Raw genomic sequence first — 72,089 nt, forward strand, 5'->3', positions numbered from 1 at the left:
CAGCCATAAGTCATTAATTTGCTCATATAAAAATATTTAATGGAAAGTTGATATTTGTTTCTATGAACATAATTATACATAAATACAGCTCAAATAACAGAGCACAAAATATTATCAGTATTCTTGACACAACTCAGTGTTACAATTTTTTTGCTATTACTGATCTCCGGGATTATGGCTGGGGGCAGCGTAAGGCTTTATTCACAGGACTGGGTGTCAAATTGGACGTTTTGCACCCGTGCGGGACCCATTTTAACAGATCTTTTATAGACTTGAGTCTATCAAGGGATCCGGGAAAACGGGCAAAACTAGGACATGTCCTATTTTTTCCCGGGCCGTTCACACGGGCCATAAAAAAGCGACCATATGAATAGCCCCAGAGACATGCATTAATTTTAATGCAGCCATGTTTCGGCCATAAAAAAAAAGAGCCATCACACGACCGAATTTCCCTTTTATCTGAATAGGGCTTAAGTTTACTTCAAGAATTGGACAAGTCAGAGTCGAGATCTTAATCCAATTGAAAAGTTGTGGCTGGACTTGAATACAGGCGTTTACTTATATTCCCCAATCAACTTGACAGAGCTTGGACTATTTAGCAAATAACAATGAGGGAATATTTCAGTCTACATGTACAAAGTTGATGGAGACCTATCCACCCAGACTCCAGGCTGTAATTGTTGCCAAAGGTGCTCTTATGAAAACCTTAACCTGAAGTGGGGTGAATAGTTATGCAATCAACTGTTTTGTATTAATATTTGTCAATTAATGTTTATAGAGCCAATGAATTCCACTGTGCTGAACACAGATTGTAATCACTCACATGTACTGATTGCAGAATATAGATTTCTTTTCACTTGGACACTCAGGCCAGGATCACACACGCAGTTTTGATGCAGTCTTTGGCCAGGGCTACACTGAGACTTTTTGTAGTGTTACTGATTTATGTTAACTCTTAAGTGACAGCTGCAGTCCACAAAATTGCATGCAACTCTATGTATTGATTTGTACGGCAACTGTAGCCTAATAGTTAAAATCAATCAGTAGCGCTACAAAAAGTCTAGGTGTAGCCCTGGCCTTAGGGTCACTTTTTAAGATAAATTCAGAAGTAGATCCAAAAGGAATAAAAAGTATAAAGGAAAGATTGATGCGTCTCATTTTTTTGTGTCCAATCCTGTATTCGGCAAAAAAAAAACGGAGTGAAAAATGACACCAAAATCGGTGTAAAAAAATGTGTGTGTGATCCTGGCATATCAGTGTTGATCAGAGTAAAAAAAAAAAAGGCATAATAAACCGACACAGCAAAACATGAAGTCGTCTAAGGTTGGGGAATACTTTTAATAGGCACTGTACTCTACATTGTATAGTGACCATAGCCAAAAGTATGGATCTAACAGTGGTATCTGAAAAATTATGTCTATACATGTAAAAAAAGGGCGCTTTAGGGTGTATAAACATGGAGTTATGTTCTCCACCCAATACACTTTTTATTCAGACATGAAGGGGAAATGGAAGGTGAATTTATATTAAGTAACTGTATACACAGGTTATTTACACATATTCGTTGTACATGGAAGTGAAAACCAGTAAGAAGAACATTTCAGATTTCTAGTTTGTCACCCCTTGTTCTTTAACGTGTCTACCTACCCCCCACCTCCCATCCCCTCTGTGCAAAAATAAACAATAAATTGGAGATATTATAGAAAAAAGAATCACTTTGCACAGGGCCTTATATAATATTCAGTTACAGACTACATGCAGATGATAAACATGTCAAAAAATACCTTTTAGAATGTTGAGTTCACTTAATTTATTCACAAATCAGTATTCTGTTACCATATGTATTATTATTATTATTGAGATGTATTAATATTATTATAATTTTTGTGTGCTGTACATTCTGAGAAGCTACTAAGTGCATTTATCGATAAAAAAGTTTGGGACCCAAATGTAAACAGATTGTCTCTATTAACCTTATTGTTGACTTATATATATGAATATTAGAGAAAAAAAAAGTCCATATGATTATTACTGGCCATAACCGTAGCAAAGGAACCTGAAATATGACCTGTCCATATAGTAAACAATACAAGGATTGATCATGATGAAAGCTGAACAGTTCACTACTACTCAATCTTCTCTTAATAGATAACAATCCATCATAATACATCTTTATACATAAATGTGTTATATTGCAGGTGTATTGGTTTATTCTATATGAATGTATTAACAGAACTGGTAAACTGAGTGAATGATAATGAATGACATTGTACCTGGCTAACAATCATAACACCAATTTTTTACCTCAAACTGAAATGTCACCAGTATTTTTCCTGTACAACATGTTTATCAATAGATTTTATAATAAACTGCAGGTACATTGCCAATAAATATACATACCAAAAGCTCACATAATAATATATTGTTGTATATTCGAAAATACAGCCAAACAACAAAATCAAGGTGTATAGCAGAAAATGCAGTAGCGTAGCACTCACCGTGATATGTGAGGATCAGGATAGTATGGCAATGCTGTACAAGGTGAGGGTTCAAAATTCATGTCCTTCAGCTTCTTTTGGTATAAATAGAGAATCAAGTATCTAGTAGAGATGTACATGTAGATATAAAGTATGAACACCTCAACTATAGTGACAACTGGCAGAAGTGATAAAAGTTTTTGACATCTGTCAATAGGCGGGACTTTTACTGGATGAGCCAATGAAATCTACCAAGTGACAGAAGCATTGATTCTTTCCAACTGGGCACCTCCACTTATTTATTTGTTTTGCTTGGTGCTTGAGTCAGTCTTGGCATACATGATAGGTTTCATGCTGAGGAGTTTGTAGTAATGTATGTGGTCAAAGTTGCTAAGTAATTGACCAACTTGTGGCTAGGGTATAAATCTCTTGGTTGTTACCATTGATCAGTTTGCACTTTATGACTGTTCTTCCTCTGCTGCCCTGTCTAGGTGGATTTTATTTGGGGCTCGGTTGATTCAGAAACCTGCTTCACGAAAAACCTTCAGGGGAGTTTTTGTTTGTCCTTAAGACACACCAACTGTCTTGTGGTCAGGCTCTCGATGCAGGGAAATTCCTTTACACCAAATACAATGTACTTGTACTCCCAAGATCATTTTTGCATTGCATAGGTTCTGGTGATTTATTCATATGGTGAAGTCAGAATAGTTCTCCATGGTGATATAATACTATTTTCATAATCTGTGATCAAATAAAATTAAATACTTGTGAATATTGGCAGTATAAACAACAATATATAAAGGCACACTGGAATGAATAAAAAAAAAAGTGTCACTCACTTGCTGATGGCTGCATTATCTTGCACTTTGTACTTTTTTGTATGTAGCATTATCTACTAAGAGAAGCAGAGAGCTACAGTAACGGTTGCTGTGTGCTTCTTCTTACTTGGTTCCTACAGAGACTCCCATCCAAACAGTGTACTGTAAGCTGATATGGGTTTTGTGGTTTTGGAGAATGATGAAATATGAATCAGGTTCTAATTTAAAACTGATTCCAAGAAGAAAAGTTAGAGTTGGGGTATCTATGCAACTAGAGTGTTACATGCCCAGTGCCCAAATACCTACAGTGTACCTTTTATGATGGAAACATCAGCATAAATACCACACTTATGAGACATGCTCGGACAGTGTGTATCATTTATGTCTCGTAGAAAGTGCCATGTGGAAATTCTTTAACTCGGCAGTGTATGTGCCAGAGTGGTCAGAATGCTATTTAAAACTTGACATTCTCCACCCACAGACTGCTTGATAGTCCTGAACATCTGTGAATTGTGAATCCTGTAAACTTGAAGTCTTGAATGTCCGCCAACATAAATACTTTGGATAACAACATGGGTAAATTGTTAAGACAATAAGGGGTACACTAAAAAGATCAGTTTCAACATTATTATAGATGTGTTAATTAATTCTGCATTTGTTATATACAGGAAATCTCCCTCTTTATTCAGCAGTCTTAAACTGTACATATATTTTTATGGTGCATTTTATACGGCTGCTGTTGGGCACAAGAAGGGTGTGGGTATGTCAATATATACAAACTTACAGTATACTGACCACATGAGACATGTATATGACTTTAAACTTACCTTGATTTCCAAAATGAATGGTTTCTTAAAGGTTTTATAGACCTTTTGGAAACACCCCCTATAAGCTGCATATGGATAAAAGTTTGAAAAGAAAAAAAAGCACATACAAGTAACAAGTTTAACTTTAATTTGGTCAAAAATTGAGGAGAGGAGAGTAAGGGCTTGTCCACAGGTAACGGAATTGCTGCAGAAAATTTCTGTGCAGCAATTCCGCAGAAACTAGCAGAAATTCCACTGTGAGAAAAACACAGCAAAAACGGCACCATTTTCTGCAGTAAAAACTGCCGGAAATGGTGTGTTTTTTCCACAGTGGAATTTCTGCTAGTTTCTGCGGAATTGCTGCACAGAAATTTTCTGCAGCAATTCCGTTACCTGTGGACAAGCCCTTACTCTCCTCGCCTGAATTGTCTTCTAAGCGGATTTTTGACCAAATTAAAGTTACACTTGTTACTTGTATGTGCTTTTTTTTCTTTTCAAACTTTTATCCATATGCAGCTTATAGGAGGTGTTTCCAAAAGGTCTATAAAACCTTTAAGAAACCATTCATTTTGGAAATCAAGGTAAGTTTAAAGTCATATACATGTCTCATGTGGTCAGTATACTGTAAGTTTGTATATATTGACATACCCACACAATTCTTGTGCCCAACAGCAGCCGTATAAAATGCACCATAAAAATATATGTACAGTTTAAGACTGCTGAATAAAGAGGGAGATTTCCTGTATATAACAAATGCAGAATTAATTAACAAATCTATAATAATGTTGAAACTGATCTTTTTAGTGTACCCCTTAGGTAACGGAATTGCTGCAGAAAATTTCTGTGCAACAATTCCGCAGAAACTAGCAGAAATTCCACTGTGGAAAAACCACACCATTTCCGGCAGTTTTTACTGCAGAAAATGGTGCCGTTTTTGCTGTGTTTTTCTCAATTGTAGTAGGTGGAGATATCTCCTCTGAAAAACGCAGCAATTCAGTCCACTTTCCGCAGCAGGAATTGAGATGCCGCGGTACAAAAAAATGCACACTGCAGGTGAATTTCTACTCTGAAATTTTACGCAGCGTGTGGATGAGATTTGTTAAATCTCACAGACTTTAATCCTACTGTATTCTGCTGCGTATTTCCCGTCCGCAATTCCAGATGGAAAATACGCAGCAATTCCGCTACGTGTGGACAAGCCCAAAGTCGTCAGACAAACAGTCTGAAGGATTTGCTAGTGAACGGCTTTATGCAGCTTGAAATGTAGCATCTTCACGTGCCAGCTGCAGAAACGAAACAAAGCAACATTTTTAATTAAGCCCAATTAGAAAAAAAATTTTTTAGCACACAATACTAGCAATTATTTTAAAAAAATGGATGCTAAGGTGTGTTACTAAACAAATGCACAAGATTACATAATCATTAACTTAAGTCTCTTTTATTTTTTATATCACTACGCTCCCTTTCAGCTACTTCCCCCTTGCTCTCCGGTCTAAATGCAAGAGCAAGCATCTAAAATGGAGTAGAGAGCTCTCAATATTAAAAGTATTATGTACTGAGTACATCCAGGTGGTGGGAAAAGCAGGAAGCCTGTGCGGTGCAACATCAGCCAATAGCTGCAGAGCACTGAGTGACGTCAGAGATGTGAGCGTTACTTTGTCAAATTTTCCTGTGCAACCCAATAAGGCTCGGTTAACATCAGGTCTTCAATTATTTTCAATACATACGCCAGGGAAATCTCCTGGCATGTGTACCAAATGTAAACCCCTGACATAGGGAACTGTGTGTGATACAGTTGCATATATCGCCCATAGGCTACCAAGTAATAGAAACATACCTTATATGTTTCTTTGCGTGATGCCTCTGTACTGAAAAGCGCAATATGCAACAGTAGTTGCTATTTCCTGTTTTATTAAAAGGGTTATCTGGGGACCATAAGAAAAAAACACAAATATGTGTAATTACCTTTAAATATTGCTAAATGCGCTCTGCCTGCACAAAAACATATTTTTGCATTACTAACCGCACTCCGGTATTACACTATTGATTTCTACAAGTGTCATTGTCAGTTTACGTCACCGGGCTGTACATAGCACCTCATGCTGTGAGCCTGGGGTGATATCCCGCGTAGACGGATTAGTGGAGTTTTATTGTGACTACCACAAACCCTCCGTATCTGTCCTCTTCCTCTGGTAAGTTACTTGTCTGGGCAGCTGCTTAGAATTGTGACACTGCCGTCAGTTCATGACAAACGCGTTGTATTGGCTCCGGCTGTGCCTGCCGCACCTCGGTGATGGAGTTCATCGTATTAAAAGTCTTTTAGTTCATAATTACTGGCACTTGCCGGGGACCCCCAACCCTTGTCAATTGTTAAAATAAATACTAATCTGGTGATATCATCTACGTAATATAAAAGTTGTTCTAAGTACATACAATAACAATGTCAGGCCCTTAAACTACATCAAACAAACACCTTTATATAAGAAAAACTTCTCTGTTCCAATGGACATGGCACCTAGAAGATGAGTAATTATTGGGTACATTTCATTTGCACTTGGTGTTACTATTTCCAGCAGGATTTTTACCTTGATCTGAGCTGATTGCCTGGAACATCTCCAGCTCACAAAAATATACATAGATTCCACATGTTTATCTGACAAATGTCGCAAACCAATTTGTCTTACTCTAATTTGTATTGCATGGGGAGGCCTCTCAAGGTCGGTTCTCTTTGAGGCGGGTATAAGGTTGGCACCGGTCTGCCAGGACTGTTCTGTAGGCAAATCAAACAGCTCTAACAGAATTTAGCAGCAACAGCTGTAAAGCCTGGGACATACCAATTAGATCTTACCAAATGGATCCTTGCAGTCTTGGGGCATATGTGAGGTCATACACCATCAATGCAAGTGCCATCAAGAGTGCCTTGGGTGTTACCGGATCACCTTCCCTTATCCGTCCACATTCTGTCAGAATCTGGTTCTCACGCCTTCCGCTACCAGTTGGACTCTTCCTGTTGAGAACAAACTTTTCAACGCATAATCACTAATTGATCGTAATCAGATAATTAATTTGAAGAAAAACATTAACAAGTAACATCTTTACATTAAACGTTCACATTAACCAGTAACTAAAAGTGATACATGCAAACTAATTTTTCTTCTTCATATATATATCTATACATACACATTGTGAGGGTTTAGCCTCAGGAGAGGTTGGTACAGCGGTTTCTTAGTAGCCAGAGACAGGGACACCGTGTATTAAAGTTCATAACAGGGCTTTGCCTGTGTTTTATTCTTGTCAAATAAACAGCCTCTTGTACAACAAGGCAAAATACAAAATAAATCCTGCTCGTCTGAGCACTAACTAAACAAGATATTATCTAACTATACCAAGTGCCTTCCTACCAGGCACTGGACACAAAGTAACACAGGTCTTTTACTCACATAGAATACAGGCTACTCCAGACTTAGTAGTCTCCGGTCTGAGTCAGGGGTGAGAATGACACACACTGTGTCTGCACCTTTTTATACACAGGCTGCAGGTGCAGCTAATTGAGCAGCAGCCTTGTCCTACAAACAGAGATGGACTAGGGATTGGGGAACCCGCCCTGCTCTTCCCCAATCCAACTCCAGGCCATTTTTCCGGCTTTTCCTTAAGCCGAGATTGGAAAGCTAGAGCTTTCTATTGCAAAAAATACTCATTCCCTGGAGCCTAGGATACATATGACAGGATTCTAGGGGAAATGTACCTTCCCTCAATGACTTTACCTGTCACTGTCTCACATACCCTCTTCCTCTGTTCGAGCCCGTGGGATCGGACACATTTAGCTACAAGGCAGTGTGTCCTAGACAAAGCGTCAGCATTGCCCTGCAGTTTTCCTGCTCTGTGTTCCACAGTATATTTGAAGTTCTGCAAAGTAAGAAACCACCGTGTAACTCTTGAATTTCTCTCTTTAGCTTGACACATCCACGTAAGAGGAGAGTGGTCTGCAACCAACCTAAACCGATGACCCAATAAATAATATCTCAGGGACTCAAGTGCCCACTTGATTGCCCAGCACTCACGTTCAACTATGCTATAGTTTTTCTCAGCCGGGGTAAGTTTTCTGCTCAAATAGGTCACAGGATGTTCCTCACCACCCACCTCTTGTGACAGAACTGCTCCGAGCCCCACATCAGAAGCATCAGTTTGGACAACAAACTCCTTTTTGAAGTCAGGAGTGACTAAGACTGGTTGGTTACACAGGGCCAGTTTCAACTCTTGAAAGGCGCTTTCAGCCTTCGTGCCCCACTTGACCATGACAGACTTGCTTCCCTTGGTAAGATCTGTCAGGGGCGCTGCTGTGCTGGCAAAGTTTGGAATGAACCTGCGGTAATAACCTACAATTCCAAGAAAAGCTCTGACCTGCTTTTTGGTTGAGGGCTGGGGCCAGTTTTGGATAGCCTCAACTTTGTTGACCTGTGGCTTTATCACCCCTCTCCCAATTATGTACCCCAGATACCGTGCTTCCTCCAAGCCTAAGGAACATTTCTTTCGGTTTGCTGTTAACTCCGCAGCTCTGAGGGAGTTTAGTACTGCTTGTACTTTTGGTAAGTGGCTTTCCCAGTCATCACTAAAGATTATAATGTCGTCCAGATAAGCCGAAGCATACCGACGATGGGGTTTGAGGACTATGTCCATTAACCTTTGAAAGGTCGCTGGAGCCCCATGTAGCCCAAATGGTAAACAAATATATTGAAACAGACCATCCGGGGTGATGAACGCAGTTTTCTCTTTGGCACCCTCCGTGAGGGTTACTTGCCAATAGCCTTTGGTTAAATCAAGTGTTGAAAAATACCTTGAATGGCCCAGTCTCTCTATTAACTCGTCAACTCTTGGCATTGGGTATGCGTCAAACTTTGACATCTCATTTAACTTGCGGAAGTCGTTACAGAAACGTAATGACCCATCTGGTTTCGGAATTAATACAATGGGACTTGACCATTCACTTTTTGACTCTTCAATAATCCCAAGGTCTAGCATTTTCTTGACCTCCTCAGATATGGCTTGTCTACGAGCTTCAGGGACTCTGTAGGGTTTCAAATGGACCCGAACCTGAGGCTCGGTCACAATGTCATGTTTTATTATACTAGTCTGTCCTGGCAGTTCTGAAAACACGTCTGTGTTTCTCTGCACAAACTCTTTTGTCTCCTGTTTCTGTGGCTTTGCGAGGGATTCTGACACATACATATCTGGGTTAAGACTATAGGGGGTACTTACTGCCACGAGGGTCTCTCTTTCTTTCCATTGCTTAATTAAGTTTACATGGTATAACTGCACTGTCTTCCTTTTACCTGGTTGGTAAACTTTATAATTTACATCCCCCACCTTTTCAATTATCTCATACGGCCCTTGCCATCTAGCAAGAAATTTGCTTTCTACGGTTGGCACTAAGACCAACACTCGATCACCAGAGTTAAAATTTCTAACTTTAGCAGTTCGGTTATACACCCTGCTCTGAGCATCCTGAGCTTGCTCCAAGTGTTCCTTAACTATCGGCATGACCGCAGCGATTCGGTCTTGCATCAACGTGACATGCTCAATTACACTCCTATAAGGTGTGGACTCTTGCTCCCAGGTTTCCTTGGCTAAGTCCAGGAGACCACGGGGTTGTCTGCCATATACAAGTTCAAAAGGAGAAAACCCTGTGGATGATTGAGGAACTTCACGTACAGCGAACATCAAATAGGGCAGAAGACAGTCCCAATCCTTCCCATCCTTACTAACCACCTTCCTCAACATGCCTTTTAATGTCTTATTGAATCTTTCGACAAGACCATCAGTTTGAAGGTAATATATAGAGGTACACAGGTGTTTAATTTTCAGCAGTTTACATAATTCCTTGGTGATTTTGACATAAAGGGAGTTCCCTGATCGGTAAGGATTTCCTTAGGTAAACCAGTACGGGAAAACATGTAAAACAACTCTCTTGCAATGGCTTTTGAAGAGGAATTTCGCAAAGGGACTGCCTCAGGGTAGCGTGTGGCATAGTCCAACACCACTAGGATATATTGATGTCCTCTAGAGGATTTGACTAAAGGGCCGACCAGATCCATGGCAATTCTTTCAAAAGGGATCCCAATGATAGGCAAAGGCACCAGCGGACTCCTAAAATGTGGCATAGGAGCCGTTATCTGACACTCTGGGCAGGACTCGCATTACCTCTGAACTTCCGTATATACCCCCGGCCAGAAGAATCGTTGTAAGATACGCTCTCTGGTCTTTTCGCAAGCTAGATGTCCACCCAGCACGTGTTTATGAGCCAGGTCCAACACCGTTCTACGATACGGTTGGGGCATCACCAGCTGTTCAATAACCTCCCCACGTACGTTATCTATCCGATACAGCAAATCCTGGTTAACCGCCATGTGTGGAAACACCTTATCAGCCCCTGGATGTTGAGGCACTCCATTTAATACCTTAGTATTTTCCCTAGCTTTTACCAATGTGGGATCACTAAGTTGAGCAGTCCCAAAATTGTTACGTGATACATTTAACTCTGGTATATCAGAAATTTCCTCCTGCTCATCTGTTTCACCAGCAAAAACAGCCAGAGGAAATTTATCAGGCTCAGTGGTCACCCCTACTGCTGGCACCTCAGCATCCTCGTTAAAGGATTCTGGGCTAATCACAGCGCACACATTAATACCATCATTAACATTTACAGTGGAGGTTACATCTTTCTTCCTCCACAAGTCCCAGAACACTGGGAAGTCTCTCCTGAGGATCACACTTTGCATCAGGGACTTGACCACGCCCACTTCATGGCAAGCGGTTCCACAGGAAGTCTCTAGAGTGACCAAAGCGGTGAGGTATTCTTTAGTGTCCCCATGAATGCACAGGACCCCTATACTATGTCCTCTGAATGTTACAGGGTCTATCAGGCTGGCATGCACGAGGGTAACCAGAGTCCCAGAATCCAGCAAGGCACTCACAGTACACCCTTCCACTTTTACGACACACATTTGTTGTTCGGTCTCGTAAACCGTTTCAGCAGAACAAACAGGACGTGCAAACAAGGATATTCGCCTTGCTGCATCACACTCCATTGGCTCAGTAGTCAGGGGACAATTGGCAGCAATATGCCATAACACCGCCAGCACTGTATGCGGCCCCGATCCCCAACTTGAGACCCTGGTCTGGCCTTCAGTGTCTCTCTGGGATTTCTTCCCTCCGTCTGCTCCCCTTCTGAGCCACCTCCCTTAAAGACATTTCTCACCCCTCTTGTAAATGGAACAGTCTTACCGGGTGCTCTGCACGATTTGCTGTTCCTGGGGTTAGAACATCCAGGCGGTACTTCTTGGAGTAGATCCTGAGTAGCTCTGTACCTTTCAATCAGGTTCACCAGCTGTTCCGCATCTGTAGGATCTCCTTGACCGACCCAACGCTGAACCTTCGGTGGTAAAGAGCGGATGTATTTGTCAAGCACCACTCTCTCCACGATCTGCGCAGGGGTTGATTCCTCTGGCTGTAGCCATTTCCTTGCAAGATGGACAAGATCATACATTTGTGATCGGGCAGGTAGGTGTTCCACAAAAGTCCAGTTGTGCACCCGTCGAGCACGCACATTCATATTAACACCCAGACGGGCAAGGATCTCACCCTTCAGCTTGGAGTAATCCTTGGCATCCTGCTCATTGAGATCAAAGTACGCCTTTTGCGGCTCTCCGGTTAGGAAAGGTGCCACCACTGCTGCCCACTGATCTGAAGATAACTTCTCTCGTTCTGCCACTCGCTCAAACACCATGAGATAGGCCTCAACATCGTCGGTGGGTGTCATCTTCTGCAGAGATGTCTGTACCGCTGCATGGGTGGTTTGGCGCAAACCATAAGGCCCCGCTGACCTCTCCACTGAGGCCTGAATTTGGTCTTGCAAATGGCGATTAATTTGCTGCTTTTCTTTTAAGGCCAGTCTGTGGGCTTCACCCAGCAGAATATTGGTTTCAGCCTGTGCACGCATGGCTTTCTCATGCACCATTCGCTGAGTCGCGCTGGCTTCTTGCAAAGCTGTGCTTATCTTCCCCTGGTTGATATTAGCCTGAATCAGCTGTTTAAGTATTCCATCCATTTTAACAGTCTCTTTTTCTAGCCCTGTTGCCGCCTTCACCCAAGACATACACTTCCAAGCACTCTCGGGGAGAAACAAAATTGTGTTGTTGCCCCTAGTAACGATTTTCCGCTTGGAGCAGCAAAAGTCCTTTTAAATAGGTGTATGTCTCTTTAAGACCGTGCCCGCATCGGCCACCATATGTGAGGGTTTAGCATCAGGAGAGGTTGGTACAGCGGTTTCTTAGTAGCCAGAGACAGGGACACCGTGTATTAAAGTTCATAACAGGGCTTTGCCTGTGTTTTATTCTTGTCAAATAAACAGCCTCTTGTACAACAAGGCAAAATACAAAATAAATCCTGCTCGTCTGAGCGTAACTAAACAAGATATTATCTAACTATACCAGGTGCCTTCCTACCAGGCACTGGACACAAAGTAACACAGGTCTTTTACTCACATAGAATACAGGCTACTCCAGACTTAGTAGTCTCTGGTCTGAGTCAGGGGTGAGACTGACACACACTGTGTCTGCACCTTTTTATACACAGGCTGCAGGTGCAGCTAATTGAGCAGCAGCTTTGTCCTACAAACAGAGATGGACTAGGGATTGGGGAACCCACCCTGCTCTTCCCCAATCCAACTCCAGGCCCTTTTTCCGGCTTTTCCTTAAGCCGAGATTGGACAGCTAGAGCTTTCTATTGCAAAAAATACTCATTCCCTGGAGCCTAGGATACATATGACAGGATTCTAGGGGAAATGTACCTTCCCTCAATGACTTTACCTGTCACTGTCTCACAACATATACACTGCACAGAATTCTCTGCTCTAAAATTTTCCTTTCACAACAAAAATATTTTCAAATGGGAATCTACTTGCACTGTGAAGTTCTCATTTACACAAACATAATACTGACGCCTGCAATAGTCCAATGCTAAGGCTGGTCCAGAACTTTACATAAAACTTAAACTTAACCTCAGCATTTAATATTCCCACTAAACTTTTTGAATATCGTTATTAAACAAACTTTGGGACAACATCTGGAGAACTGCTGACATCTTATCATTGTACAAACACCAGGTCAATACTTGGGATAACACTGTTCCCCTGTCACTACACATGTTTTGCAGAGGGGAAGATACCGGCCGGGCTTCAGGCCCCCCTGAGAACAGGTCTACACACACGAGCACATTGTCATACACTTCTACCTCGGGTAGTTGTATGCTCTGCAGTCGCTGGGATGGGTAATCTGGCCGGGCTGCACTTTTCACAGGTACCTTTGCTATTTTACCTATGTCATGCAGTGCGCATATCATACCGGCTGCTACAAACCAAGCGGTGGCATTATCGTATCCAGGGACAAGCCAATTTACTGATACCTGGCCGCACATACCCTTGTTGTCAGGTCTGTCATCTCTCGCTCTCTCAATTGGCTTACCCGATGATCCAATAAAGTTCCTACTACCAATGGGCCCATAATTGTGGGCGACGCCAAAAGCGTACCTAGAGTCAGTGTAAATATCGGCCGTCTTACCTTCTGCCAGGTTGCAGCCTCAGTGAGCACCTCCAGCTCCGCTCCTTGAGATGAACAAGAAGGTGAGAGTGGTTTCTGGATGATTTACCTTGTACCTCGTATCCTGTCTTGTACATACTGTATATGATCAAGTATCTCTACATTACAAATTTACATTGGAAACCCATGTCACATATAGATAGAACATTTCAAAGGGGTGGCGTCTTCATCCTCTAAAATAAAAACAAATGTTATACACTTCTCCACACTCATCTGATAATCCAGAACACTGAGAATCTCACTTTTATCAGGGTCTGGACAAAAACAAATAAAAATATGTTACTGAAATCTGGCATAAAAAAAAAATGTTCAGACAAATCTTTTTTTTTTTTGTTTTGCCTTCTCCCCCATCTAAATCTATAAAGACTCATCTGTGGGTGACGTCACCTGTGCCTCCTGTGTAAATTTGCTGGAGGGGGATGGTCTTTTACACAATACCTCATATTGGGTGGAGCCTACAGCACAGCATACCCAGTGCCATATTCACCGTTCTGGAAAGATCTGGAACCATCTACACAGAAATACCTCAAAATGTAGGTTACTGTCATACACATTTAATCTGGATTACTCATTGGGGTCTCATACACATTTTGTAGATCTCCTGAAACCAAATTCATGAATTCAAAACAAACCAAAATTGTACCTGATCAGTCCTTTCACCATTCCCCCCTTTGTGGACTCATCGAAAGTAATGTAGCAGAGTTCAAAACTACATCTCAACATAATAAGATCTGGCACTCTATCTGGGGGGCACTAGTTTAACCCCCTGTAATACACAACAGCCTGGAACAAAAATGACTTTCTCCTGACAAAAATACATCTTATCTTTAAAATGACTTGCAACCATTTACCTTTAAAACATTTCACATTTTCCAAAATAACATTTAGGCCGCACTATAGCACGTGCCTCATGTGTAAAAACAAAACCAAAACAATTGTAATTAGTTATATCTGGTAATATTAATTACTGCAAACCAATAAACTGTATATAAAAATAGGGAACAGTGGGGGCACATACATTTTCAAGACCCCGTGTCTCACAATATCTGTAGTTTAATACATTTGAATTAACATCAAAACACATGAAATCTTATCACATCATAACACATAAATATGAAGCGTAACTTTAATCAACAACAGCGCATGCGCAAATATAAGAAACATTCCTGTACACAGGAAAACAGAAAAGAAACTGATTTTAACCTCATAACACAAAACACTAAGAATTTTTGTTTTTAGACATTACAGCTGTTAACAATAAGAGCATAGAATATAGATCCAAAATCAGTGCAATATTGTAACCCCCGTCTCATCTCAGTCACGCCATGTATACCACTGCAGACAGCCCACAACAGCCCCCCTCCCCCTCCCCACCGAATTCTACAGGAGGGGGTCACACACTCATTCCTCACAGCTTCTATTCCCACAATCTTAACAATTTCAATGCCGGCAAAACAACGTACGTATCTGCAATCATTCATCACACTATTGTATAGGAATTATCTACGTTCAAAACATTAAACACATAATCTGTAACAGTGTCCAATCTGTCAGCCACCATCTCTATATTGTGTCTCCTCACCAGTGCACAGCGTCCTGTACAGCTGGGACGGAAAAAAAAGAACACTGCAGCATGTGTTACTGAGGGAAATGACAAAGTTAACAAGACTATCATTTCCTATTGATTTGGTTGGGCCGGGCATGACCTCATCAGGGGTGGGGGTGGGAGACACAATGAGGACACACTCAACATGAGGTACGGCGGCCATTACCGGGCGGCGGCTGGTCCTGTGTTTTCTAATACATATAACATACAACACCTTTCTTATTCCTAACTTCCATTCGCTTCACCAAATCATATGAATAGGAACGTCCGGGTACGGGTGATCCTGATGATTTGAATATGGACCGTAAACCATCCATCCTAACAGTCTATATTATACACGTAATTTATATAACAATTTTCGGTCTACAACTCTTGGTCTGGCTGGAAATATTACAATTTCGCAGTCTGCAACTCTCTCTCTCTAAGTCTAGCCGAAATATAACAATCGTCCAGTCTGCAATGTATTACATCTCGCTGGAATATAACAATCTTTATCTAGTAACAATTTTCGGACTGCAACTCTTCTTGGTCTGGCCGATATATTTACCCACAACTTTTCACACGTCTTATCGTGTCCCTGTATAAGACAGGTTATATTTTCTATCTAGTCCCTAATTACCCAGAGGATGGTTAGTCGGGCGCGACTAATTTCTTACGGGTTCGTGACCACACAGCGGGGATGTCACCTCTGTCGCCTGAGATAATCCAGGTAACTGACAAGGGTTATACAGACTACCAAAAGACCGTCCACTAACACAGATAAGTCGAAGATTTATAAAATCAACTGACTTACCGTGTTATTGTGGAGGTGATCAGGCTCCTTCCGTGGCCAGTCCTGGGTCGTCTGTTTCACCCTGTGATTGTCGGTTGTCCGGATTCCGGCATCCCCTCAAGTGTGTCCCCACGTTCGGGCGCCAAATGTCAGGGTAGCTTCCTTCTCCCTGTTATCTCACACCGAATAACCACCTCTGTAAATTTAAAACTGAACGCATGCATGCATGGAAAAAGTACACCACACAGACAAATGTTGGTAGACATCTTTCCCTCAGTTCAGTAGGAAGTGAACTAACTTTATTTGAACAAAGAACACAAAGAAACCTTCTCTGTAGGAAGGTGGGACGTGCTTAAGCCCCATTGGCTCCATTTAGCTGTAAGTCCATCTGTACACTCCTCTTGCATTCCAGGGGCGGTGTCTTCCATAGGCGTGTTTCTCATACATTCTTGTTTCATTTACAAATCTTTGTGTAATAAACTGATTTTTAGTTTATATAAAGTAATAATGTTTTTGCAAACAATATACATGGTAATCATCCCTGACATCATCATCCCCTTCCCCTGAGCTCCTTTATTCCTGAATCTGCCAAACTACAAGAATAGAGTAAAGAAAATGGGGAAAATGTAGCATTTTCCTAAATTTCAAATCCTCTGCTTCTAAAATGTACATTGATGTCACGCAGTTTTGTACATAAATAAATAAGGTTTACCATAGTCTTCTTTATGTAGGCATCATATTTTTTTAATTTAATTAAATGTTTTTAGGACTTTATAAGGCTTGGAAGTTAAATAGCAGTTTTTCAAATTCTCTTAAAAACTTGCAAAACCTATTTTTTTTTAGTTACCAATTTAGCTCTGAAGTGGCTTTGAGGGGCCTATATATTAGAAAACTCCCATAAATCTTCCCATTTTAAAAACTGCACCCCCTAAAGCAGGGGTGGGGCACCATTTTGCATATTTATAACATCATTCGCGGGCCATACAAAATTATCAACTTAAAAATGAGCCTGCTCTATGTGGTCAAACATTTAATTAACTCACCCCTAATGTCATGGCTTGAACTGCTTCTCTTTGGTGAGGCGTGTGATGTCAGCCGCTATTGATGATGATGCGTCAGTCAGTCTGGAGCGCAGTCGACACTTTGCAATGGTAAGTTTTGAAAAGAAGTGCTCAGTAGCAGTAAGTTGTTCCGACTGACCCAGATCAGGTGACCGGACTGGTCCACTCTTGACCGGCACACACCGACTTCACTCAGACCGCCGCTGCCGCCATACTTGGCTCCGTCCGCTCTTCTGCTCCTAAATGTGAGTGAGTAGGGCGGACTCACTGCGGCAGCAGTGGTCAGAGTGAGGTCGGGCCGGACCAAATGATCCCCACCCTGGCCTTAAAGTATTTAAAAGAGCATTTAGGAAGTGTCTTAATCGATTAGGCGTTTTACTGGAATTAAAGCAATAAAGGTGAAGTTTTAAAATGTCAGTTTTTTTGCAGAAATTCAAATTTATTTCATTTTTTTGCTATAACACAGAGGGTGTTAACAGAGCAACTCAACTCAATCCCTATTACCCTGATTTGGCAGTCCTCAGAAACATCCTTGATGTAGCCCTAGTGTGCTACTTGACTCAAACACAGGCTACAAAATTGAAGAAGCACCTTGTGGATTTCAGGGCCTCCTTTTTATTAGAATGTTTTCCAGGCACCATTTCCTGTTTGAAGAGGTGCCAAAACATAAGTCGCCCCCCCCCCAAAAGGACCACACTTTGGAAACTCTAAACCTCTCAAGGAATTCATTTATGGGTAGATTGAGCATTTTGACCCCACAGGCATTTGATAGAATTTATTAGAATTGCGCCCTGAAAATGAAAAATTAAATTTTTTCCAATACTATATAGTTTTAGGTCAAATTCTTTAATTTTAAAATGGAATACAGATGAAAAAGCACCCCCATATTTTATTAGATTTGGGCCGCGTAAGTGAAACTTTTTTTTTTCAATAGTATGTCGTTTTAGTTGAATTTTTTTCATTTTCATAAGGAATATAGGAGAAAAAGAAACCACAAATTATTTTGACATTTCTCCCAAGTACGGCAATACCCCATATGTGGTCATAAACTGCTGTTGGAGCCCATGGCAGGGCTCAGAAGGGAAGGCGCGCAATTCGGTTTTTCGAGTGCAGTTTTTGCTGGAATGGTTTTCGGACAGCAAGTGAAATCCCCTTAGAGGTGATCCCATTTTGGAAACTTCACCCCTCAAGCATTTCTAAAGGTCTTCCACAGGTGTTCTGCAGAAATTAGTGTACAATAGATGTTGCAGAGGGAAATTTAAAATGTTTCTACAGATATGCCATTGCAGTGCCAAGTAGGTTGCAACCTGCTAGTGCGACTTTGAAAAGACTGCTCTAATTATTATGCTGTGCTACTTGATTTTAAAAACACCCTATATGTGGCCCTAATCTTTTGCCTGGACATATGACAGAACTCAAGAGTGAAAGAGCACCATACGCATTTGAGGCCTAATTTGGTAATTTACATAGCATTACCCACAAATGCAGATGCTCTGAGGAGAAATAATAAAATAAATCCCCAGGAAGTACCCCATTTTAAGAAAATACATTTCTCAAAATACTTATCTATGGGTGTAGTGAGCAGTTTGGTCCCACAGCTGTTTTCCAGAAATTAGTTCTTAATGGATGTTGCAGAGTTAAAATGACAAATTTTCCACAGATATCCATTTCAGTGCTAAATATATTGTGCCACTAAAGACTCTCACCCCATAATTTGTTCAGAAAGTTCTTTCTAGCACCATAATACCCCATATGCTGTTACAAACTGCTGTTTTGGCACACTGCCAGGCTTGAAAGGACCACTATTTGGCTTTTTGAGTGCAGATTTTCCTTTGATAGCTTTTTTTTCTTTTTTTTTTAGAGTTTTACTGGTATTTCAAATTATAAGGTGGGGCACATGTAAGCTTTGTGGAGCATATCACTGCATATTAAGGTGGTAAAATATTTTGGAAATAAATAATAAAATTAATAAGCCATAGATGTGTACCTCTTTCAAACCATCCTTCATGCACAGGCCAGGTTTTTCGGGGCAGGTGTTGCACTGATAAATGTTGTCCTTCCCCATTTGTAACACTGCACCTTATTTTGGTCCCTACCTTTTTTGCAGTTTGGCATACTTCGCTGGGAAAGTGTTTCCGTGGCATAACACGGGCATCCACGCTTCCACCATGATGACATATTGATGCAAATATGGGCCCTTCCCTTCCTGGTTCCAAAATATTAGAGCATCGATAAGAAGCTCTACAGACTGAAGGAATGTTCCCATCTGGTCTGCACATTTGGATAATACATAAACACTGCTATCTGTTTGATGTGTAGGGCCAGCTTATTGTACCATCTGACATGACCATGTCGTAAATCTTGGTATTGCCCAAAATATCCACGTTTCAGTATTGCCCAATCTTTGGCTTTTTCAGCAGCCCCACATGCAGCACAAGGCCCCAAAGTGTCATCATCTCTGCTGCATTTACATGGGGTCCAGCAAATGATGATTTGGGATTTAATCTGAGAATCTGCTGGGCATTTAAAGAGTAACTCTTGTTTCAGGACACTTTTCACATGTTATAGTGACATGTCAGAAGTTTTGATCGGTGGGGATACTGGTGCCTGAAACGATCTGCAATGCTGGTATGCCTGAAGACGAGCTCACATAGAAAGTCTATGAGCGTGTCATCAGGCTGAAGATCCACACATATAAACTCTCTATGCAAGCTGGTCTTCAGGCATGCTTCCGATATCTGGTATAATACACTGCAGTACTTATGAAGTGCAGTGTATTATAACTGTGAGTTTTACACTGACAGGCAGACTATTGGGCCCTATCCATACATGACAGACCAGAAGGGTATTGTTAAGCTTCCTGGTGGCCATAGCAACCCATCGGCACCTTGCAATCGCCTCACAGGGGGAAGGGCATGTGGGGTACAGAGGGAGCTCTCTCAACCCCGCTGTCCTTATTGACCATGGCATCTAAGCGGTTAAGCAGTTGTACTGTAATTGCAACTAGTTGATGCAGCGGGAGCCCAGCTGTATAGTGCAGCCAGATTCTGCTGTGAATACTGCGGGCTCATCTCCTGATAAAGTATATGGTATTTTGCACTAACAGCTTCCCACTCATTAGTGTTTTTTTGTGCGTTTTACTTCAATACAGTGTCTAATCTTCTGTGTGACATATTCATTCAATATTTGCACTACCATTTACAGTCAGTTACGCCATGCGTGTCAGTTTGTAAAAGTGGAGTGAAAAGTGGGCATAGCCAAAATATAGCCACTTATGAAATGCAACTTTTTTTTAAAAAAAGTGGCGTCATTTTATAAGTGTACATGTTTAATGGCTGTGATGTATGTTGTGAAAGATTTATCAAAATGGGCAGAAACAGTCATAAATTTGGCGCAAAACATATGTCAATAAAGTGATAAGAGATTTAAATTCTCCTTTGAGTACAGTCCAATGTTGGAAAGGATCCAGCAAGTGATACATCAGAATATGCAGATTTTAGCCGAAAACCCAGAGTTGATTGAAAGCTGCGTAAAAATGAGCCAAAAAAAGTTTATAATTTTTTAAAATCCATAGCATGTCAATTTATACTGTGGAATTGCTGTTCTTCTGTTGCGGGTTTTCCCCATTGAATTAATTGGGAAGGTAAAACCCGCAACGAGAAGCCATCTATTGCGGCGATTTCCTGTGCACAAAGGCCTCAAAAATAGCAACTCAGAAAACAAACTAAAACTTAAATTACCCCGATCTCTGTAGTCATGACGACAAGTCCCTCTGTTGTCTGTGCAGCACGGCTTCCTGGTATGCAGCCATCACATGGGATGAAATGTGATCCCAGGAGGCTGGGCTGCTCAGACAACAGAGGGACGTGTCGTCATGACTACCGAGGCCGGCGTAAGTATAAGCTTTTTTTTTAATCGCTGTTTTTCCGCGAACATTCCACCCAAAAAAAACGCACCACAATTTGGTGCAGTTTTTTTTCGGCCGGAATTCCCTTCGGATTCCAAGGCGGATAAGAGACATTCCACTTTTTTGTCTACGAGATATTCGGTCCCCGTAAATTCTAGTATATTGGGGGGGGGGGAATTGTCCTCTGTACATTTCAGAGAGTACTGTCAATTCACTGTGAGTGGAAAAGGGTGCCTGCATCTTATTAACCATGTACAGTAGATGCACGGCTCGGATAGCAAGGTGTTAACTCATGACAGGCATTAAAAACTTCTACAATCTACAAGATGTATTATCAATTGGGATGCTTTAGGAATATCTAATCTGAATGCAAAGAACGATTTTGCATCATATCTATGGAGCAATAATCTTTTTGCCATCCATTTTTTTTCATTATTGATGTTATTTTGTACTTGATTTGATCTTTAACCCCTTAAGGACGCAGCCTAGTTTGGGCCTTAAAGAGGCTCTGTCACCAGATTTTGCAACCCCTATCTGCTATTGCAGCAGATAGGCGCTGCAATGTAGATTACAGTAACGTTTTTATTTTTAAAAAACGAGCATTTTTGGCCAAGTTATGACCATTTTTGTAATTATGCAAATTAGGCTTGCAAAAGTCCAAGTGGGTGTGTTTAAAAGTAAAAGTCCAAGTGGGCGTGTATTAGGTGCGTACATCGGGGCGTTTTTAATACTTTTACTAGCTGGGCGCTGTGAAGAGAAGTAACATCCTCTTCTCTTCAGAACGCCCAGCTTGTGACAGTGCAGATCTGTGACGTCACTCACAGGTCCTGCATCGTGACGGCCACATCGGCAGCAGAGGCTACAGTTGATTCTGCAGCAGCATCAGCGTTTGCAGGTAAGTCGATCTTACCTGCAAACGCTGATGCTGCTGCAGAATCAACTGTAGCCTCTGGTGCCGATGTGGCCGTCACGATGCAGGACCTGTGAGTGACGTCACAGATCTGCACTGTCACAAGCTGGGCGTTCTGAAGAGAAGAGGATGTTACTTCTCTTCACAGCGCCCAGCTAGTGAAAGTATTAAAAACGCCCCGCTGTACGCACCTAATACACGCCCACTTGGACTTTTACTTTTAAACACACCCACTTGGACTTTTGCAAGCCTCATTTGCATAATTACAAAAATGGTCATAACTTGGCCAAAAATGCTCGTTTTTTTAAAATAAAAACGTTACTGTAATCTACATTGCAGCGCCTATCTGCTGCAATAGCAGATAGGGGTTGCAAAATCTGGTGACAGAGCCTCTTTAAGGCTCAGAGCCCATTTTTCAAATCTGACATATTTCACTTTATGTGGTAATAACGTCGGAATGCTTAAACCTATCCAAGCAATTCTGAGATTGTTTTCTCATGACACATTGGGCTTCATGTTCGTGGTAAAACATTGGTGAAAAATTGCAAAATTTAGAGAAAATTTTGAAAAAATAGAATTTTTCAGAATTTAAATGCATCTGCTTGTAAAACAGACGGTTATACCACCCAAAATAGTTACTAGTTCACATTTACCATATGTCTACTTTAGATTGGCATCGTTTTTTGAACATTCTTTTATTTTTCTTGGACGTTACAAGCCTTAGTACATAAACAGCAATTTCTCATATTTGTAAGAAAATTTCAAAAGCCTTTTTTTTAAGGTACTTGTTCAGTTCTGAAGTGGCTTTGAGGGGCCTATGTATTAGAAACCCTGATAAAACACCCCATTTTAAAAACTAGACCCCTCAAAGTATTCAAAACAGCATTTAGAAAGTTTTTTAACCCTTCAAGCATTTCACAGGAATTTAAGCAAAGTGGAGGTGAAATTTGCAAATTTCATTTTTCTTGCTGAATTTAAATTTTATTCAATTTTTTTTCTGTAACACAGAAGGTTTTACCAGAGAAACACTACTAAATATGTATTGTCCAGATTCTGCAGTTTTTAGAAATGTCCCACATATGGTTCTACTGCGCTCGTGGAATAAAACACAAGCCCTAGAAGCAAGGAAGCACCTAGTGCATTTTGAGGCCTCTTTTTTTATTAGAATATATTTTAGGCAGCATGCCAGGTTTGAAGAGGTGTTGAGGTGCCAAAACAGTAGGAATCCCCCAATAGTGACCCCCATTTTGGAAACTACACCCCTCAAGGAATTCATTTATGGTTGTTGTTACCATTTTGACCGCACAGTTTTTTCACAGCACCTATTTGAATTGGGCTGTGAAATTAAAAAATGTAATTTTTTCCAATAAGATGTCATTTGTGATCAAAATTTCTTATTTTCACAGGGAACAAAATACCCCATTTTGTGGCCCAATTTGTCCTTAGTGCGGCAATACCCCATTTGTGGTGATAAACTGCCGTTTGGGCCCATGGGAGGGCTCAGAAGGAAAGGAGCGCTGTGTGTTTGTTGGAGTCCAGATTAGCTGGATTGGTTTTCAGGTGCCATGTCGCATCTGCAGAGCCCCAGAGGTATCAAAGCAATGGAAACCCACCATATGTGACCCCATTTTGGAAACTACACCCCTCAAGGAATTCAAATATGGTTGTTGTTACAATTTTGACCGCGCAGTTTTTTCACAGCACCTATTTGAATTGGGCTGTGAAATTAAAAAAATGTCATTTTTTCCAATAAGATGTCATTTTTTATCAAAATTTCTCATTTTCACAGGGAACAAAATACCCCATTTTGTTGCCCAATTTCTCCTGAGTGCAGCAATACCCCATTTGTGGCGATAAATTGCCGTTTGGGCCCATGGGAGGCCTCAGAAGGGAAGGAGCGCTGTGTGTTCTTTACAGTGAAGATTTTGCTGGTTTGGTTTTTGGGTGCCATGTCGCATTTGCAGAGCCCCAGAGGTATCAAAGCAATGGAAACTCACCAGAAGTGACCACATTTTGGAAACTACACCCCTCAAGGAATTCATTTATGGGTGTTGTGACCATTTTGACCCCATAGTTTTTTCACAGAACTTATTTGAATTGGGCTGGGAATTAAAACAAAATTCATTTTTTGCAATAATATGTAGTTTTGGCTGAAAATTTCTTATTTTCACAAGAAATCAAATACCCCATTCTGTTGCGCAATTTATCCTGAGTGCAGCAATACCCCATTTGTGGTGATAAACTGCCGTTTGGGCCCATGGGAGGACTCAGAACGAAAGGACCACCATTTGGCCTACTGGGGATTTTCTGGTGCAAAGTCATGTATGCAGAAGCCCCTGAGGTACCAGTACAGTTGAAACCCGCAAGAAGTGACCCCGTTTTAAAAACTACACCCTTAAGGCATTCATCTAGAGGTGTAGTGAGCATTTTGACCGGAGACATACAACCCATAAACTGTAATGTGGGTTCTCCCGGGTATGGCAATACCCTACATGTGGCTGTTAACAGCTGCCTGGGCACACAGCAGGGCTCATAAGGGAAAGATAAGGGGGGATATGCTGTGCGGAGTACATCAGGGTAAGTAAAATTGGGGTAAATTATAAACCAAGGGATGTATGATACATTTTAAAACACTCTTTCATACAGAGCTCTGGTTATTCGGGACACGTGTCACATTGATATATTGTGTCCTCCCTTATCCGCCTCTTATAGCAGACTTTGCACCTCTTTGTCTTTTTCCCTTCTTGCCAGTTTGGGGAACTTCTCCTGGAAAGTTTTGCCCTTGTACGATGTGTGTGGCCTCGCTTCCAGAACTACTGGGTGCCCCCCCTTTCTGGTCCCTAAAGATTAGGTTCTTGATAACCACCTCTTGAAATTCCAGGAAAGTTCCCCTGAGGCCTGTACATCGACGTAGCACGTACACATTGTACAATGCCATCTGTATGATGTGCACGGCAAGCTTCTTATACCACACCGCATGGCGCTGTAGGGCCTCAGGACTTGATCTGACAAGTCCACCCCTCCCATGTACCTATTGTAGCCTAGGATGCAGTCTGGTTTGGTGGTCTCTGTACTGGTACCTCGTACAGTTACATGGGTACTGGTGTGAAATCTCTCTTGTCTTGTACTTGACACACAATATGTTGCTGCTAGATTGTGCCCTGCTCTCACCCCTTCTTGTTTGCCCTGCAGAGTCTTAGGGAGGCCTCTCAGGTTTCTTCTAGCAGTGTCGTATGCCACAGGACTGGAAGCGAGGCAGTTGAAGAGTCGGACGCTGGTATAAAAATTATCCAGATAGAGGTGGTAACCCTGGTCCACCAGTGGGTGCACCAAATCCCACACAATTTTTGCATTAACTCCCAGTAAGGGGGGGGGGGGGCATTATGGGGGTTGAATACTGGTGTCCTTCCCTTTATATATCCTAAATTTGTAGGCATATCCTGATGCACTCTCGCACAGTTTATACATCTTCACACCATACCTTGCCTTCTTACCCGGCAGATACTCGCAGAATTGAACCCTCCCTTTAAAATCTACCAAGGACTCATCAATAGAAATACACTTCTCGGGGTTGAATGCTTGGGAAAACCGGGCACTTAAACGGTCTAATAGGGGTCTCCATTTATACAAACGGTCAAAACTGGGGTCATCTCGGGATGGGCACGGCTCATTATCAGTATAATGTAAGAAGCGACGAATTGCCTAATTTATTTATTTTTTTAGGTTCTAGTTCAGTTCTGAAGTTGCTTTGAGGGACCTATATATTAGAAACCCCTATGAAACACCCCATTTTAGAAACTAGACCCCTCAAAGTATTCACAACAGCATTTAGAAAGTTTATGAACCCTTTCGGTGTGTTTCACAGGAATTTAGAGCAAAGGTGAAATTTACATTTTTTTTTGTCAGAAAATCCTCTTTATACCATTTTTTTTATAACACAAAAGGTTTTACCAGAGAAACGCAACTTAATACTTATTGCCCAGATTCTGCAGTTTTGAGAAATATCCCACATGTGGCCCTAGTGCGGTAATGGACTGAAGCACCGGCCTCCGAAGCAAAGGAGCACCTAGTGGATTTTGAAGCCTCTTTTTTATTAGGCACCATGTCCGGTTTGAAGAGGTCTTGTGGTGCCAAAACAGTGGAAAACTCCCAAAAGTGACCCCATTTTGGAAACTAGACCCCTTGAGGAATTCATTGCAGTTTTCATGGGGTTCATGCGGCTTTTTGATCAGTTTTTATTCTATTTTTAAGTGGCGTGGTGACTAAAAAACAACAATTCTACTATTGTTTTTTATTCTATTTTTTTTACAGCGTGCACCGTGCGCTATAAATTACATATTCACTTTATTCTGCGGGGCGATACGATTACGGCGATACCAGATGTTTATAGTTTTTTTTATGTCTTATGGCGTTTGCACAATAAAATACGTTTTGTAAAAAATCATTCACTTTTTGTGTTATCATATTCTAAGAGCCATAACGTTTTTATTTTTCCATCAAGAAAGCCGTGCGAGGACTTATTTTTTGCGGAACGAACTGCAGTTTTGATCAGTACCATTTTTAGGTACATGCGACTTTTTGATCTCTTTTTATTCTATTTTTTGGGAGGTGAAGTGACCAAACAATTGTGATTCTGGTACGGTTAATTATTATTTTCTTTTACGGCGTTCACCGCGCAGGATAAATAACAAAATTATTTTGTAGTTCAGGCCGTTACGGACGCGGCAATACCAATTATGTATAGTTTATTTGTTTGTTTATATATTTTTATTAATAATAAAGGACTGATAAGGGAAATCGGGGGATTTTTACTTTTATTACTTTTAAAACTTTTATTTTCTTATTTTTACACATCTTTTTTTAACTTTTTTGTAACTTTATTACTTTGTCCCACTAGAGGACATGAGGGCAGGAGTCCATGATCGCTATTCTAATACACTGCACTACATGCGTAGTGCAGTGTATCAGAGCTGTCAGCTACTCACTGACAGCAAGTATAGTGGGTCCTGACTTCGTCAGGACCCATTAGGCTTCCGTCGATGGCAGAGCCGGACGCCATTGTTTGGTGTCCGGTTGCCATAGTCACCATCGCCAGCCGCTATCGCGTAGCAGGCTGGCGATTGTAACTTAACCCCTGAAAAGCCGTGATCACTATTGAACACGGCTTTTCAGGGGTTAATCAGCGGGGACACAGCGATCGGTCCCCGCTGTAGGAGCTGCGGCAGCAGCTGTACGAGCCAGAAGCTGTCACAGCTCCTGTATATGTCGGGAGGACGGCCGAAATGGCCGTTAGGGTATGTTCACACGGCCTATTTACGGACGTAATTCGGGCGTTTTAGCCCCAAATTATGTCTGAAAGTAGCGCCTCAATAGCGCTGACAAACATCTGCCCATTGAAAGCAATGGGCAGACGTTTGTCTGTTCACACGAGGCGTAATTTACGCGCCGCTGTCAAATGACGGCGCGTAAAAAGACACCCGCGTCAAAGAAGTGACCTGTCACTTCTTTGGCCGTAAATGGAGCCGTTATTCATTGACTTCAATGAATAGCAGCGCCAATTACGTCCGTAATTGACGCGGCGTTCAAGCGCCTGCACATGCCATTACGGCTGAAATTACGGGGATGTTTTCAGGCTGAAACATGCCCATAATTTCAGCCGTTACGGACGCCCTCGTGTGAACATACCCTTACTCCCGCGACGTACTATTCCGTCACTGAGCGCGAACGTATTGGTTAGCGCGACGGAATAGTATCTGCTTGTAAGACAGATAGTTATACCACACAAAATAGTTACTAGCTAACATTTCCCATATGTCTACTTTAGATTGGCATCGTTTTTTGAACATCCTTTTATTTTTCTAGGACGTTACAAGGCTTATAAGTTTAACAGCAATTTCTCAAATTTTCAAGAAAATTTCAAAAGCCTATTTTTTTAGGGACCAGTTCAGTTCTGAAGTGGCTTTGAGGGCCTTATATATTAGGAATCCCCACAAATCACCCCATTTTAAAAACTGCACCCCTTAAAGTATTCAGAACAGCATTTAGAAAGTTTCTTAACCCTTTATGCGTTTCACAGGAATGAAAGCAAAGTGGAAGGGAAATTTGCAAATTTCATTTTTTTTTGCAGAAATTCTATTTTAATCCATTTTTCCTGTAATACTGAAAGTTTTTACCAGAGAAACACAACTGAATATTTATTGCCTTGATTCTGAAGTTTTTAGAAATATCACACATGTGGCCCTAGTGCGCTACTGGACTGAAATAAAAGCCCCCGAAGCAAAGGAGTTCCTAGAAGATTTTTGGGCCTTCCTTTTCTTAAATTATATTTCAGGCACCATGTCAGGTTAGAAGAGGTCTTGTGGTGCAAAAATAAAGGAAAACACCCCAAAAAAGTCCCCATTTTGGAAACTACACCACTTGAGGAATTCATCTAGGAGTGTAGTGAGCATTTTGACGCCACAGGTGTTTCATAGATTTCATTAGAATTGGGCAGTGAAAATGAAAAATTACATTATTTTCCAATAAGATGTACACTACCATTCAAAAGTTTAGGGTCACTTAGAAATTTCCTTATTTTTGAAAGAAAAGCACAGTTTTTTTCAATGAAGATAACATTAAATTAATCAGAAATACACTCTATACATTGTTAATGTGCTAAATGACTATTCTAGCTGCAAACGTCTGGCTTTTAATGCAATATCTACATAGGTGTATAGAGGCCCATTTCCAGCAACCATCACTCCAGTGTTCTAATGGTACATTGTGTTTGCTATCTGTGTTAGAAGGCTAATGGATGATTAGAAAACACTTGAAAACCCTTGTGCAATTATGTTAGCACCGCTGTAAACAGTTTTGCTGTTTAGAGGAGCTATAAAACTGACCTTCCTTTGAGCTAGTTGAGAATCTGGAGCATTACATTTGTGGGTTCGATTAAACTCTCAAAATGGCTAGAAAAAGAGAGCTTTCATGTGAAACTCGACAGCCTATTCTTGTTCTTAGAAATGAAGGCTATTCCATGCGAAAAATTGCCAAGAAACTGAAGATTTCCTACAACGGTGTGTACTACTCCCTTCAGAGCACAGCACACACAGGCTCTAACCAGAGTAGAAAGAGAAGTGGGAGGCCCCGCTGCACAACTGAGCAACAAGACAAGTACATTAGAGTCCCTAGTTTGAGAAATAGACGCCTCACAGGTCCTCAACTGGCAGCTTCATTAAATAGTACCCGAAAAACGCCAGTGTCAACGTCTACAGTGAAGAGGCGACTCCGGGATGCTGGCCTTCAGGGCAGAGTGGCAAAGAAAAAGCCATATAAGGTTGGGCTATCTGTAGAGCTCTATATATAGGGGTGGGCTATATCTACAGGGGGCTATATACAGGGGTGGGCTATCTGTAGAGCACTATAGGGGGAGTTATTTGTGGGACACTATATACAGGGGTGGTCTATATGGGGGCACTATCTACAGGGGCTCTATGGCAGGCACTATCTACAGGGGGCTCTATGGCAGGCACTATCTACAGGGGGCACAGTGTGTGTGTGTGGGACACGGTGTATGGTGCTATTATAATTAGAGGTGCAGTGTTTGGCGCTATTATATTTAGGGGCGTAGTGTGTGGTATAATGATAACTTTATCTTTATTTATAGGTGTAGAAATGTTGGTAAAGTGAGAAGCTGAAGATATCTGAGCAGCAAACTGCAGAAATGGGCTGTGACCGGGAGAATTCATCATAGAGGTCTGGACCGGATGGAGAAAAAGAACTAGAATCTGAGACGTCACCGGTGAGTCACTTAATGTAAATGTTTATTCTGCCTCTAATCAGCACTGTATGATCTGCAGCGAGATGATGGGTGGTATGATTATGATAGGATTTATTTTTGTGAAACGGCATCTCCCAGCATATACTTACCATTGATCGGGCTATGCTGGGAGCTGTAGTTTTACGCCGTACAAACCTATACGGCAGGGGTTGCACTAAATTGAGCTGTATTTGTTCTGGTGTTGTATATATGTACCGAGCTTGGTTCTGGTGTTGTGTATAGAACCATATTGCTTGTGAAATGTACAAATAATTTTATGCTCGCGTTACATAAAAAGAAATGACACGTCGATTGGTAGAGAAAACAAACACGGCGAGGTGGAAGGAGATGTCGGGAAAGAGGTTGGGGGGGGGGGGGGAACTGAATCTTTGCCCCGGGTGCTGGAGAACCTAGCTACGCCTCTGCCATATATGGACAGTGATGTCAGGAGGAGAGAAGCAGTCTCAGAGTGCTAGACACTGCCCTGCTCTTGACATCACTGTCCATATATGGACAGGGATGTCAGGGGCTTCCCTAGAGACGTAGTACTGGAGCAGAGCCTTTACTAGCGCTCTGCCCGGGACTTCAGCTCTGCTCCGGACATCACTATCCATACAGTTAGGTCCAGAATTTTTTGGACAGTGACACAATCTTCATGATTTGGGCTCTGCATGCCACCACATTGGATTTGAAATGAAACAGCTGAGATGCAATTGAAGTGTAGACTTTCATGTTTAATTCATGAGATGGAACAAAAATATCCCGTGAAACATTTAGGAATTGCAACCATTTTCCACACAGCCTCCTAATTTCAGGGGCTCAAAAGTAATTGGACAAATTAACATTACCAGAAATAAAATGTTTTTTTTTTTAATACTTTTTAGAGAATCCTTTGCAGGCAATGACTGTGTTAAGTCTGGAAGCTATGGACATCACTAAACGCGGGCTTTCCTCCTTTGTGATGCTTTGCGAGGCCTTTACTGCAGCTGTCTTCAGTTGTTGCTTGTTTGTGGGTCTTTCTGCCTTAAGTTTTGTCTTTAGCAAGTGAAATGCATGCTCGATCGGGTTGAGATCTGGTGATTGACTTGGCCATTGCAGAATAATCTGTACTGTGAAGCAACGTCCAATCAGAAGAAAGTATAGGTACAAGTTGATCTTAGTTTCATGCTGTTCGAGAACTGGGCTGGCTTCTTTAGATGTTGTTTGGCAAAGTCTAATCTGGCCTTTCTATTTTTGAGGCTGATTAATGGTTTGCACCTTGTGGTGTCTGATGGATTTCTTCATTTTTTTCAGCCTAACGATAGTCTGTTTCACTTGAATTGAGAGTTCCTTTGACCTCATGTTGTGGGTTCACAGCAACAGCTTCCAAATGCAAATACCACACCTGGAATTAACTCCAGACCTTTTACCTGCTTAATTGATGATGGATTAACAAGGGAATAGCCCATGCCTCCCATTAAATAGCTTTTGAGATAATTGTCCAATTACCTTTGGTCCCTTGAAAAAGGGGCAGCTACATATTAAAGAGCTGTAATTCCTAAACCCTTCCTCAAATTAGGAAGTAAATACCCTCAAATTTAAAGCTGAGAGTCTGCACTTTAAGCCCATATTGATTATATAACTGTATATTCAATATGTTTTGGTAAACAGCTAAATTGCCAAAACATTTGTCACTGTCCAAATAATTCTGGACTTAACTGTATATGGACAATGATGTCAGGAGCAGAGTAGGAGTCCAAAGCAGAGTGCTAGGAGTACTCTTCCCAGGACTATGGCTCTGGGGTTGCCCCTGATAACACTGTTCATACATGGACAGTGACGTCAGGGGCTTCTACTGAAGCAGAATTTCCAGCCAGAGTATCAGCAATGCTCTGGCTGGGGATTCCACTCCTGGAGGGAGACACAAAGGTGCTAACTACAGGGAGGGGAGCTGTGGGGCACTACCAGGGAGGGGGCTGTGTGGCACGACCAGGGAAGGGGGCTGTATGGCACTACCAGGAAGGGTGGCTGTGTGGCACTACCAAGAAGGGGGGCTATGTGGCACTACCTGGGAGGGGGGCTGTGTGGCACTATCTGCAGAGGGCACTAAATTTATGTGGGTACAAACTGGGGGCCTAACTTCTATGTGGGGGCATAAAAAGAGCCTAACGTCTATATGGGGGCACAAAGTGAAGTTTTCTGCCATTTTACTGCCGCCGTGAGTTCCCCCTGCGAAAGGGGCCTACTATCTGTGTCGCCCAAGGGCACACATAAACCTGGAGTCGACCCTGGCCACAAGTATATAAAATCCAGCATCTAGCTATGCAGTCAGCCTTTACAAACATTTGTGAAAAAATGGGTCCTTCTAAAGAGCTCACTGAATTCCAGCGTGGCACTGTAAGGCTGGGTTCACATGAGCATGTTACGTCCGTAAAGGACGGAATGTATTTCGGCTGCAAGCCCCGGACCGAACAAACTGCAGGGAGTCGGGCTCCTAGCCTCATAGTTATGTACGATGCTAGGAGTCCCTGCCTCTGCGTGGAACTACTGTCCCGTACTGAAAACATGATTACAGTACGGGACAGTTGTCCCGCATTGAGGCAGGGACTCTTAACATTGTACATAACTATGATGCTAGGAGCCCGGCTCCCTGCAGTGTGTTCGGTCTGGGACTTGCGGCCGAAATACGTTCCGTCCTTTACGGACGTAACATCCTCGTGTGAACCCAGCCTAATAGGATGTCACCATTGCAACTAGTGAGTTTGTAGCATTTCTTTCCTCCTAGATATTCCACGATCAACTGTGAACTGATTGCAAAGTGAAAACGTAAAGTTACAGAGCGGGGTCACTGAGTGCTGAGGGGCATAGTGCATAAAAGTCGCCACGCCTCTGCTGACTCTATAACTGCAGAGTTCCACACCTCCTCTGGAATTAACATCCGCACTTTACCCCAGGAGCTTCCTGGCATGAGTTTCCATGTTCGAGCAGCTGCATGCATGCATTACATCACCAAACACAATGCCAAGCATCAGATGAAGAGGTGTAAAGCATACCACAACTGGACTTTGGAGCAGCGGAAACGTGTTCAGTGGGGTGAAGAATCACGCTTCTCTATCCGGCAGTCTGATTGACGAGTTTGAGTTTGGCGAATGCCAGGAGAACGTTACCTGCCTGACTGCATTGTGCCAACATTAAAGAGGCTCTGTCACCAGATTTTGCAACCCCTATCTGCTATTGCAGCAGATAGGCGCTGCAATGTAGATTACAGTAACGTTTTTATTTTTAAAAAACGAGCATTTTTGGCCAAGTTATGACCATTTTCGTATTTATGCAAATGAGGCTTGCAAAAGTACAACTGGGCGTGTTGAAAAGTAAAAGTACAACTGGGCGTGTATTATGTGCGTACATCGGGGCGTGTTTACTACTATTACTAGCTGGGCGTTGTGTATAGAAGTGTCATCCACTTCTCTTCACAACGCCCAGCTTCTGGCAGTGCAGCACTGTGACGTCACTCACAGGTCCTGCATCGTGTCGGCACCAGAGGCTACACTTGATTCTGCAGCAGCATCAGCATTTGCAGGTAAGTAGCTACATCGACTTACCTGCAAACGCCGATGCTGCTGCAGAATCATCTGTAGCCTCTGGTGCCGACACGATGCAGGACCTGTGAGTGACGTCACAGTGCTGCACTGCCAGAAGCTGGGCGTTGTGAAGAGAAGTGGATGACACTTCTATACACAACGCCCAGCTAGTAATAGTAGTAAACACGCCCCGATGTACGCACATAATACACGCCCAGTTGTACTTTTACTTTTCAACACGCCCAGTTGTACTTTTGCAAGCCTCATTTGCATAAATACGAAAATGGTCATAACTTGGCCAAAAATGCTCGTTTTTTAAAAATAAAAACGTTACTGTAATCTACATTGCAGCGCCTATCTGCTGTATTAGCAGATAGGGGCTGCAAAATCTGGTGACAGAGCCTCTTTAAAGTCTGGTGGAAGAGGGATACTGCTATGGGGTTGAGTTCAAGGGGTTGGCCTAGGCCCCTTAGTTCCAGTGAAGGAAAAACGTAATGCTTTAGCATACCAAGACATTTTGGATAATTGCTATGCTTCCAACTTTGTAGGAACAGTTGGAGCCTCTGGGAGCCAGGCACAGTGTCTGATCTCACAAATGCTCTTCTGGAAGAACGTTCTAAAATCTTGTAGAAAACCTTCCCAGAAGAGTGGAAGCTTTTTTATTTGCAAAGTGGCGACTAACTCCATATTATTTATTTTGGATTTAGAATGAGATGTCATCAACCCCTTGAGTACCCAGCTCATTTTGGCCTTGTGGACCAGACCCATTTTTTCAAATCTGACATGTGTCCCTTTATGTGGTAATAAGTCTGGAATGCTTTTACCTATCAAAGCGATTCTGAGATTGTTTTCTCGTGACATATTGTACTTTAGGCTACTGCAAAAATTTGGTCGATAAATTCATTGCTTATTTGTGAAAAACACCAAAATTTTGAGAAAATATGAAGAAATTATGATTTTTACAATTTTAAATGTATCTGCTTGTGAAACAGATAGTAATACCACACAAAATTTTGCTATATTTATTGGAGGTTTATTGGAGGTTATCTGTGAAAATGAAAATCTACTTTTTTACTGGAAAAACGTAAAAATTTCAAATTTTTGCAAGAAATAAAGGAGAGAAAGCACCCCAACATTTGTAAAGCAATTTCTCCCGATTACGGAAATACCCCATATGTGGGAATAAACTGCTGTTTAAACCCACAGCAGGGCTCAGAAGGGAAGGAGCGCCATTTGGATTTTGGAGCTCTGATTTTACTGGAATGGTTTTCGGTGCCGTGTCACGTTTGCAACGCCCTGGAGGGACCTAAACAGTGGAATCCCCCCAAAAGTGACCCCATTTTGGAAACTATACCCCTCAAGGAATTTTTCTAGTGGTATAGTTAGCATTTTGACCCCACAGGTTTTTTGCTGAATTTATTGGAATTAGTCTGTGAAGATGAAAAGAGACTTTTTTTTTAAAAAAAAAACAGAATTTTCTAATTTTTATAAGGAATAAAGGAGAAAAAGCACCTCAACATTTGTAAAGCAATTTCTCCTCATTACGGTAATACCCCATATGTGGTAATAAACTGCTGTTTGGACCCACGGCAGGGCTCAGAAGGGACGAAGCACCATTTGGATTTTGCAGCTCAGATTTTGCTGAATTGGTTTCTGGGGGCCATGTCGCATTTGCTGAGCCCCTGAAGTACCAGTACAGTAGAAATTCCCCAGGTGTGATCCCAATTTGGAGACTATACCCCTGAAAGAATTAAATTAGTGGTGTAGTGAGCATTTTGAGCCCTCAGGTGTTTTATAGATTTTATTAGAAAGGGGCCGTGAAAATGAAAAAAAAATTTTTTCTTCCAATAACCTGTAGATTTAGCTCAGAATTTTTCATTTCCACAAGGAATACAGGAGAAAAGACACCCCAACATGTGTTACACAATTTCTCCTGAGTAGGGAAGAACGCCATATGTGGTTGTAAATGGCTATTTGGACATACGGCAAAGGTCTAAACGGAAAAAGTGCAATTTCGTTTTTGGAGTGGAGATTTTACAAAATTTGTTTTTGACGCCATGTTGCATTGCGCTGAGGTACCAGTACAGTGAAAATCCCCGAGAAGTGACCCCATTTAGGAAACTACATCCCTCTACGAATTCATCTAGAAGTGTAGTGAGCATTTTGACCCCCAAAGGTTTTGCAGAAGTTAGTGCACAGTGGATGTTGCAATTGCCATTTTCCACAGATATGCTATTTCAGTGCCCAATGTGTTGGGCCCAGCTTGTACCACTGGAGACATACGCCCCATAAATTGTTAAGCGGTTCTCCAGAGTACGGTAATACCCCATATGTGGTCATAAACTGCTGTTTGGGCACACTGCCAGGCCCAGAAGGAGCGCCATTTGGCTTTTGGAGCGCAGATTTTGCTTGGTAGTAGTTTTGTTTAGTGTTTTACTGGTGTTTCAGTTTATAATGTGGGGGCATATGTAAGCTGGGCGGAGTGTATCGGGGTATATGTAAGCTGTGCAGAGTACATCAAGGTATATGTAAGCTGTGCAGAGTACATCAGGGTATATGAAAGCTGTGCAGAGTACATCAGCGTATATGTAAGCTGGGCGGAGTACATCAGGGTATATGTAAGCTGGGCGGAGTACATCAGGGTATATGTAAGCTGGGCGGAGTACATCAGGGTATATGTAAGCTAGGCGGAGTTCATCAGGGTATATGTTAGCTGGGCGGAGTGTATCAGGGTATATGTAAGCTATGTGGAGTACATCAGGGTATATGTAAGCTATGTGGAGTGGAGTGCTTGATTTTCATGGGACGAGCTGTCGTTTTTATTAGTATCATTTTGGGGTACATGCGATAATTTGATCAGTTTTTATTCAATTTTTTGTGAGGTGAGGAGACCAAAAAACAGAAATTCTTTCACTATTTTTTTATAATTTTTTACCGGCGTTCTCTGTGCAGTATAAACAACATGTTTACTTTATTCTGCGGTTCGATACGATTATGGCAATACCAAATTTATATAGTTTTTATATGTTTTACTACTTTTACAAAATAAAAACACTTTTTTCTAAATAAAATGTTTTAGTGTCACCATGTTCTGAGAGCCACAACTTTTTTATTTTTTTGTCGACGGAGCAGTGTGAGGGCTTGTTTTTTGCGTGACACACTGTAGTTTTTATTGGTACCATGTTTGGCTACGCGCAACTTTTTGATCACTTTTTATTCCATTTTTTTGGAAACAACGTGACCAAAAAAGGAAATTCTGCCATTGTTTTTATGGTATTTTTTTACGGTGTTCACCGTGCGGGATAAATAATATGATAATTTTTTTAGGTCAGGCCAATACCAACGCGGCGATACCTATTATGTCTAGTTTTTGTGTTTTTTTTTTCATTTTTTTTCTAATTATAAAGGGCTTGATCAGGGAAACAAGGCGATTATTGTTTTTATTACGTAAAACCTTTATTTATTTATTTATCTAAAACTTTTTTTTTACTTTTTTTCACTTTTTATTTTACACATATTAGGGGACTGGAAGATCTGATCTTCTGATCCCCTGTACAATACACTGCACTACTTCTGTATGTACTTGTGTAGTGCAGTGTATTGTAACTGTCACTTTACAACTGAGAGTATGTTCACACGGCCTATTTACGGACGTAATTCGGGCGTTTTTGCCCCGAATTACGTCTGAAAATAGCGCCTCAATAGCGCTGACAAACATCTGCCCATTGAAAGCAATGGGCAGACGTTTGTCTGTTCACACGAGGCGTATATTTACGCGCCACTGTCAAATGACGGCGCGTAAATAGACGCCCGCGTAGAAGAAGTGACATGTCACTTCTTTGGCCGTATTTGGAGCCGCTATTCATTGACTCCAATGAATAGCAGCGCTAATTACGGCCGTAATTGACGCGGCGTTCAAGCGCCTGCACATGCCGGTACGGCTGAATTTACGGGGATGTTTTCAGGCTGAAACATCCCCGTATTTCAGCCGTTACGGACCCCCGCCGTGTGAACATACCCTGACAGTTGAGCCTATTACGTCCTGCCTTGGGCAGGACCTAATAGGCTCCAGTACCTGGCAACCAGGAAGCTGTTGCTAGGCTTCCTAGTTGCCATTGCAACCATCAGAACCCCACAATTTTTCACGGGGGGGGGGGCAAAGGGGTGCAGAGGGAGCCCTCTCCCTCTGTATCAATCATTTAAATGCCGCTGTCGCTATTGACAGCGGCATTTAAGGGGTTAAACTACAGTGATCGGAGAGGACAGTGATCGCTGTAGTTGCAGTGAGATGTCGGCTGTATATTACAGCCGACATCCGATGAAGATGGAGCGAGCACAGCTCCTGTGCCCGCTTCATCCTCAGGGCGTTACTATATGCCCATTTTCGGGAAGGGGTTAATAAAAATAGTGGCGGTTTTTTTACACCGCTTTCTCTGATCTCCTCACGGATCTCACAGAAATGAGGAGATCAGAGAAAGTGACAGGAGCTTTCTCCTGCAGACGACGTCACAGACGGCTGTGATTGGTCAGTCTTCAGAGACTGACCAATCACAGCAATCGCCGGCATTGGGGACTGCTAATTGGTCCCCAGGCCGGTAGCAGAGACGGTTAGCTGTCAATGACAGCTGCCGCCGCTGTTATATCACTATGTGATTTCACATAGTGACAATTTATTCCTTCTCCGCAATAGTACGGCGAAGGTATGCTGCAATAAGCGGCCAGCGACGTACTATTGCGGCGAAGGTACGCAAGGGGTTAAAGCTCCTGTAGGTGTAATGTGCAGGTATTCCAATACTATTGTCCATATAATGCATAGAATTTGTCTTAGAAACTTTAAGGGGTATTACCATCACTAGGATTATTATTACTAGGATATGCCATCACTTTGCGATTGGTGGAGGTCCAACACCCGGGACCCCCACTGGTCCTAAGAATGAAAGGGCCGCAGATCTGCTTTAGCAATGCGGCCTATTCTCTTTTTTTTCCCTGAACAGCTGCACTCTCTGCCACCCACTGTTAGGGAATTGCAACACAGCTCCATTCTTAAGAATAGAGCTGTACTACAGTTCTCTGCACAGAGGGTGACTGGGAGCGCTGCTGTGAAGGGTAAAATTGAGAAGGAGACGCATCGCTTAATCAGCACTGCAGCCGCTTCATTCTCAGGATCAGTGGGGTTTCTAGCAATCGGACCCCCAACTATTGCAAAGGGATGGCATATACTAGCGATATACCATCACTTTGTGTGATAGGAATAAACTTTTAAATTGTCTTGATATTTGCGTTCTCCTGCCAATCATATATAAGGCATGGAGAGACACATGGAACACACTGGGAGATATGAGGCAACCATATGAGTTACAAAGAATCTTGTACACGGTTTCTATTAATTGTAATTATAATGACAGATGAAACTGTCCATCCATATATAATCTCCCTACATACAGAGTTTGGTGCATGGGTCCCATCCGAATTAGTAAATCCTGTGCACTATACTATTCAATGTGTCGTAGGGTTGCCTTAGCAACTGTACCACCCAGGAGTTTCTAACCTCTCTCCACGCTCAATGTCAGATCAGGAGGGAGTTTGGAATTGGAGGAACACTTATATACTTCATTAGCTTTTTAATAGCATCTCATAACTTATCCGTTAAACGGATACCGTTATATCCTATGGGTGACGGAAGCCACTGGAAGATGTAAAGATTTTCATTAATCCATCACAACTTATGCTCAATGATAAAGAAAAACTTCTTACTTTGGCAAAAGTTTGAGTGGCATAGAACTTAAGATCCATTGACTCAAACAAAATGCAAGTGTGAACATACGCATAAGGCTCATGCACACAGAAGAGACTTGTGCACAGTGCTTGCATGGCAGTGCCCAGAGGCTGTATGGCTCCTTAGTATGAGATGTGCAGCCTCTGTGCATTGACGTACAGGCTCTGTGGTACTTTAGGTGCGCAGGGACATACATGAGCCCTATGGGCTTGTCCACACGTAACGGAATTGCTGCTGAAAATTTTTGCAGCAATTCCGTTGGAAGTAGCAGAAATTCCTCTGTGGAAAAAACGCACCATTTCCTCCTATTCTTACTGCAGAAAATGGTGTGTATTTTGCTTAGTTGTTCACAAAGTTGGGAGATGGTGATATCTGCTCTGAAAAATGCAGCAATTCAGTCCACTTTCCGCAGAAGGAATTGACATGCTGCAGTACGAAAAATACGCACCACAGGTCAATTTCTGCTCGGAAATTTTCCGTTACGTTATGTGTGGACAAGCCCTAATACTGGACTTGAGTTACAAGTTGTAGTCCAGCGCTGCTTCTACAATTCTGCAGGTTTCAGAGCTGAAGATAAATGCATGCATTAGTAATCACAAAGTTTGATAAGTCGCTGTGCATGTTTTTATAATTTATAATTATTTATTTTTTTCAGTTTAACAACATATTTTTTGCTATTTTTGTGTGTTGTGGGGAAATTGGAGGAAATTCCCACTAGCCACCTGTTTTGTAGAGCAAAGGGGAAGTCCTGAGTACTAGTGCACTAAAGTGGAAGAGTTATTTTCCGTTACACAAAAATATTACTGTGTGATATTATATTTTACTCATTCATGTACATAAAGTATATGTCAAACACAGATAAGGGCTCCTATGTGTGTTACATTGGGCAGTGGCTAGAATGAATTAGCAGAAACGATTGTTCTATGAATTTGTATAAAATTTTAACGTGAAAGTAGTTATTAGATTTGTAGGACCCACTGTTTTCTCAAAATAAATAATATCCACAGCAGGAAATACTTTTTTAAGCTGAAATTACATATATTACATGTATTTGTCATATTTGAGTAGGGCTTAATATAAAACTTTCTTAGGTTTCCTTCTTCTTGATTGGCTGCTTTAACTCCTTTAGGACAATCCTATTTTGGGTCTTTAGGGCAAGCATCTTTTTTTTGTTTTTTCATTGTCGCATTCAGAGCTTTAACTTTTTTATTTTTCCGTAGATATAGCTGTAGGAGGACTTTTTGCAGGACGAGGCGTGTTTCTTAATATAACCATTTTGGGGTACATATACATTATTAATTAACATTTTGGGGGGGCAAAGGAAAAAACACCAATTCAGCCATTAATTTTTTTCCTTTTTAAATTTGCGCTGCTGACCATGCAGCATAAATACCTTTATTCCAAGGGTCAGAACAATTACGGCGATAAATATTTATCATACATTTTATGTTTTACTACTTTTGCATAATAATAATAAATTTAATGTAAAAAATGTTTTTTATGTCGCAATTTTTCAAAAGCCACAACTTTTTTATTTTTCTGTTGATGTAGCTGTATGAGGGCTTATTTTTTGCAAGACGAGTCATATTTTTTTTAATTAGAACTATCTTGGGGTACATATAAATTATTGATTAACTTTTATTGATTTTTTTTGAGGGGAAATGGAAGAAAAAATGCCATTGTTTTTCCAGGTTTTCTTTTACGCAGATCAACGTGCGGTTAAAGTAACATGATAACTTTATTATATAGGTCGTTACGATCACAGCGATACCATATATGTGTATTTTGAAGTTTTTTTTTTAACTCTTTCGCTAACTAAACCCCTTTTTATACAAAAAAAATAATTTAATTATTTTTAAGTCCCATCTGGGGATTTCACAATGCAATCTTTTAATTGCTTCTCTAATACTTTAGTTTACTTAGTATACCTGAGCATTATTGCCTGCCAGTGTAAATCTAAAAGGCAATCTATTAGGCCATGCCTTTGGTTAATTTACCCCTTTCAGAACTACGCTGTATGGTCACCTAGCTTTGCCACATACTTGAGTGGAAAATGTTTTTTGTTATCCAGTGATACAACATTCCCATATATTAACCCCTTAACGACCGACGTATAGCCTTTTTACGTCGGCCGTTTGGGGTAGTTCTTCTGAAGTGCTGCCTTTACACGGCAGGGCACTTCATAATAACGTTTCCAGCATCGTGCGGGGAGCTCCTGAAGCCTGGGCTGTTGCTAACAGCCTCGGGCTTCAGGGCCACGATCAATAGCGAGCATCTGAGTGGTTTTAGAGGGAGGAAGCTCCCTCTCTCAACCTACTGGCACCCCGTCCATCACGGGATGCCGATGGTTTCTATGGCAGCCTGGGGGCCTAGCAAAGGCCCTCAGGTCTGTCTTTAGTGATTGCCTGTTAGGCCATGCCAGAGGCATGTCAGTTTTACACTGATAGGCAATAATACACTGCAATACAGAAGTATTGCAGTGTATTATAATAAGTCCCCTAGTGGGACTAAAATAAGTTAAATAAAGTTTGAAATAAATAAATGAAAGTCCCAAGTAAAAAAAAATTCAAAACCCACTTTTTCCCCTTACAAAATACTTTATTCTGAAAAAAAGTTATTCATATTTGGTATTGACGCGTCTGTAACAAACCCAACTATTAAACAATTACATTATTTGACCCGCACGGTGAACGCCATAAAAAAATAAATAAAAAAAAATGCCAGAACTACGCTGTATGGTCACCTAGCTTTGCCACATACTTGAGTGGAAAATGTTTTTTGTTATCCAGTGATACAACATTCCCATATATTAACCCCTTAACGACCAACGTATAGCCTTTTTACGTCGGCCGTTTGGGGTAGTTCTTCTGAAGTGCTGCCTTTACACGGCAGGGCACTTCATAATAACGTTTCCAGCATCGTGCGGGGAGCTCCTGAAGCCTGGGCTGTTGCTAACAGCCTCGGGCTTCAGGGCCACGATCAATAGCGAGCATCTGAGTGGTTTTAGAGGGAGGAAGCTCCCTCTCTCAACCTACTGGCACCCCGTGCATCACGGGATGCCGATGGTTTCTATGGCAGCCTGGGGGCCTAGCAAAGGCCCTCAGGTCTGTCTTTAGTGATTGCCTGTTAGGCCATGCCAGAGGCATGTCAGTTTTACACTGATAGGCAATAATACACTGCAATACAGAAGTATTGCAGTGTATTATAATAAGTCCCCTAGTGGGACTAAAATAAGTTAAATAAAGTTTGAAATAAATAAATGAAAGTCCCAAGTAAAAAAAAATTCAAAACCCACTTTTTCCCCTTACAAAATACTTTATTCTAAAAAAAAGTTATTCATATTTGGTATTGACGCGTCTGTAACAAACCCAACTATTAAACAATTACATTATTTGACCCGCACGGTGAACGCCATAAAAAATAAAATAAAAAACAATGCCAGAACTACGCTGTATGGTCACCTAGCTTTGCCACATACTTGAGTGGAAAATGTTTTTTGTTATCCAGTGATACAACATTCCCATATATTAACCCCTTAACGACCGACGTATAGCCTTTTTACGTCGGCCGTTTGGGGTAGTTCTTCTGAAGTGCTGCCTTTACACGGCAGGGTACTTCATAATAACGTTTCCAGCATCGTGCGGGGAGCTCCTGAAGCCTGGTCTGTTGCTAACAGCCTCGGGCTTCAGGGCCACGATCAATAGCGAGCATCTGAGTGGTTTTAGAGGGAGGAAGCTCCCTCTCTCAACCTACTGGCACCCCGTCCATCACGGGATGCCGATGGTTTCTATGGCAGCCTGGGGGCCTAGCAAAGGCCCTCAGGTCTGTCTTTAGTGATTGCCTGTTAGGCCATGCCAGAGGCATGTCAGTTTTACACTGATAGGCAATAATACACTGCAATACAGAAGTATTGCAGTGTATTATAATAAGTCCCCTAGTGGGACTAAAATAAGTTAAATAAAGTTTGAAATAAATAAATGAAAGTCCCAAGTAAAAAAAAATTCAAAACCCACTTTTTCCCCTTACAAAATACTTTATTCTGAAAAAAAGTTATTCATATTTGGTATTGACGCGTCTGTAACAAACCCAACTATTAAACAATTACATTATTTGACCCGCACGGTGAACGCCATAAAAAAATAAATTTAAAAAAATGCCAGAACTACGCTGTATGGTCACCTAGCTTTGCCACATACTTGAGTGGAAAATGTTTTTTGTTATCCAGTGATACAACATTCCCATATATTAACCCCTTAACGACCAACGTATAGCCTTTTTACGTCGGCCGTTTGGGGTAGTTCTTCTGAAGTGCTGCCTTTACACGGCAGGGCACTTCATAATAACGTTTCCAGCATCGTGCGGGGAGCTCCTGAAGCCTGGGCTGTTGCTAACAGCCTCGGGCTTCAGGGCCACGATCAATAGCGAGCATCTGAGTGGTTTTAGAGGGAGGAAGCTCCCTCTCTCAACCTACTGGCACCCCGTGCATCACGGGATGCCGATGGTTTCTATGGCAGCCTGGGGGCCTAGCAAAGGCCCTCAGGTCTGTCTTTAGTGATTGCCTGTTAGGCCATGCCAGAGGCATGTCAGTTTTACACTGATAGGCAATAATACACTGCAATACAGAAGTATTGCAGTGTATTATAATAAGTCCCCTAGTGGGACTAAAATAAGTTAAATAAAGTTTGAAATAAATAAATGAAAGTCCCAAGTAAAAAAAAATTCAAAACCCACTTTTTCCCCTTACAAAATACTTTATTCTAAAAAAAAGTTATTCATATTTGGTATTGACGCGTCTGTAACAAACCCAACTATTAAACAATTACATTATTTGACCCGCACGGTGAACGCCATAAAAAATAAAATAAAAAACAATGCCAGAACTACGCTGTATGGTCACCTAGCTTTGCCACATACTTGAGTGGAAAATGTTTTTTGTTATCCAGTGATACAACATTCCCATATATTAACCCCTTAACGACCGACGTATAGCCTTTTTACGTCGGCCGTTTGGGGTAGTTCTTCTGAAGTGCTGCCTTTACACGGCAGGGCACTTCATAATAACGTTTCCAGCATCGTGCGGGGAGCTCCTGAAGCCTGGTCTGTTGCTAACAGCCTCGGGCTTCAGGGCCACGATCAATAGCGAGCATCTGAGTGGTTTTAGAGGGAGGAAGCTCCCTCTCTCAACCTACTGGCACCCCGTGCATCACGGGATGCCGATGGTTTCTATGGCAGCCTGGGGGCCTAGCAAAGGCCCTCAGGTCTGTCTTTAGTGATTGCCTGTTAGGCCATGCCAGAGGCATGTCAGTTTTACACTGATAGGCAATAATACACTGAAATACAGAAGTATTGCAGTGTATTATAATAAGTCCCCTAGTGGGACTAAAATAAGTTAAATAAAGTTTGAAATAAATAAATGAAAGTCCCAAGTAAAAAAAAATTCAAAACCCACTTTTTCCCCTTACAAAATACTTTATTCTGAAAAAAAGTTATTCATATTTGGTATTGACGCGTCTGTAACAAACCCAACTATTAAACAATTACATTATTTGACCCGCACGGTGAACGCCATAAAAAATAAAATAAAAAACAATGCCAGAATTGCTGTTATCTGTTCAACCAACCTTTAAAAAAATGTAATAAAAAGTGATAAAAAAGTCGCATCTACTCCAAAATGGTACCAATAAAAACTACAAGTCGTCCCGCAAAAAAAATGCCCTCATGCAGCTGCATCGGTCGAAAAATAAAAAAGTTATGGCTCTTAAAATATGGCGACACAAAAACAAATAATTTTGAAAAAAAAGTGGTTTTACTGTGTAAAAGTTTAAAACATAAAAAACCTATATAATTTTGGTATCGCCGCAATCGTAATAACCCGCTGAATAAAGTTATTAATACCACACGGTAAACGGCGTAAAATAAAGACGCAAAAAAAGTATGGTGACATTTCAGGTTTTTTTCCAGGACCTCACTAAAAAAGTTAATAAAAAGTTAATCAATACTTTTTATGTACCCCAAAATGGTGCTATTAAAAACTACAACTTTTCCCGCAAAAAAAATCCTTATACAGCTATGTCGAAAAATAAAGAAGTTATAGCTCTTTGAATGCAACGATTGAAAAACTTTGCTCGGTCATTAAGGTTTAAAATACCTTTGGTATTAAGGGGTTAATGTGTATAGTAATTTGGATCTACAAAATGCATTATTGTCAGTGCTGAGCTACCAACTCAGGCCCCATGCACACTTCCATTGAACGCACCTTGGTGTCCGTGCTGTGGAAATGTTCAGAAAATTATGGAACATGTCTGTTCTTTTGCATTTTGCGGGCCGTGCTCCCATACTTTGTATGGGACTACGGCCCGAAAATGCGTCTGTCAGTCGGCGGCCGGCCATGCCCACAAATGCGGGCCGTGATTGCGGGCACGGTCGTGTGCATGGGGCCTTACAGATGAAAAGAGCAATACTTTAACTGAAATTTAATAATTATATAATCTCTTACTTTTTTACTCTTACTGTGTATTTTGTATCAGCCAAGTAGTCAGGAAAGTTCTGTATTTGATATAATCTATGGATGTTGGAACCAAATTTGTAACCCTATAACTGTAATAGTTTCCATTCTTTTCATGACATGTTAATTATGTTGTAAAAAACTATTTTCTGCCGCATAGAAGGCATTAAATTACTTATTCTTTCTCAGTCCTATAAAAATTATAGCAGCATAGACTTCAGTGGAAGGAAGGGTGTTATTATACAAAAGGGTTACGCAAACGAGTGGATGTTTTTATTTCCTTCAGTGCCACACCTTGGTACTTCCCTGGCCTCACCCTTTACAGGTATTCTTTGTAATCACTGAATCGCAACAATTTGCATCAAGCTTAAAGTGTTACCATGGACACTAATATAAAAACTATGGATTTTGTTCTTTGTAAGTATCCATTTAACTTAAAGAGGACCTGGCTGCTCTCCTGACATGTCTGGTTTAGTAAATACTAGTATTTCCCATGAAATAGCAATTCTGGAGCATCTTTTTCTAAAACTCTGTTTTGCCATTCCTCTGTTAGGCTGGATTCCCACGAGCATGTTCGATCCGTAAAATGCGGAACGTATTTCGGCCACATTTCCCAGACCGAACACACTGCAGGGAGCCGGGCTCCTAGCATCATAGTTATGTACGACGCTAGGAGTCCCTGCCTCGCTGCGGGGCAACTGTCCCCTACTGTATCATGTTTTCAGTACGGGACAGTAGTTCCACGGAGAGGCAGGGACTCCTAGCATCGTACATAACTATGATGCTAGGAGCCCGGCTCCCTGCAGTGCACTGGCGTAGCTATAGGGGTCGCAGCGGTCGCAATCGTGACCGGGCCCCGAAGCCAGGGGGGCCCACGGCCCCCCGCACCACATCAATGAAAAGTTACTATAGTAACTCGGGCCGCGGGCCCCTGTTACTATAGTAACATACTTTACTTACCTTCCTGGTTCCGGATGGCAGCGGAGGTCCTGACGTCAAGCGCTGTGCGCAGCGCATGACGTCACAGCGCTATGCGCCGCGCACAGCATCGAGACGACAGAACTCCCGCCGCGGCCGAAGAGGAAGGTAAGGTTAGCCCTGACTGGCGGGGTCCGACTCCCGGGACCCGCCAATCAGCTGTTTTGAAGGGGCCGCAGCACTCGTACGAGAGCTGCTCCCCTTCATTCCTGCCACTTCATTCCGGTCACACTGTGAATCCGTGTGGGCGAGTAGTGAAATGAAGGTTAAGCAGCTCTCGTACGAGTGCTGCGGCCCCTTCAAAACAGCTGATTTGCGGGTCCCGGGCGACACATCAGCTATTGATGGCCTATCCTGTGGATAGGCCATCAATATTTAGGGACTGCACAACCCCTAAGCCTACAATGTATCAGGCTTAGGGGGCCCATGAGACAGGATCACAGATTGTGTGATCCTGTCTGCTGGGCCCTGTATCTAAGCCAATCACATGGTAGGCTTAGATACATGGCCCATGTGTGATCCTGTCTGGTGGGCCCTGTATATAAGCCTACCACACTGTAGGCTTAGATACATGGCCCATGCGTGATCCTGTCTGCTGGGCCCTGTATCTAAGCCAATCACATGGTAGGCTTAGATACATGGCCCATGTGTGATCCTGTCTGCTGGGCCCTGTATCTAAGCCTACCACACTGTAGGTTTAGATACAAGGCCCCAGCACACAGTAATCTTATACTGTATAAGATTACTGTCTGCTGGACCCTGTATCTAAGCCTACGTTGTGGTAGGCTTAAATACAGGGTCCCACAGACAGTATCACACATGGGCCCTGTATCTAAGCCTAACACATGTGTTACTAATCATTTTTCTTGTGTGTTTTCTTACAGGTTCGGTCGTTGGTCTACGTCGGATTCCAGGACTACTTCGATGACAGCTTTTTTTAAATTATCAATAAAATGGTTAACGAGGGCTGTGTGTTTTTTTTTTTATTTCAATAAAATATTTTTTCTATGTCTTTGTGTTTTTTTTTAAACTATATTACTACCGCCTTAGTAATGGCCGCCGGCTGATTGACAGCATCCATTGCTGGGAAGAGCCGGGTACGATCCAGTACTCGACCATCTGTAGTGATGGTCGGCCACTGGGGTGGCCGCAGGCTGGTATTATCAGGAGGGGAAAGGCCAAAAACAGTGGCCCTTCCCACCCTGGTGATGCTAGACTGCTGCTGCTGCTGCTTTATTGTATCTGGCTGGTTATGAAAAATGGGGGGGACCCCACGTCATTAAAAAAAATAAAAAATAATTGGAAAGAACGATGTGGGGTCCCCCCCAATTTTCATAACCAGCCAGATGCAACACAGCAGCAGCAGGCATCATTACCAGGGTGGTAGGGGCCACTGTTTTTGGCCTTCCCCAGCCTAATACTACCAGCCTGCGGCCACCCCGGTGCCTGCCCGTCACTACAGATGGTCGGGTACTGGTTCGTACCCGGCTCTTCCCAGTACCCCTGGTGGCGGTGGGTACCGGGGTAATAATGGGGGTTAGTGTAGCCTCTGCACCGGCTAACATTAAGCTCCGCCTTAGTAATGGAGGTTGTCAATCAGCCAGCGGCCATTACTAAGGCGGTGATAATAAAGTTTAAAAAGATACAAGCACATAGAAAAAATATTTTATTGAAATAAAAAAACACAACCCTCATTAACTATTTTATTGAGAATAAAAAAACCCCATCATAGAAGTCCTCGAATCCGAAGTCCAACAACCGAACCTGTAAAAAAACACAAACACACAAAAATAATCAGTAACACATAAAGAAGCAAAACAATTCTTATGCTTACCTTTCTTGGGTCCAGCGCTGGAGACGCAATGTCAGCGAGCTGAGCCCTGTATCTAATCCAATCATGTGTGATACTGTCTGCTGAGCTGTGTATCTAATCCAATCATGAGATACTGTCTGCTGAGCTGTGTATCTAATCCAATCATGTGTGATACTGTCTGCTGGGCCCTGTATCTAATCGTATCTTGTGTGATACGGTCTGCTGAGCTGTGTATCTAATCCTATCATGTGTGATACGGTCTGCTGAGCTGTGTATCTAATCCTATCATGTGTGATACTGTCTGCTGAGCCACTGTATCTAATCCTATCATGTGTGATACTGCCTTCTGAGCCACTGTATCTAATCCTATCATGTGTGGTACTGTCTGCTGAGCCACTGTATCTAATCCTATCATGTGTGATACTGTCTGCTCAGCCACTGTATCTAATCCTATCATGTGTGACACTGTCTGCTGAGCCACTGTATCTAATCCTATCATGTGTGATACTGTCTGCTGAGCTGTGTATCTAATCCAATCATGAGATACTGTCTGCTGAGCTGTGTATCTAATCCAATCATGTGTGATACTGTCTGCTGGGCCCTGTATCTAATCGTATCTTGTGTGATACGGTCTGCTGAGCTGTGTATCTAATCCTATCATGTGTGATACGGTCTGCTGAGCTGTGTATCTAATCCTATCATGTGTGATACTGTCTGCTGAGCCACTGTATCTAATCCTATCACGTGTGATACTGCCTTCTGAGCCACTGTATCTAATCCTATCATGTGTGGTACTGTCTGCTGAGCCACTGTATCTAATCCTATCATGTGTGATACTGTCTGCTCAGTCACTGTATCTAATCCTATCATGTGTGACACTGTCTGCTGAGCCACTGTATCTAATCCTATCATGTGTGATACTGTCTGCTCAGCCACTGTATCTAATCCTATCATGTGTGACACTGTCTGCTGGGCCACTGTATCTAATCCTATCATGTGTGATACTGCCTTCTGAGCCACTGTATCTAATCCTATCATGTGTGATACTGTCTGCTGAGCCACTGTATCTAATCCTATCCATAGATTATAGGGTCGTAGTGCTATAGATATGCTATGCCGTCTCCTATACACACACTTTTTTTTGGGCGGACACATATGTATTGGGGCTATTTCCCTGACATTTTAAGCCCTGAGGGTATGTTCACACGGCAGCGTCCGTTACGGCTGAGATTATGGGGCTGTTTTCAGGAGAAAACAGCACCGTAATTTCAGACGTAATGGCATGTGCAGGCGTCTTTCGCTGCGTCCATTACGGGCGTAATTGGAGCTGTTTTTCCATGGAGTCCATGGAAAACTGCTCCATTTACGTCTGAAGAAGTGACAGGCACTTTCATTAAAGTGTACCTAACTTTTCAGGTGACTTTTCAGAATAAGCTGTCATATGTGTGCATGAGGAATAACACTATTTCTGGCCATTATATGATTTGTATTCTGAATTTTTTTGTTGCCCTCTCTGCAGGCTCTCTCTGATTGAAATAGTGGGTGGATCTAACTGCTATCATCTTTTCTATTCATAGCACATATATATGAGGAGAATCCTGCTCTCCTAACTCCATATATCTAGATAGATAGATAGATGATAGATAGATAGATAGATAGATAGATAGATAGATAGATAGATAGATAGATAGATAGATAGATAGATAGATAGATAGATAGATAGATAGATAGATAGATAGATAGATAGAAAAGCTGCTACTGCATTGCACAGCAATAATGAGCAGTGTAGCTTAGACTCCAGTCCTGGGGTTAGACAGCAACACGTAACAGAAGCTGCTGCATGTCTGTGTGTTTCTCACTCTGCTCCTGCTCCTGCTCCCCCTCCCCTCTCCATAGACTTATATGGGCAACATGTCTGTGTGTGTGTGTGTGTGTGTCTCTCCCTACATGCTCCCCACTCCCCTCTCCCTAGACTTGTATGGGCAGCGTGTCTGTGTCTTTTTCTCTCTTGGCTTCCTCCTCCTGCTCCCCTCTCTATAGACTTGTATTGGCAGGCAGTGAAGAGACACACACCCACCTTCTGCAGTTCATTTGTTACTAGGGATGGATTTATTTTGACCACATGGGGTGGAAAGCAGATTGCAGGTAGGGAGACATCTAGTGGCAGTAATTTCACACAGAATTTGCATGGATAAAACAACAACATTTTAACACTAAGTAGATTACAAAGTTGATCTATGCCAGGTATACTAATAGATTAGCATAAGTTGTTTGAAAAGTTATTGTCTTTTTAAATATTAAGACTGCTTTTCTAGACTTTTGTACTATATTTCATTTAGCTTATACACTCTGTTTTAGCAGAGTTGTCTGACCTGCTGGATCTGTTCATACAGTTTCCCACCAATTCTGCAGTTTCCCACCTGCCAAACTTGACATTTTATAATCAGAATCCCATAAGCCAATAGTACTCCCCTCCAAACATGGAGGATAGGTAGCTGCAAGTGTTTTAAGTTCCTGCAGCTGTTGGCTCTGTAGTGTCAGCTCAGATCATGTTGAACCAGGGTTGCCACAATGTGACTTGAGAATAACATGAAGCTTGCAAACCTTATACACAGTCGAGTCACATTATTATGACCACCAGCTACTTTCGACGACGGCAGCGCATAGCCAATGAAGGAAGGGATGTGTCGTGGGCTGGCTTGGTGGGTATATAAGGTGTGTTATAGACTGTCTGAACACATATCACTCGTTGTTACAATGGGAAAAAGGGGAGATTTATCAGAGTTGCAAAAAGGGATGATTATTGGCTTTCGGGCCAAGGGTGGCAGTATTTCTCAAACAGCGCAGTTTGTGAACTGTTTACATGCTGCTGTGGTGAAAGCGTATAGTTAGTGGACAAATGAACAAATGACACCATTGAGAATAACCGACGTGAACATTTTGGAGCACGAGGTGCCATTGAATTGAGAGGTCAACGTCGGCTATGAAGGTGCACGAGGGCCGAATGACACGCTACAATGGAGCAGCTCATCATGAAAATCAACCAGGGGGCTACCAGACGTGTGTCTAAAACAACGGTTCGGCGAAACCTACTGTGTGTGGGGCAAAAAAAGACAGGATGGCCACTGCTTCTATGCTAACAAAGGTGCATTGCAAAAAAAGGCTTCAATTTGCACAATAGTATCGGAATTGGACTACTAATGCTTGGCAAAGGGTTGCCTTGTCCGATGAGTCACGTTTTCTGCTTCATCGAACGGATGGACGTTGGCGTGTCAGATGAGAAATATCAGAGAAGAAACACCCTGCAACCATTGCTGGAAGAACACAAGCTGGTGGCGGCAGCGTTATGGTCTGGGGAATTTTTTCATGGCATTCTCTGGGCCCACCCATCCATGTGGTGGAAGGCACTCTGAAGGGATTTGGGAATGAATCCATCATTGCAGATCACGTCCACCCATACATGCTGTTTGTCTTCCCTGGGGCCGATGGAATCTTCCAGCAAGACAATGCGACATGTCCCATGACTAGAAATGTCCTACAATGGTTGGAAGAGCACGACTAAGTCTTCCAAGTACTTCCCTGGCCCCCTAATTTGCCATACTTGAACTCGATTGAGCATCTCGATCGTCTTGTTCGCCTTATAGATCCTCCCCCACGCACCCTCCAGCAAATGTGGGATACACTGCAGCCAGCATGACCAGATACCTGAGACAACCTACCAGCACCTTATTGAGTCACTCCCAGTCCGTCTAGCTGCTGTCTGTGCTGCACACGGCGGTTACTCTGGATATTAGTCATAATAATGTGACTTGACTGTATATATGCAGACCCTAACTACCCAACCCCATGGCAAACATGTGCCTCAGATTCAGTTAGACAGTCCTGGGCAACACATAGAATGCAACCCATGTAGGATTCTCTTATTTTATTTTTTTTAAATCCTCTGCTCATTCCAAAAATTCATGCTCATGGATATTGATCATAAAAAGTCTTAGAAACTGTCTATGCGGCACTGATTTTTTAATATGATTGGTAGCAGTTAGTCTATGATATCCTAGTTATGTACTAGTTATCATGACAAGACATTCAAGACAACATCTAAGAACTCAATAAACTGGTCCCCAGATTTTGCAGTAAAGTCATGTTAAAATTGTTTTCAATAATACATTTATCAAACACGAAAAACTTGGACCTGGACCATCCAACACATCGGCTATGAACCTTATCTCTGTCACTTGTCTTGGATGTAGGGGTTACATTTATTGTAAGTACACTACCGTTCAAAAGTTTAGGGTCACTTAGAAATTTCCTTATTTTTGAAAGAAAAGCACAGTTTTTTTCAATGAATATAACATTAAATTATTCAGAAATACACTCTATACATTGTTAATGTGCTAAATGACTATTCTAGCTGCAAACGTCTGGTTTTTAATGCAATATCTACATAGGTGTATAGAGGCCCATTTCCAGCAACCATCACTCCAGTGTTCTAATGGTACATTGTGTTTGCTAACTGTATTAGAAGGCTAATGGATGATTAGAAAACACTTAAAAACCCTTGTGCAATTATGTTAGCACCGCTGTAAACAGTTTTGCTGTTTAGAGGAGCTATAAAATTGACCTTCCTTTGAGCTAGTTGAGAATCTGGAGCATTACATTTGTGGGTTCGATTAAACTCTCAAAATTGCTAGAAAAAGAGAGCTTTCATGTGAAACTCGACAGTCTATTCTTATTCTTAGAAATGAAGGCTATTCCATGCGAGAAATTGCCAAGAAACTGAAAATTTCCTACAACGGTGTGTACTACTCCCTTCAGAGGACAGCACACACAGGCTCTAACCAGAGTAGAAAGAGAAGTGGGAGCCCCCGCTGCACAACTGAGCAACAAGACAAGTACATTAGAGTCTCTAGTTTGAGAAATAGACGTCTCACAGGTCCTCAACTGGCAGCTTCATTAAATAGTACCCGCAAAACGCCAGTGTCCACGTCTACAGTGAAGAGGCGACTTCGGGATGCTGGCCCTCAGGACAGAGTGGCAAAGAAAAGTCTGAGACTGGCTAATAAAAGGAAAATATTAATATGGGCAAAAGCACACAGACATTGGACAGAGGAAGATTGGAAAAAAGTATTATGGACAGACGAATCGAAGTTTGAGGTGTTTGGATCACACAGAAGGACATTTGTGAGACGCAGAACAACTGAAAAGATGCTGGAAGAGTGCCTGACGCCATCTGTCAAGCATGGTGGAGGTAATGTGATGGTCTGGGGTTGCTTTGGTGCTGGTAAAGTGGGAGATTTGTACAAGGTAAAAGGGATTTTGAATAAGGAAAGCTATCACTCCATTTTGCAACGCCATGCCATACCCTGTGGACAGCGCTTGATTGGACCCAATTTCATCCTACAACAGGACAATGACCCAAAGCACACCTCCAAATTATCCGAGAACTATTTAGGGAAGAAGCAGGCAGCTGGTATTCTATCTGTAATGGAGTGGCCAGCGCAGTCACCAGATCTCAACCCCATAGAGCTGTTGTGGGAGCAGCTTGACCGTATGGTACGCAAGAAGTGCCCATCAAGCCAATCCAACTTGTGGCAGGGCCTTCCGCAAGCATGGGGTGAAATTTCTCCCGATTACCTCAGCAAATTAACAGCTAGAATGCCAAAGGTCTGCAATGCTGTAATTGCTGCAAATGCAGCATTCTTTGACGAAAGCAAAGTTTGAAGGAGAAAATTATTATTTCAAATAAAAATCATTATTTCTAACCTTGTCAATGTCTTGACTATATTTTCTAGTCATTTTGCAACTCATTTGATAAATATAAGTGTGAGTTTTCATGGAAAACACAAAATTGTCTGGGTGACCCCAAACTTTTGAACGGTAGTGTATAATAAACATAATCTTTATTTATATAGCGCCAACATATTCCGCAGCATTTTACAATTAGGAGGGAACATGTACAGACAATATCAGCCATTACATAGTGACAAAACGAATAAAAAAATTGAGCTGACAATTCATGAGAGAATAGGGGTGACGCAAAATATAAAACGTGCTTTTTCCCCCTTAAAGAGGCTCTGTCACCACATTATAAGTGGCCTATATTGTACATGATGTGATCGGCACTGTAATGTAGATTACAGCAGTGTTTTGACCTATAGTTATGACCTATATTAGCTTTATGCTAATGAGTTTCTCAATAGACAACTGGGCGTGTTTTACTATATGGCCAAGTGGGCGTTGTACAGAGGAGTGTATGACGCTGACCAATGAGTGACCAATCAGCGTCATACACTTCTCTCCATTCATTTACACTGCAGATAGCGATATATCTATATTGCTATTTGCAGTCACATAAACACACTATAACGCTACTCATGTGTCATGACAATGAATATACATTACCTCCAGCCAGGACGTCATGTGTATTCATTCTCCTAACCACTTCTGTAGCGTCTCTGTGATTTACAGCACAGCACAGTGAGATCTCGCTGTGAATGACAGTTTACAGCGTAATCTCGCGAGACTACGCCTGCTATGCTGTAAATCACAGAGACGCTACAGAAGTGGTCAGGAGAATGAATACACATGACGTCCTGGCTGGAGGTAATATATAGGCCACTTATAATGTGGTGACAGAGCCGCTTTAACACAGAAGGATAGCCCCTTAGTGCCCCCTCACAGTAATAATGCCCCTTAGCGCCCTCCACACAGTAATGATGCCCACTTTGTGCAATTTAATAGTTTCAGTAAACTCTAACCACTAGTTCTAATCACAATTACTAACAATTACAGATTGTTGTAGAGTAAAGTTTCCCCTTCATCTGCACAATGTTTATTATAATTTAGTAAGTCCTATCACTGCATATAACTAGTATTGATGATAGGGATTTGTGGTATCACATTATAAAGGGGTAACTTGATGCTCTTGGACCCCAATGTAATAGTCTTTAACAGGGCCCCACCTACCATGTTTTATAATACTGGTGTCTTCTTCTGTGGAAGGGAGGTCATTTGGCCTCATTAGGCCCCTGGTGCAACTGCTATCTCTCTATCTCTTCTCTTCCTATCATTCTGCCTCTGGAGGATACATACATTATTATACACTACCTCCCCTTAGGGTATGTTCACACAGAGTTCTTTGCAAGCAGAAAATTCTGCCTCAAAATTCCATTTGGAATTTTGAGGCAGATTTTGATCTGCCTGCACGCCGTTTTTTCGTGGCGTTTTTTGCCTTCGACCATTGAGCGCCGATAGGCAAAAACACTGCGAAATACGCTTCCTCTGGTCACAGACGTAAATGCCCAAAGATAGGGCATGTCGCTGATTTTTCCCGCGAAACTGGTTTTCCGCTCGCGGGAAAAAAACGGCTCTACCGCCCATTGAAATCAATGGGAGGCATTTTCGGCAATATTTTGGCGCATTTTCTGACGCGGTTTCCGCGTAAAAAAAAAAACTCAGTGTGAACTGGGCCTTAGAAGTGTTCTATTTATTACAGTTTCTTTTACATTGTTTATAAAAGCCTCAAAACATCCAAAGACTCAGCACTGACTGCATTAGGTCATATGCATATTGCATACATATATTTGATTAACCCCTTCAAGACCAAGCTATTTTTGGCCTTCAGGACCAGACCCATTTTTTCAAATCTGACATGTGTCACTTTATGTGGTAATAACTATGGAATGCTTTTACCTATCCAAGCGATTATGAGATTGTTTTCTCGTGACATATTGTACTTTAGGTTAGTGAAAAAATTTGGTCGATAAATTTATTGCTTATTTGTGAAAAACACCAAAAATTAGAGAAAATTTGAAGAAATTATGATTTTTCTAATTTTAAATGCATCTGCTTGTAAAACAGATAGTAATACCACACAAAATAGTTACTAATTAACATTTCTCATATGTCTACTTTATGTTTGCATCGTTTTTTGAACATCCTTTTATTTTTCGAGGACGTTACAAGGCTTAGAACTTTAGCAGCAATTTCTCATATTTTTAAGAACATTTCAAAAGGCTATTTTTTTCAGGGACGAGTTCAGTTCTGAAGTGGTTTTGAGGGCCTTATATATTAGAAACCCCCATAAAACACCCCATTTTGAAAACTGCACCCCTCAAAGTATTCAAAACAGAGTATTCAGAAAGTGTTTCAACCCTTTAGGCGTTTCACAGGAATTGAAGGAAAGTAGAGGTGAAATTTACAAATTTCATTTTTTTTTACAAAATACATTTGTAATACATTTTTTTCTGTAACACAGAAGGTTTTACCTGAGAAATGCAACTCAATATTTATTGCCCAGATTCTGCAGTTTTTAGAAATGTCCCGCATGTGGCCCTAGTGCGCTAATGGACTGAAACACAGGCCTCAGAAGCAAAGGAGCACCTAGAAGATTTTGGGGCCTCCATTTTTTAGAATATATTTTAGGCACCATGTCAGGTTTGAAAAGGTCTTGTGTTGCCAAAACAGTGGAAACCCCCAAAAGTGACCCCATTTTTGAAACTACACCCGTCAGGGAATTTATCTAGGGGTATAGTTAGCATTTTGACCCCACAGGTTTTCTGCTAAATTTATTCGAATTAGTCTGTGAAAATGAAAATCTACTTTTATTGTGGAAAAACTTAGAATTTTCGAATTTTTGCAAGGAATAAAGGAGAAAAAGCACCCCAAAACTTGTAAAGCTACTTCTCCCGATTACGGAAATACCCCACATGTGGTAATAAACTGCTGCTTGGACCCACAGCAGTGCTCAGAAGGGAAGGAGCGCCGTTTGGATTTTGGAGCACTGATTTTAGTGGAATATTTTTCGGTGCCGTGTCGTGTTTGCAATGCCCTGGAGGGACCTAAACAGGGGAAACCCCCCAAAAGTGACTCAATTTTGGAAACTATGCCCCTCAAGGAATTTTTCTAGTGGTATAGTTGGCATTTTGACCCCACAGGTTTTTTGCTGAATTTATTAGAATTAGTCTGCGAAGATAAAAATAGACTTTTTTTCTGAAAAAACATAGAATTTTCTAATTTTTATAAGGAATAAAGGAGAAAAAGCACCTCAACATTTGTTAAGCAATTTCTCCTGATTACGGCAATACCCCATATGTGGTAATAAACTGCTGTTTGGACCCACGGCAGGGCTCAGAGGGGACGGAGCACCATTTGGATTTTGCAGCTCAGATTTTGCTGAATTGGTTTCTGGAGGCCATGTCGCATTTGCAGAGCCCCTGAAGTACCAGTATAGTAGAAATTCCCCAGGTGTGATCCCATTTTGGAGACTATACCTATCAAAGAATTAAATTACAGGTGTAGTGAGCATTTTGATCCCTCAGGTGTTTTACAGATTTTATTAGAATTGGGCCGTGAAAATGAAAAAAAAATTTTTTCCAATAACCTATAGATTTAGCACATAATTTTTCATTTACACAAGCAATACAGGAGAAAAGACACCCCAAAATGTGTGACAAAATTTCTCCTGAATAGGGAAGTACCCCATATGTGGTTGTAAACTGCTATTTGGACATACAGCAAGAGTCTAAAGGGAAAAAGCGCAATTTCGTTTTTGGAGTGGAGATTTTACAAAATTTGTTTTTTACTCCATGTTGCTTTGCGCTGAGGTACCAGTACAGTGAAAACCCCCGAAAAGTGACCCCATTTGGGAAACTACACCCCTCAAGGAATTCATCTAGAAGTGTAGTGAGCATTTTAACCCCAAAGGTTTTGTAGAAATTAGTGCACAGTGGATGTTGCAGATTTAAAATTGCCATTTTCCACATATGTGCTATTTCAGTGCCCAATGTGTTGTGCCCAGCTTGTACCCCCGTAGACACACACCCCATAAATTATTGTTAAGCGGTTCTCCAGAGTACAGTAATACCCCATATGTGGTCATTAACTGCTGTTTTGGCACACTGCCAGGCCCAGAAGGAGCTCCATTTGGCTTTTGGAGCGCAGATTTTGCTTGGTAGTAGTTTTGTTTAGTGTTTTACTGGTGTTTCAGCTTATAATATGGGGGCATATGTAAGCTGGGCGGAGTGCATCAGGGTATATGTTAGCTGGGTGGAGTGTATCAGGGTATATGTAAGCTGGGCGGAGTGCATCAGGGTATATGTAATCTGGGCGGAGTACATCAGGGTATATGTAATATGTGAGGAGTACATCAGGGTATATGTAAGCTGGGCGGAGTACATCAGGGTATATGTAATATGTGAGGGGTACATCAGGATATATGTAAACTGGGCGGAGTACATCAGGGTATATGTAAGCTATGTGGAGTACATCAGGGTATATGTAAACTATGTGGAGTACATCAGGGTATATGTAAGCTGGGCGGAGTACATCAGGGTATATGTAAGCTATGTGGAGTACATCAGGGTATATGTAAACTATGTGGAGTACATCAGGGTATATGTAAGCTATGTGGAGTACATCAGGGTATATGTAAGCTGGGCGGAGTGCAACAGGTCATAATAGGATGATGTAATAATGGGGAGAATGAATAATAAAATTAATTATCCATGGATAGTGACGTACGCTTTCAACCAATCCTTCATGCACAGGCTGGATTTTTGGGTGTAGGAGTCGCACTTCTAAAGGGTGTCCGTGGTATTGTACAAAATATCCGCACTCGAGCATTGTCTAATCTTTGACTTCACTAGCCCCATATGTAGCACAGACCCCAAAATGTCATTGTTTTCGCTGCATTTACAGGGTCTACAAATTGGGGCTGCAAATGATGACGTGGGGTTTTAGGTGAAGAACTGCTGCACATATAAATTAGTCTGGGCCGTCGTTTTGCATTATTGCGTTCCAAGAGTCATAACTTTTTATTTTTCTGTCGACGAGCTGTGTGAAGGCTTGATTTTCATGTGATGAGCTGTAGTTTTTATTAGTATCATTTTGGGGTAAATGTGATAATGTGATCAGTTTTTATTCAATTTTTTGGGGAGTGAGGAGACCAAAAAACAGAAATTCTCTCGCTGTTTTTTTTTTATCATTTTTTACCGGCGTTCTCTGTGCAGTATAAACAACATGTTTACTTTATTCTGCGGTTTGATACGATTATGGCAATACCAAATTTATATAGTTTTTATATGTTTTACTACTTTTACACAATAAAAACCCTTTTTATAAATAAAATGTTTTAGTGTCACCATGTCCTGAGAGCCATAACTTTTTTATTTTTATGTCGACGGAGCTTTGTGAGGGCTTGTTTTTTGCGTGACACACTGTAGTTTTTATTGGTACCATGTTTGGCTACGCGCGACTTTTTCATCACTTTTTATTCCATTTTATTGGAAACAACGTGACCAAAAAAGGATATTCTGGCATTGTTTTTTATTGTATTTTTTTTACGGTGTTCATCGTGTGGGATAAATAATATTATATTTTTATAGGTCACGCCGATATGAACGCGGCGATACCTATTATGTCTAGTTTTTGTCTTTTTTCCATTTTTTTCTAATTATAAAGGGCTTGATCAGGGAAACAAGGCGATTATTGTTTTTATTACATAAAACTTTTATTTATTTATTTATCTAAAACTTTTTTTAACCTTTTTTTTACTTTTTATTTTACACATACTAGGGGACTGGAAGATCTGATCTTCTGATCCCCTGTACAATACACTGCACTACTTGTGTAGTGCAGTGTATTATAACTGTCATTTTATAACTGACAGTTGAGCCTATTACGTCCTGCCTCGGGCAGGACCTAATAGGCTCCCGTACCTGGCCAACGGGGTACAGAGGGAGCCCCCTCCCTCTGTATCAATCACTTAAATGCCGCTGTCGCTATTGACAGCGGCATTTGAGGGGTTAAATGGTGGCGATCGGACATAACAGTGATCGCCGCCGTTGCAGCGGGATGTCAGCTGTATATTACAGCCGACACCCGCTGCACAGCTCCTGTGCCTGCTTCATCCTCAGGGCGTTACTGTACGCCCATTTGCGGGAACGAGCCGCTAAAAAGGACGTACAGTAACGCCCATTTGCGGGAAGGGGTTAATCATTCATTAAATACTTTTTTCGAATAGGTAAAAAATGTCGTTTCTGCAAATGCTTTCCTTGTTTTGGCAATAAAAAGTTTGCTAACTTGCTTGTAACACAGAACACATTTGAGGGCTGGAGTATCTGTGAAAGCCCAGTGTAAGTAAAATATCTTTCTTATGTGATCAGGAGGCTCTTAAATAACGTGATGAGGTAAGCGCACAGATTGAAATGCAGTTACCAGGAAAGTGTTGACTTGGAAAAGCAGAACGTTGTCTGATTTGTCACTCCAGAAAGCTCAGTTAGCCAATCACGTCTCTTATAGTAATGAAAGCTGTTGAGGTACGGTATTAAAAATCTGGTGTCCATGACCTGTTTTTTTTTTAGAACCCTTGAAAGCGTACACTGTAAATGATGTCACCAGACAGCAGATAAATATATCCTGCATTTTGTGAACATGAGAAATGTTAAAGGATGCTGGCATTGGACTTAACCCCTTAATGACCAGCCTATTTTAGACGTTAATGACCAAGCTATTTTTTACGTTTTTCCATCGTCGCATTCCAAGATATATAACTTTTTTATTTTTGCGTCGACATAGCTGTATAAGGTCTTGTTTTTTGTGGGACAAGTTGTATTTTTTAATAGCACCATTTTTAGGTACATATTATTTATTGATTAACTTTTATTAATTTTTTTGGGGGGGAATAGAAAAAAAAAAGAAATTTAGCCGCTCTTTTTTGCATCCTAAGGACTCATGCACACGACCGTAGTGTTTTTCTGGTCCGCAAATTCCAGGACCGTGTTCCGTGAAATGTCCTCCGCAGTTCATCCGTATGTAATCCGCAAAATGCGGATAAAAAAAAAAGCCTAGGTAAAACAGGATGACGACAGAACTCATTCCCGGTCGTCGCCTAGCAACACTTCCGCAAATCCGCAAACTGCGGTTGACACACGGAGGTGTACCCGCATTTTCCACGGGCCCATTGACTTCTATGGGCATGTCCGCATCGAATTTGCGGGCCGTAATAAGACATGTCCTGAGTTTCTGCGGCACGGATTTGCGGACATGCGGAGACCCGTGAAAACACGGATAGTGTGTATGGGCCCATAGAAATGAATGGGTCCGCAATTCTCCCGTGGATTTGCGGGGGAATTGGGAACGCAAAAACACGTTCGTGTGCATGGGGCCTAAATCTACGCCGTTTACTGTGTAGTATAAATAACACTAACTTTATTCAGTCGGTTGTTACGATTGCAACGATACCAAATTTGTATAGTATGTTTTACTACTTTTTGTGTCTCCATATTTGAAGAGCCATAACTTTTCTATTGTTCCGCCGATGCAGTTGTATGAGGGCTTTTGTTTTGTGGGACGACTTGTCATTTTTATTGGTACCATTTTGGAGTATATGCGCCTTTTTGATCACTTTTAATCACATTTCAGGATTCACGGAAAACAGCAATTTTTCCATTGTTTTTTATTTTATTATTTACGGTGTTCACCGTGTGGGTTAAATAATGTAATAGCTTTATAGTCGGGGTCATTACGGATGTGGCGATACGAAATATGTGTAACTTTTTTTACTTTATTTTGGTTTTTTAATAGTAAAGCATTTTGTAAGGATAGAAAGTGGGTTTTTCATTTTTTGTCACATTTTTTTTTATTAACTTTATTAAACTTTTTTTTAACTTTTTTACTAGTCCCACTAGGGGACTTTAATATGCGATTCTCCGATCGCTTTTATAATACACTGCAATACTTTTGTATTGCAGTGTGATACTGCCTGTCCGTTTAAAATAGACAGGCATCTGCTAGGACATGCCTCCGGCATGATCTAGAAGGCATTCGCTACAGGCAGACCTGGGGGCATTTATTAGGCCCCCGGCTGCCATCGGAGACACAGACACTTGGTGATCTTATCACCGGGTGTCGGTGGGATGAGAGGGAGCTCCCTCCCTCTCTCCAAAACCACTCAGATGCGGCGCTCGCTACTTATATCGATCTCACCCGTTCGAGCAGGAATGTCCCCAGCCCTCAGCTACCTCTGGTAGCCGAGAGCAGGGAGATTTAACGGCTCCCTGCTCTATTTATTTATTCTGATGCAGCGCCGTAAAAAGGCTTATGCATCAGAATAAAGCCCATTAGTAGCCGCTGTGAAAAGGCGTATTGGCGGTCACTAGCGGGTTAAAGGATTTGTGGCCATTTTGAAATAAAAGAGATCTACTTAATACCTTATAACCAGCAAAATAAAGGTGTAAATGTTTGGGCTGTATCTAAAATTTTCCACATATCAGTATTCTTCAAAGCTCTTAGGTATGGATATAATGAAAATTTTAGCCTACTCGCATTTCATCAGCCATAATTTTTATTTTTAAGGCTATTGAGGCAGCTATTTAAGGCCTTTTATTGCAGGATTAGTCTCATATTTTTAAGGCATAATTTTGAGGTACGTATTTTGTATCACTTCATTTATATGAATATTATATAATGGAGGAATACATAAAAAAAGCTATTCTGCCACTGTTTGTTTTCTTTTTTTCTTACGGTGTTCAGCTTTAAAATTTATAGATAACATAACTTTATTATATTGGTCATTATGAGTGTGGAGATACAGAATATGTATGTTTTACCTGTTTATTTTAATTTTATTGAATATAAATGTGGTGCATCAGAGGTTAAACTCCAAACTGATCCTTGCGGCTGTCAACCACACTCCCACTAGTGATTGCATCATATAGCTGCCGTGCCTGCATAATTGTGATGACAGTTTTGAGTAAAACCCTGATGCACCACAATTTTTATTTGAGGATGGTAAAATTAAATTGTTTGAAAATTGTTTTTTTTTATTTTTTATGTCAGGTTTTGCACGCCTATCAAGAGTCTATTGATTTGTAAATTTTTACAATAATTGAATCAGATATCACTAATTTATATTTACTGTCACAACGTGTAAAAATGCTGTGTCACAAATAAATAGGTATTTATTAAAAGCTGTCACAGAGAATACCACTTTTAGAAGTCATTACAAATTAGAGGTAGAATTTGGAGAAATTAATAATGCACATTGGGATTAAATTTGGAAAAATATTAAGCTTTCTTCACATAATGCTAATTACTGTAGGATTCAGTTTAATATAATTCACGGATTATACTACACCCTGGCTTTCCTATGTAAAGTAGGCTATAGAAACAATTCCAATTGCCTTTAGTCGAATGCCAACTTTCTACATATTATCTGATGTTGCCCAAGAATCCAAGGGTATTGGCACTCGGTTTTTAGAATGATGCAGAATAAATATAAATTAAATGTTCCTGCTCTTCCAGAATATGCCATTTTAGAGGCTGTAACACAAATATCTGGGACCCGGGAAATAAAAAGTTCTATGTTGAAGTGTTTATACCTCACACATTTAGTGATCAATAGGATTTGGTTGTCGACACCCATTATTGTTCTAGTAAATTGGTTAAATTTGGTAAAGAAAACCTCTAAATATGAGAAAATTGTTATGGCAAAGGATAGCCAAGGGGAGAGGTTTTTGAATTCAATGCAATATTGGCTTTGATTAGGGGAATTTAGTGTTTTGTTGTTTTTCTTTCCCTGTCTAGATCAGGGTGTGGGGTGGGATCAAAGGGGTGAAAAGAATATAATGAATGTGATATGATTTTTAGAGAAAAATGAAATAAAGCTGTTTTAAAAAAAAAAATATTAAATTGGCATGCATCAGGGGTTAACTTAAAGCTCCAAACCTTTCAGCTGGCAATCAAAGTCACTTTCATACTGTTAATCGCGTCACATAGCTGTCGTAATTACATAATTGTCATGCAGGATAGACAGATTGCTGGGTTGGGCTGGGGAAGACCAGCGGTCATGGTACACATCTGAACCAATAACAAAGTCAGTGGGAGATGGAAGGTCCTTAATAGTTTTAGGGAACTAGGAGAAAAGCTCAAGTCTACAACCTGAAAGGTAGTGTTTTCAGAAATACTACTACCGTGTTTCCCCGAAAGTAAGACAGTGTCTTACTTTCTTTTTATCCCCAAAAGCCCCAAAAAAATTGTCAAAAGATAAAGTTCCTACTTACCGAGAACTTCCCGGCCGTTGCCTTGGTGACGCGTCCTTGGTGACGCGTCCTTGGTGACGCGCCTCTCTTGACATCGGGCCCCACCTCCCTGGATGACGCGGCAGTCCAAGTGACCGCTGCAGCCTGTGATTGGCTGCAGCCTGTGCTTGGCCTGTGATTGGCTGGAGCTGTCACTTGAACTGAAGTGTCATCCCGGGAGGTCGGACTGCAGGAAGGAGACAGGAGTAATCGGTAAGTTAGAACTTCGATTTTTTTTTACAGGGATTTTGGGATCGCAAGTCACTGTCCATGGTGCTGAAACAGTTTAACTCTTTCAGCACCATGCACAGTGAATGACTTCCGACGTCGTGGACCGGAAATTTTTTGGCCGGGTTCGGCCAAAACGAGTTTGGCCGAACCCGGTGAAGTTAGCTTCGGGGTTCGCTCCTCGCAAAGACACTCCGTTTGGATGCTTGGAAACAGAAAAGCACGTGGTGCTTTTCTGTTTCCATTCATCCTTTTGACAGCTGTTGCGCAAACACGCAGTTCGCACGGAAGAGCGGCATTGACAAGTGCAGGGGACGGCGCGGTGACGTATGGAGAGGGGGGCGGCGCGGAAGTGGGCAGGAGGCGGCAATACCCCCGTGTTTCCCCGAAAGTAAGACATATGTCTTACTTTCGGGGTACGGCTTATATTAGCCGACCCCCCTGAAACCCCCGATACGTCTTACAATCGGGGGTGTCTTACTATCGGGGAAACACGGTAGTGCCATGAGCGTCACTAGAAAGACAGCGGGAGATTATGGAGTTATATAAGTTGGTTAGAAATTGGTGCAGGAAGGAAGGAAGGATTTCAGTCTTTGGAGTACTGAGCTGACTTCTTTTGTTGAGTACAGGCGCCATGGTAGGGATGTTCTTCACCTAAATGGGGAGGGTGCAGCTATACTGGAGGAAAGAATGGTTAGACGGTTGGAGGAGCTTTTAAACTAGGATCTGGGGGCGGGGGGCTGGGTGGGGATACAAAAACGGGTTTAGATAGGGAGTGGAATACAGCAGTGGTTCATGGGGATTTAGTGGGGACTGGGGTTAGCAAGCCAAGTATGGAGATGACTAGGTATAAATATGGACCTAAGAAATATACACCGCGTTCCAAATTATTATGCAAATGTTATTTTTCGCTGATTTTCCTAAATAGTCGATGCAAATGACAGTCAGTATAATCTTCAAGCCATCAACCGTTGGAGTATAATGCGAATTTTATTGAACAAATCTCCTAATGATAACAGATTTTTTTTTAGAAGTAAAAAACTCAAAACGCACTGTTTCAAATTATTATGCACAACAGAGATCAAAACATTTTAAAGGTTGTAAAGAGAACTAAAATGGTAATTTGTTGAATTTGCAGCATCAGGAGGTCATATTTACAGAAATCAAAAGCTCTTTCAATCAAAAAAAACTTAACAGGCCAAGTTACATGTTAACATAGGACCCCTTCTTTGATATCACCTTCACAATTCTTGCATCCATTGAATTTGTGAGTATTTGGACAGTTTCTGCTTGAATATCTTTGCAGGATGTCAGAATAGCCTCCCAGAGCTTCTGTTTTGATGTGAACTGCCTCCCACCCTCATAGATATTTTGCTTGAGGATGCTCCAAAGGTTCTCAAAAGGGTTGAGGTCAGGGGAACATGGGGGCCACACCATGAGTTTCTCTCCTTTTATGCCCATAGCAGCCAATGACACAGAGGTATTCTTTGCAGCATGAGATGGTGCATTGTCATGCATGAAGATAATTTTGCTACGGAAGGCACAGTTCTTCTTTTTGTACAAAGTGGTCAGTCATAAACTCTACGTACTTTGCAGATGTCACTTTCACACCGTCAGGGACCCTAAAGGGGCCTACCAGCTCTCTACCCATGATTCCAGCCCAAAACATGACTCTGCCACCTCCTTGCTGATGTTGCAGCCTTGTTGGGACATGGTGGCCATTCACCAACCTTCCACTACTCCATCCATCTGGGCCATCCAGGTTTGCATGGCACTCATCAGTAAATAACACGGTTTGAAAATTAGTCTTCATGTATTTCTGAGCCCACTTTTCCCGTTTCTGCTTGTGAGCATTGTTTAGAAAATTAGCTTTAGGCCTCATTTACACGAGCGTGTGCGTTTTGCGCGCGCAAAAAACGCTGCGTTTTGCGCGCGCAAAAGGCACTTGGCAGCTCCGTGTGTCATCCGTGTATGATGCGCGGCTGCGTGATTTTCGCGCAGCCGCCATCATAGAGATGAGGCTAGTCGACGCCCGTCACTGTCCAAGGTGCTGAAAGAGCTAACTGATCGGCAGTAACTCTTTCAGCACCCTCGACAGTGAATGCCGAACACAATATACACCAACCTGTGAATAAAAAAAGACTTTCATACTTACCAAGAACTTCCTGCTTCCCCCAGTCCGGGCTCCCGGCCGTTGCCTTGGTGACGCGTCCCTCTCTTGTCATCCGGCCCCACCTCCCAGGATGACGCCGCAGTCCATGAGACCGCTGCAGCCTGTGATTGGCTGCAGCCTGTGCTTGGCCTGTGATTGGCTGCAGCTGTCACTTGGACTGAACTGTCATCCCGGGAGGTTGGACCGGAGTTATCGGTAAGTCAGAACGTCTTTTTTTTTTACAGGTTCATGGATTTTCGGAGCGGAAGTCACTGTCCATGGTGCTGAACCAGTTTAACGCTTTCAGCACCGTGGACAGTGACTGTCTCCTGACGTCGCGTACCCGAACATTTTTTACCGGTTTCGGACAAAACGAGTTTGGCCGAACCCGGTGAAGTTCGGTGCGCTCATCTCGAATTTGACACTCCGTTTGGATGTTTGTAAACAGAAAAGCACGTGGTGCTTTTCTGTTTACATTCAGCAGTTTGACAGCTCTTGCGCGAATCACGCAGTTCGCACGGAAGTGCTTCCGTGCGGCATGCGTGGTTTTCACGCACCCATTGACTTCAATGGGTGCGTGAGTGCGCGAAAAACGCACGATTATAGAACATGTCGTGAGTTTTTTTCTGCGCACACGCGCTGAGCGCAATTCACGCATCGTCTAAACTGCCCCATTGACTAATATAGGTGCGTACGACATGCGTGCAAAGCACGCGCGTCGCACGCGCGTATATTACGTTCGTGTAAATGAGGCCTTATGCACACTTGAAAACCTCTAGAGGATCCTACACCTTGAGGTTCGCGGGACTCCAGAGGCACCAGCGGCTTCAAATACCTGTTTGCTGCTTTGCAATGGCATTTTAGCAGCTGCTCTCCTAATCCTATTAATTTGTCTGGCAGAAACCTTTCTCATTATGCCTTTATCTGAACGAACCCGTCTGTGCTCTGAATCAGCCACAAATCTTTTCACAGTACGATGATCACGCTTAAGTTTTCTTGAAATATCCAATGTTTTCATACCTTGTCCAAGGTATTGCACTATTTCATGCTTTTCGGCAGCAGAGAGATCCTTTTTCTTTCCCATATTGCTTGAAACCTGTGGCCTGCTTAATAATGTGGAACGTCCTTCTTAAGTAGTTTTTCTTTGATTGGGCACTGCTGGCAAACTAATTATCACAGGTGTCTGAGATTGATTACAATGATTCAAAGAGCCCTAAGACACAATGCCATCCATGAGTTTAATTGAAAAACTAATAATGAAATGTTTATGACACTTAAATCCAATGTGCATAATAATTTGGAACACGGTGTAAAGGTGTTGGTAATAAACTCAAATGTATGCTAGCGAATTCAAGAAGTCTTGCAAATAAAATGGACGAATTGGAGATCTTAATGACCAATAAAGATTATGTTGGGCATAACAGAAACCTGGCTGGATGAATTCCATGACTGAATAACTAACGTGGAGGGCTACACCATGATTAGAAAGAATAGAAAAGATAAAAAAAAGTGGAAGGAGTTTGTCTATTTGTAAAATCTAGCCTAAGGCCCCATGTACACGACCAAAGTTTTCATAGATAATCTGCGTACTATAGGCCACGGACACCTTTATGTATCTTTATGGATGTGTGTCCTGGCCGTAGACATGATCCGCAAAATATAGAAAATGTCAATTGCGGCACGGAAGTCTATGGGCGCGTGTAAAATTGCAGATGGCTACCGATTTGCATCCGTAGCCATCCGTAATTGCCGGTTTTCCCAAAGAAAATGGCACCTGAGCGATCATGACACATCATTTGTAGCCTCCCTGAATTTTTTTGACGGATCTGTAAATATGAATGCACTTATGGATGCACTATGGACCGTATTTGCGCATGACTTGCGGATAACTATGGATGCGTATTTGCGGACAGTAAAAAACACTACGTTTGTGTGCATGAATACATTTGGGGGAGTCTGTGACAGTGTGGAGTCTTTAAAGGGATCCTGTCATCAACATCTTACCTGTTAAAATCGCCTGACCCCTCAATGGCCGCAGCTGTCCAAAGTTCGTTTCTGTGCTCTTCTCTCCTGAAGTCCTCCTCTTTCCCTAAATATTGCAGTTTAAACTTTTCGCGCCTTTTATGGTAATTACGTTTTACTCTATGATGCAGCTCCTTAACCCGCCCACCGCCGCCACCCTAAATGCCGAAATCTCGTTCAAAACATCGCACATGCGTGCTTCAGTACCCTTCCCTGCTCTTTCATACCGAAATAATTAACTGTGTCTCAATGCGCAAGCGCGGGATTTCATGTGCGATGGAGTAAGAGAAGCTGTCAATCAAAAAGGAGGCGGAGTCAACTCAGAAACGCTGGAGGAATGAAAATCGGACTCTTTTCGAATGAAGATTTGACTCTTTTCTGCTCATTTGCATATGGTGCGGGACCGCTGAAAAACGGAATATTAACGGTACAGAGCTTACTTCGAACATATTTATAGGTTAAATAACAATGATTTTTCACCCACTTTCACAAGGTATTGCTGGCTTGATAGCTAAAATGCTGGTGACAGGTTCCCTTTAAGTGTATATATTCTTGGAGCTGGCAATAGCAGTAAACTGCTAATTGGAGTTTGTTATAAGCCACCGAACATAGCTGAACAGACTGAACATGAAATGCTGCAACAAATAGAAAAGGCAGCAAATAATAATGGGATCCTTATTATGGGAGATTTTAACTATCCTGACATGAATTCGGAAATAGAGGCCTCTGGATGTGCTTAAAGCTGTACATTTTTATCAACGATTCAAGACAAATATCTCTCGCAGTAGGTTGATGAACCAAACAGAGGGGATAATGTTCTGGATCTGGCCTTATCTAATAGACCAGATATAAGATCATATATATATATATATACACGTAGGCAGGGGCATTGCTAGGGTCTTAAATGATATGGGGCACAAGCCCCGAGACATGTATTTATCCCCCCCCCCAAGAAAAAATAATTTTCTTTTTACATATATATCAGAGATGGCATATCTATAAGACTAAGGCTCCTATAGCTACACCTCTGGATAGAATTGGATGCATTGTCTCAGCAGACAGTATCACACATGATAAGTTTAGATACATGGCCCCAGCAGACATTATGACACATGATAGACTTAGGGCTCATTCAGACAAGCCTGATTCTCGTCCGTGTGCTGTTTTTTGTAACAACACACAGCACATGGCCCCATTCATATCAATAGGGCTATTCACACATGCGTGAGTTTTCACGCAGCGAGTGTCCTTTGCGTGAAACTTACTGCATGTCCTATATTGGTGTCTTTCACGCACCTAGTCGCCCATTGAAGTCAATGGGTGCGTGCAAACCATGGACAGCACACGGATGACATTGTGTGCTGTCCGTGTTTCACGCATCAATTACATTGGAAAAAAAAAGACAAGCACATGTTGCTCAGTCAACATCAAAAGGAACACTGAGCACCAACCTATAGTTGAAGGTTCCGACGGAACATTGTGCGTGTCAATGTGGGGGGCCTTCAGCAGTCAGACAAAGCTTTACGACATCATAAAAGGACCTCAGACGGACTAGGCAGTGTTGATCAGCAGGCACTGTATTGCAGGTGATCCAACCCGTGAAGGGAGAAGGGGTGGCTGTGGGCATGCACTTACTGCCTAGTGTTTGTCTGCATGGCAGTAGGTCGTTTGGGCGTTGCCAGGAAGGCTTACAAGTGCGTGAAAAACACATGCCACACGCAAAGCACACTGATGCAAAACACAACGCACACAACCAGATTTACGTGCGTCTTTTACGTGTGTAAATCTGTCACGCTCGTGTGAATGTAGCCTTAGATACAGGGCCCCAGCAGTAAGTATTCTTGTACTAAACCTCAGCGGCAAATTTGGCATTTCTGGGGCCCCAAGCAAAGTTATGTCTCAGGTCTTCTAATCAAAGATACCTGTAGAGTGCCCCACAAAATGCCCCCTGTATATAGTGTCACAAACCCCCTGTATGGTTCAACACAGTCTCCCTGCCGTACATCCCCCTTGTAGACAGTGCCATGCAGTCCCATGTAGGTACTCCCACATACCTACTTGTCTCAGCAGACAGTATCATACATGATAGGCTTAGATACATGGCCCCAGCAGACAGTATCATACATGATAGGCTTAGATACATGGCCCAGCAGACAGTATCACATATGATAGGCTTAGATACATGGCTAAGCAGACAGTATCACACATGATAGACTTCGATACAGTGCCCCAGCAATCAGTATCACATATGATAGACTTAGATACAGGGCTCCAGCAGTAAGTATTCTTGTACTAACATATGTCCATCCCCCCCAAAAAATGTGTGTGCGTGCATGTATATGTGTGTATATGTATGTGTGTGTGTGTGTGTGTGTGTGTGTGTGTGTATATATATATAGGAGACAGCATATCTGTAGCACTCTGACCCTATAGCTATGGATAGGATTAGATACAGTGGCTCAGCAGACAGTATCACACATGATAGGATTAGATATAGGGCCCAGCTCGATGACATTGCGGCTGCAGCGCTGGACCCAGGAAAGGTAAATATAAGAATTGTTTTGCTTTTTTATGTGTTACTAATTATTTTTTTGTGTTTTTGTTACAGGTTCGGTTGTTGGACTATGTCGGATTCGAGGACTGCTTCGATGACGTTTTTTTTGTTATTCTCAAAAAAATGGTAATGAGGGTTGTGTGGGTTTTTTTTTTTCAATAAAATATTTTTTTTATGTCCTTTGTTACTTTGTTTGCCTTATTAATAGCTGCTGGCTGATTAACAGTGTCCATTACTAAGGCAGGGCTTGGTGTAAGCCGGCGCAGAGGCTAGCACCTTCTCCCATTATTACCCTAGTACCCACCGCCACCAGGGATGCCGGGAAGAGCTGGGTACGATCCAGTACCCGATCATCTGTAGGGATGGACGGGCAATGGAGTGGCTGAAGGCTGATGTTATTAGGCTGGGAAAATGGGGTGGGCATGTCGTTTTGTTGAATTATTTATTTTAAAAAATAAATTAAAAATTACATGGGGTCCCGTAACAATTTTCATAACCAGACAGTTACAACACAGCAGCAGCAGCCTAGCATTAGCAGGGCCACTGTTTTTGGCCTTTCCCAGCCTAATAATACCTGCCCCAGTGCGCGTCCATTGCTACAGATCGTCAGGTAC

Source organism: Rhinoderma darwinii, chromosome 4 (assembly GCF_050947455.1).
Source record: "Rhinoderma darwinii isolate aRhiDar2 chromosome 4, aRhiDar2.hap1, whole genome shotgun sequence".
In the NCBI taxonomy this organism is placed as follows: domain Eukaryota; kingdom Metazoa; phylum Chordata; class Amphibia; order Anura; family Rhinodermatidae; genus Rhinoderma; species Rhinoderma darwinii.